The 72089-nt window shown below is 39.2% G+C and overlaps 1 protein-coding gene and 1 long non-coding RNA gene across 2 annotated transcripts; one reads left to right on the forward strand and one right to left on the reverse strand.

The window, feature by feature from the left end:
* Positions 1-12614: 12614 nt before the first annotated feature.
* LOC116261098 (uncharacterized) lies at positions 12615-14876 on the forward strand. Its single transcript, XR_004174238.2, has 4 exons — positions 12615-12899; positions 14084-14286; positions 14383-14544; positions 14628-14876. It is a non-coding gene; the product is annotated as an uncharacterized LOC116261098 (long non-coding RNA).
* Positions 14877-17398: 2522 nt separating this feature from the next.
* LOC116261420 (pentatricopeptide repeat-containing protein At1g80270, mitochondrial-like) lies at positions 17399-28447 on the reverse strand. Its single transcript, XM_031640158.2, has 3 exons — positions 28295-28447; positions 27260-27854; positions 17399-18816 (listed from the first exon to the last, which is right to left on the reverse strand). The coding sequence occupies exons 1-3, from the start codon at positions 28327-28329 to the stop codon at positions 17569-17571; spliced, it is 1878 nt and encodes a 625-aa protein (XP_031496018.1). The 5' UTR covers positions 28330-28447; the 3' UTR covers positions 17399-17568.
* Between the last annotated feature and the right edge of the window lie 43642 nt (positions 28448-72089).

Consider the following 72089-nt stretch of genomic DNA (forward strand, 5'->3'; position numbering starts at 1 on the left):
ATTTTTATAGAGATGTATGTGACACATTTATGAAGGGAAATGGAGAAAGGCCATAACATTTTGATTTTTATTAGAACTTCCATTGGTGGAGCTGGGGGTTCTTGGTAAAGCTACTTACTTGTATGGACACACTAAAAGATTGGAGAAATTCTATTTAATTTTGCAAAAATTGAGCTCCACAATAGTTTTCAGAGTGTAGCAAGTAATAGGAATGAACTCCAACACCATCGAAACTGAACTGAACTCAAACTTAAAGGAATAAAATCAAATCAAACTATAGTATTGATTTATACATGAGAAGCATAATCCCAACTTGGTTTCAGCTCACCTTTCTGAGTTGAGCTCAAATCTAGCTCAAACCCCTTAAAATAAGAGAGAGAAAGTGCTTAGATGAATTTCTAGCGTTGCAGATGAATTTTCTCAATCTGACTAAACCAGCTTAGAGCCAGGTTCCTAAATAGGTTCTGGTTAAAATCTTGCTGAAAATTCTTCCTAGATTTCTTTAAAAATCAAAAATGAATTTTTATAGAGATGTATGCGACACATTTATGAAGGGAAATCAAGAAAGACAATAATATTTTGATTTTTATTAGAACTTCCATTGATGGAGCTGGGTGCTTGGTAAAGCTACTTACTTGTAAGGACACACTAAAAGATTGGAGAAACTCTCTTTAATTTTGCAAAAATTGAGCTCCACAATAGTTTTCAGTAGCAAGTAATAGGAATGGACTCCACAACCACCAAAAATGAATTGAACTCAAACGGAATAAAATCAAATGAAACTAAGGTAGTGTTGATTTATAAATGATAAACATAATCCCAACTCGGTTTCAACTCATTTTTCTGGGTTGAGCTCAAATCTAGCTCAAACCCATTAAAACAAGAGAGAGAAAGTGCTTCAAACTGAGTTGAACTTAATCGAGATGAATGAACTCAAACTGAACTAAAGAAAAATTGATTTATACAAGACAAACATGGTCCTAGCTCATTGTTAGCTCAATTTTGTGGGTTGAGCTCAATCCAGCTCAAACCCTTGAAAATAGGAGAGAGAAAGCTCTCAAAATTGAATTGAAATCAAACCAAGAAGAATGAACTTAAACTAAACTAAAACAAAACTTGATTTATACATGATAAACATGGTCCAAGCTCATTTTCAGCTCACTTTTTTAGGTTTAACTCAAATTCAGCTCAAACCCCTAAAAGTAAGAGAGAGAAAGCTCTTAGAACTAAATTGAACTCAAACCATAATGAATGAACTCAAACTTACTAAAGGAAACATCATTTATACATAATAAATATGATCCTAGCTCGGTTTCAACTTACTTTTTTGGGGTTGAGCTCAAATATAGCTCATACCCCTAAAAACAAGAGAGAAAGACCAGTGGCAACTTGCAAGTTAGTATAAGGCTGAAACTAGGGCTAAGTGAGCCAAAATAAGTGAAAATAAAACTTTTCTCTCAATCAAGGTGAACTTGTTTTGACTTGGTCGGGCTAAATCATAGTTTTGAGTTTTGATGAACTGTTTGAGCTATAGAAGAGCTGGTTTCAAACTGGCATAACCCTAGTGAGTTGACTTTGGCGACTCCTGGGGTCATGTAAAGTTGAGAAATGGCCTAATTACTCAAATGTTAGACAATTCTCATAAATTTGGTAAAAGTTTATACTTTTCGGGTTGAGATGCAAGGATGCAAGGCGAAAATGGTTAATCTAATAGAACAAGTACCCATCACATATTGAAGAAACATGTTTCAATATAATGAAATAAATAAAGATTTTACCATGTCAGTAGTATCATTAAAATATGTATTGCTCATATTTGTTGTAGTTGGTGGCACATTCATCTTGGTCCAAGTTATATCATCATTGGCATCTAGATCATCTAGACTTTGAATTTGATATGACTTAGGTCTCATAATAATTATCTTCAACATTACGCACATGTTCAACTTCCACTGAGTGTTAAGTGTGCATGTCCAAAAAAATCTCTAGGTTTTGTCCTAATAACACATCAATCTTCTTCCACAGGATCTTGAACATAAAATAGTTGCTTTGCTTGAGATGCAAAGATAAAGGGTTCTTCGTAGGTGCATGTGAACTTTAAATTTACTAGAGTTTAGCCAAATTCATCTCTTTTAATCCCACATGAATTTAGAACTTCAAACCAGCGATACTTAAGCAAGGCAAATCTCATATTTTTAAAGTATTCAAATTCTATAATTTCAGTTGTGACTCCATAATGAGACATGTCAGCAACAACTCGTCTATTATGTCTAGCACTAGAAAATTTTGATGTTTGTGCTGTAACAACAGCTCTACAATTTTGAGCTTTTGAAGTCACCACTTTATCTTTAGTGTAAAATTGAAATCCATTCACAACGAAACATTTGCATCTTTTTGCTATCTTTGAGGTTTTTGTGGCAACTATATCAGTTCTTCAGTCATGCCTTCAATAATACCTTTTTTCACAGAGTTGGTGAACCTAAAGCCTAAATAAATTAGGTTAATTTGACTACAACGAATACAGACACTCACATATATATATACATATACATATATATATATATATATATATATATATATATATATATGTGTGTGTGTGTGTGTGTGTGTGTGTGTGTGTGTGTGTGCATATATATATATATATATATATATTTAATGGATGCATATAAGCATATACGAGTTTGAAACTAGTCAGGAAACATATCCTTATGAACTCGCTCAACGTCACAAGGCCTATGATGATGTCGGTTTATTAAGGTGTTTCCTACAATTGAAAAACCGTGAAAAGAAAAATCTAAATTGCAAGTTTTCCTACAGCTACTACGGATACAATTGTTGGATTCATCTTTCAATCTGCAAACAAGGCAGATGTTACCAAGATAAACACCATAATTCTTCAATCAATTGAAGGTGGCAATCTGTCTTCACACAGCATATAAGTATGCCAACTCTTTCAAGACGGTGCTTGCCCGAGCCAAATGTCATTCTAACAAACTTCTTTCCTATGAGCCTCTCTACACCTCCTCCATATCTCACCTGCCCTTAGACAGTCATGACCATCCATCCTCCAAACAATCACATCCTCTCCTTCATATAGGTGAATGTTATTCAGGTCATTACTTAATTCAGCCAACCCCATTCTCCATCACTGAACCCCTTTCCTCTTCGGCACACAACTTCTCCTTGATAGTGATACCAATCTCCTTTCCAACTAAAGTGTAATCTTGACCACTCACTCTATTTATCAGGATCAAACCATTCCGACAATCTATCTAAAACCTACAGTGGTTTCCATTTCCAACTGCTGCTCCAACTTTGTCATGAATCCACCACCACCTCCAAATCAGGCCTTCCCATCCCCATGTACCCCCAATTGACTTTTTCAGGGTCCAAATGCTCTGAGAGCACAAACATTTGTTCTTGTACAAATGAAGCCACAACCCACAATCTTGGTGAAGTCTACTACACCTGCTGGCAGGGAAGGTTCTGTTGGTTTCTTCCATACATATCTTTAATCCCAACACCTTCTTCATCATGAGGCAAACAGAGTTGGCTCCAATCCACATGGTGAGCATGTTTGGTGATCCCCTCCTCATTCCATAGGAAACTTGTGCACATAAGCTTCATTCTTTTGATTACAATCTTAGGAAGCCTGGATACCATCATCGAAGAATAAGGTAATGTCATTATAACATGCTACAGAAAAGTAAGTCTGCCAACATAAGAGAGGAATCGAGCTCTTCATGCAGCCGATGTTTTATCCATTTTGAGCAACAAAAGTAGTCACGAATATCATCCCGAGATAAATGGAAGGCACTGAAGCCAGAGGCCACGATTCTTCTGTTTGAAATTCAAGAGTTTTCATAAGGTTAATCTCATACTTACCATATTCACTATTCACTTTCATACATGTTCTCGAAGTTGTCAAGCACCTCATGAATATAAAAGGATGTCATTTGCAAACATGACGGCACCCATCTCCTATCTAACTCTACAAACCTTAGGAATCTAGATACAGTGCCTTTGGATCTTCTTTAAATGCTTCTATTGAACATTTCCATTACCATGATAAAAAGATAAGAGGACACTGGATCCCTTTGTCTCAAACCCCTTCTTCCTTCAAATCTCTCCCCAAGTCTGCCATTCACAAGGATCTCATACTAACTTGATGACACACATTTCGTCACTCTTTCCACCCGACGAGGATGAAATTGCAACAATAACATACTATTAGTGAAAATCTCCAAGATCTAGTTTCAGACAACATCTTCCTTTTTTCTAGAAGTCATCTATATTAACCATCTCATTACCTCAAGTGATATGACCCTGAATCTGTCTTCCTTTGGCATGAATAATTTTTTTAACAATCTGTCTCATCTTGTTCACCGTGACTTTAACTATAATTTTATAGATAATATTACACAATGATATGGATTGGTAATCTTCACCTTTGGTGGCATTGTCTTGCTTGGCTATTAAGCAATTATGGTATGATTCACAGTGCCAACCATCTTGCCTTTTACAAAGGAGTCATTTACTGCAAATATTATCCCTGGACATTCCAGCTGTTTCCAAAAGATAATCAGTACGAAAAATTGTGGTTAGGAATATTTTTGTGAAAATTAATAAGTGCCTAATCTTTAGATAATTAACAGACACTCATGCTTTGGAAGTTTTCATTTACATAGGTACCTTAGTTTGATCAGCCGTCAAAATGCAAAATATTTACGAATAGGAGGTTGTCATTATTCCATCAAAAGTTCAACATGTTTTTTTTTGTGAAATAGAATATTCAACGTTTATAACGACCCAAAATTTTTGTTTAGTTATTGAATACTCACTGCATATATAGAAGTTTTTGTGATGCCACTACAACATAGTTGTTTTTTTTTTTAATCAATATGGGTAAATGAATTTGGTATCCTAAATTACCATGTTCAAGCCCATGGTGGTGTTGTTCATTCCTCATGCGATGAAGCAAGATAGTGTCTTCCCTTGCACGAAGCAGGTTTAATTTGATGTGTCGTCTAACCCCATTATGATATGAGCAAGTTTCATATATATATATATATATATATATATATATATATATATATATATATATATATATATATATATATATATATATATACACACATGGAATCTTGTGTTGTTCATCACTCGACTCCAACTCTTATTCATTCTCACGAAGTAGTGCTGCTTTCTGAAAAGATGTTTGGAGTAAGCTTGGGCATCGGGCCGGGTACCCGTCGGGTACCATGCCTGATTCGGGCCCAGCCCCGGGCCCTAAAATTCGGCGTCGGGCCAGCCCTATACGTTATCGGGCCGGCCCGCATAGGCCCGATGAAGTCTGATTCGGCCCGATAACTTATATTTAATAATATTTTATATTTTTATCTATAATTATATATATTATTATGTTTAGTTAAATTTATATATTATTTTATATTAAAAATATTGTTTTTTTAATGTTAATCTGGCTGGGCCAAGCCAGGCCCGGGCTCAGGTTCCGGGCAGTCTGGCTAGCCATGTGCCCAGCCCTAGTTTGAAGCACCTTTCATTTATGTGTGCTGCGCTGTTTTTTTTTTTCTCTTTTTTAAATGGATAAAAATGAAAAACTAAGGAAATTTAATTTAATTTCAACAGCTTGTTGGGCACATGCAGACATCCTCCATTTTTTTACAATAAACAAGAAAAAAATAAATAGAAGGAAAAGGTCAATTTTTCAACAGTTTAATTTAATTAATACATGAACATTGAGATGCCTAATTTGAACTGTATATTGGGATATACAAGCATAACCTCCAAACTTTTTCCGTAAAGAAAAATAATTAACTTTGCTCACTCAAAGACTTGTTGAGTCTTAACAAGCCAATGATGTTAACAAAAGCTAACTAGCATCATTTAATTAGCAGCTAGGTGGTTGTTGGGTGAGCAAGAGGAGTATTTCATCTCTACCGCCCAATAAGATCATTGAAACTTCCAGTTTCCCCCCATCCGTTCATGGTATAGACTTGCTTTCCGTGTCTCAATATCCAAGACTGACCCAGACTGATCTGTATATGGCTTAGGTGACTGAAATCTGAATCCGAAGCCTCATGAGGACCCAAAAAGCAAAACCATTAGCAAGCAAGAGTTTACAGATTGTGCTGCTCTGCTTTTCACTTCACAAAAGCAATTGATTTCTGTATAATCAGCTTTTTCTTTTTCTCCTTTTTACTTCCATACCCGCACGGTGTAATTTCCGTTGTGTGATGCAACTTGTAATGTAAGAAACTTTTTATGGCAAACAATGCTGACATGAAGTTTAATTGTACTGAGGATATCAATTATGTTTCCTCTTCTCTTTTAAAAAGGAACTTTGAAATTTTAAAATTATTTTTAGGCTTATTTTAGTTTCAAAAAATTAGAATTAGAGATTTGCAGTTAGCATTTAGTGAATGGTAACTTTTTTGGATGCTCTATAAGATTTGAAAAAACATTATTATTCACTTGTAGTTTTTTTTTTTTGGGGGGGTTCTACAACTTGTAAATTGCTGTCCTCAACTGCATTAACTTCGACCATTCGAAATTTTATTTATGTTTATTATCATGTTACAAAATATTTAACGTATTTGCTTTCTCATGCATTTGAACTGTTTTATTGTTGTTATAAGTGGACCAAAACAAGAGAAGATTTCCCGAACATGCATTTTAGGAAAAGGAATCTTTTGAATTTGCATTGCTGTAAGAATTAAACACGACACGTCTCACTCCTTCCACAAGAAGGTCGATTGTAAGCCACCAGTACAACTACTTACAGCAACTTACTGCGACTTACAGTGACATATAAACGTGCGTGGTGTCCACCAGGACCCTCTATATTAGCGGAATGTTAATAATGCTCGGAGAACATTTTTGTGATGCACTCGACTTAAGGGCATGTTTGATCGCGCTGGACCTCACGTCCTATCTCTAATCCACTTGAGAGTCCATGGTGTTAACAAACCCCTATTGTAACATCCGTAGATATCCACGAAACGCCTGAACCTAGAGAGGCCTGAAATCCAAGTGGTGGTGAGGTTGCCCCCCGCCTGGCTGTGGATCTCAGTTCCATGGCAGATGTCATGGTGGAAAGAGGTCTCATAACCAAAACTGAAACCAAAAATATTTGGTGAGGGAGATTGAATTAAAGTTCTGAAAGAAAATTTTGACTAAGGTGGAAATATTATTTTTCTAAATTTTTATATAAAACAATTAAAAAAAATTAAAATATATATGTAAATTTTTTAAAAAAACCTTTGAGGCGAGGCCACGGCCCATTAAAGCAATACCTTACCTACGCCCTTGGCCATAACCTCTACCCACTTTCCTCTGCTCGTCTTTCTTTCTTGTGACCTTCTAACAAAAAGCTTGTGAAAAAGAAAATAAAAATAAAAATAAAAAAGCTTTCGACCATTGCCAAGGGTTTCAAACTTGAAACCACTCAGACCGGCTCGATCTGAGTGACTACCCAGGCCTATATTGGGTTGGGCCACCCGCTCCCAGGTCATGACAAGTTTATCGGCGGCTACTGCTAGGTCCGATCTGTTTTTAAACTGCTAAAAGAGTCGAGTCGGGCTGAACCGGAACAGCCTTCGCCACAGCCGCAGTTGCCGCTGCCACCGTGCATCTGCCGCCCCTCCCTGTACGACATATGCCTCCTTCACGCTCCCGTTTGCCGCTAGACCAGCCAAATCCCTTCTTCATGTCCTTCACCGCTCCTTCCTCCACCGCTCTAGTCGTCAATTTCTTCCCACCCAGCAGGCTCTTCAACCACCGTCCCGCCTTCTCCATATTACCGGATGTTGCCGGATTCAGCCCAACGGAGAACAACCATTCAGAGAGAGACACACACAGAGAGAGAGAGAGAGGCGAAGAGAGAGTCATATTGTGACGGCGACGGCGACCGCAAGGCAGCGGGAAGACAGGGTCGAAGACTTGAAGGAAACTTTCGATTTTCGAAAGTTCGAAGCCCTAAGCCCCTGACTGAACTCAGCAGGGGGCAGGCGTGGCGACGGGGTCGGCGGTACGGTGACAAGGGACAGAAAACGGCGAGGCTGCCGGTCGCAGCGAAGGAAGATAGGAACAGGGTCGCAATCCACCATCGCAGCGGCGCGCAGCCTCACAGGCTCGCAGTTTGGTAGGGTCTGACCCGAATGCGGATAAGAAAGTCACCAAGGTGCCGTCGAGACCCTCTCCAAGATCTAGGAGGAGGTTGCCGATTTAGGGTTTAAAATTTCAATACAATGAATGGTTCCCGCCGGACAGTCACCCCGGCTTAATAATAGGTCAAGATAGTACAAGAAGTGCTTCCCCAATCCCGGCTTGAGCCTACTACAATGGTCTAGAATAGGTGTGAGGTTTAATACAAAGCGTAGCGATACATCAAGCACTCATCTCACTCAACATCCACCAAACCATGCAAACCATCCTGTCATTTAATCCCTAGTCGGAACAAACCACACCCTTATCCCTAGGTGGTCCACAACCTGGAAATCGTGTCCTTGACAAGGTGCCTTGGAGGGATTCCAGCCGGTTGTCAATGCCGTAGGTGGTTTGGGAAGCAAATACACCCTTTCCCCGGATCTATAGGATGATCCGATGTTACCTCCCAAGGCCTCGCTTGGGGATTCCTCTTGCTCACCGAAGGTAAAGGCCAACAACGCAAGATTGTCCTTCGGTATTCAGCTCCCCTTCAACTCCGGGCAGCAATATTCCTTAGATAGAATCACAATAACGAGAAGGAAATCAAGTTCTATCTAGGAAGAAACGATAGAGAGGGATGGAGTATCGTCACCGGATTCCCAATCAACCCCAAGAGTGAACAGAATGTCGATTGGGGGATGCTATCGTCGATTTCGTCCCACGGATGCGGTTCCTTCTCTCTCTCGGGTTCCAATCTCCTACGGGAAGAGGTTGAGGCACACGTTTCTTTGCTGGAATGAGGATTTGAGAAACAAAACCAGCAAGTATCAAGTATAGAAGTAAAAGAGAAATCAACTTCTAGATGAGGAAAGCCTTCACCCGTAAGACCAATTTAACCCCGGTCTTTTGTAATTAGAGGGGAAGCAATCGCTGGTGCACCGGCGGACGTTGAGGCAATCCTCAAGTTACGCTCCTACTCCTTCGTTTCCGACCCCTACTATCTCCCACGAACTCACGGGCAAGACTCCCAAATGAACCACACGAACACAAGTAATCACGATCCAAATGATAAAAGAAATGAAAGAGGGTTTGTGGATGCACTTCACCGGATAATCGAATAACCCTTAGGAAGTGTCGTAGATAGGGGGAAACAAGTGTTGGAAGCGCCAACACACGCGTGACTTCCTTCTTTTCCGGTGAAGTGGAGAGCTCCGGCGATGAATGCTGGTCGGACTCCGGCGCGGTGTCTCCCTCCTTGCTCTCCACGGCTCCTCGTGTTCTCAAAGAGTGGTCGTCCTTTCCTTCACACGAGTTAGGGCTAAAAGGCCTCCCCCAAGATTGACGTGAGGCTCCCTCCTAGGATCGTGGAAGAATCTCCTCCAATCGTGCGTTGAGAATCTCCAAGGATGGCGCCAAGATCTTGTCTTATTTGGATAATGACCAGGTGCAATGCACCTAATTGGCTGGCCGATCTCCTTCCTTGATTGTTGGAGATCAAATCGAGAAGGAGGATCTTACGGGGATGACGCGAACTGCCTCTTGCCACGTGTCCTCACCTTATGACACCACCTAGCACCTGTCTTATTTGAGAAGGGTCCAGATTCAACGTACCTAAGGCGCGGGAATCTCCTTTCGAAAGTTATAGGGACGGATCTAGAAGGAGGTCGCCTTCCCTTTTTCTGTCGCTGATTTGGTGGGCCAGATGGATGGCGTCTTCCTTCCCGAGCTGCCACCTGTCATCCTCGTCAATCAGCTGCGGATCTCTTGCCAAAAGCATCGCAAGAGGATAAGGAAAGGCTGGACGGTGCCCAAATGTTGCCTTTTTGATGTACTTATGCGCTAGGGTTGAGTTCGCCTCTCGTGACCAAATTTTCCATGCTAAATATGAATTAATTCAAGTAAAATCAAGATATAGCAAGGGCAGACTTGGAACTAATTACCCAATGGTCGGATCTGACCGGAAGCTTCCGGATCTGGCCGGAAAATTATTCGGAATTCGGACCTACTCTATGAAAACCGGCAAGCAGTCCTTTAACGTCCAGATCTTGCAGTCGATGATTCACCAGTCAAATGAAATTCAAATATCCTGATTTTTGGATATGTTGTAGAACTTTTAATTATGAATCCAACGGTATATGGCTTGCCTGAAAACTCCACCGTAATCACCGGAAACAGCCTCTACAAGTGGCGGTTCTGCGGCGGACTGCCCCTGAGCGGCGGCGGCGGAAACAGCGAACTTCAGCGGCGGATTTGACCGGTGCGCCCTGGTCTGATCAGGCTTAGATTTTAGTATGTTGTACCTGAGGATGAGAGCTTTCCAACAAGCTATAGATCGCCTCAAAACGCCCAGTAAATCTCCAGATACAGCTGTTTTAGCAGAAGTGGTTTCTGACGCGCCCTTCAGAAATCCGAGAGTCGCCTCTTCCACGCTTCTCCTTCTTTCCCTCCGCGATGGTGCTCTTTCCTTCCGCGGACTTTCTCCTTCCTCGCCCTAGCCTTCTCCTTTTGGTCCAGAATTCGTACAGAGACTAAGGACGCCTCACCTATCTCAGATTCAACAGAATATTACCAGGATTTAGGCTGCTGGAAAAACTCCAGCCGGATGCCCCCGATCTTCCTCAAGTCGTCTCCAAGGTAGGTCTTCTACTCCACGCGATGCCGCTGGTCCAGACCTAGTTAGACGAGGAGTTTATCCCCCGAATGCAAGGCTTGGGCCTGCGTTGATGTTGTGGTTAAGGGAGAACCGAGATCCCATCCACCAAGTACTAGGAAGATCGGAATATTTAGCTCACGATGAGAAACTCGATGGATATCGATGTGAAGAAGACGAGCCAGAACCACAGGCGGCCCTCCTTCAACTTCCTCTAGTGCAGCCACCTCTCAACTCCTTCGTGATCAAGGAGAAGGCACGGCTGCCTATCCAAGGATCTCTTGGTTCGGAACGATGCAAATCCAAGTTGTCAATGGCTGCCGGCGGCCATTAACGGAGCTTGAATCTCCACTAATCTCACGGCTTGGTGAGCATTGCAATGTAGTGCTTTCATGGAAGCCACGACCTAAGGTCCAAGGGACTTCTCACACGGAGAGAGAAAACTTCAATTTGATTAAATGATAATGAATAAGTGTCTTGGTTTTGGGCTTAAATACAAGTGTCCGAACCGGTTCCAAGTTGTGTCTCGAGATGAGACGAAAAGTAAATCGAGTCTAATAAAGAAAACGGTACATAAGCAAATTAAATCAAGTAAAAAGTCCAGATCTGCATTGGGCCAAAGGCCCCACCTCGCCCGGGTCCGCCCGAGCTTCGTCAACTTGATTCTCCAAGTGGGTCCGAGCCCACTGCCCTTGATCCACGCCCGGATCACGCATGCTCCTCTCCAAGCCGAGCTCACCATCTTTTAGGCCAGACGTGCCTAAGTCATCCTCTTCCAGACTAAGTGGGTTTGGGTCTTCTTCATCTAGGCTAGATGTGCCTAGGCCTTCCTCACCTAGACCGAGCGGGTCTAGGTCTCCTAGGCCGAACCCACCTAGGTCTTCTACGCGCAAGGCTCCCTTAGCCTTACTAAGTATTTCCACGCGCTCCCGGCTTGGCTCCACCTCGTTCTTTGCCTTCGTTGAGGACTTAACCTCACAATAAAAATGTCCGCCTTCGTCTATAGAAACCGCCTCCACCTGTTTTCCGCAAAACTTAAAACAAGAAAAGTTAGCCTCCCCACCAATATGAGCGCATTCTGTGGAGGTGCCAATGTGGGAAGTACGAGTTCTAGGAAGGCTCGTATTACAGTTAGACACAGGAGGATGGAACTTTCGAAAACCCTAACCGAACGAACTTCAAAAAAAAATTTAAAAACTAAAAATCAAAATTGACGCGCTTACGGGGCCGCCTGCTATGCCCGGGCCCGAATGCGTACCGGCTGGGCCCTGATCATGTAGGCTCGGTTGTCTGTTAGGTATCGTGTGCCTGGCAGCAGAAAGGCACGGTCCAGTACTGCCGAGTCTAATCAAAACCCCTCGTCAGTTGCTAAGGTCAGCTGCTAAGGGTTTCAGAATCAAAACTGTGGCCATTGCCAAAGGTTTCAAAATCAAACAATGGCCGAGGGTTTCAGAATTTTCAAAACAAAAACCCTATGCAATGGCTGGCTCTTATTCATATATTCTGTCCAGAAAAAGAGCTTTTCTAGCTGAACAAGAGGGATTCAAACCCAACGAGTCAAGCTACTCGAGCTCGACTCGTTTAACTCGACTCGTATGTTTAAACGAGCTGCTTATTTAGTTAAACGAGTCGAGCTCAAGTTGATGAGCCGACTCGTTTAATTAATCGAGTTGAGTTCGAGTTCATGTGAGGGGAACTCGTTAAACTCGAATCGACTCGATTATTTAGTGAACCGGTTTTTTAAAAACCGGTTCAAGATCAAGATGAGAAAGCGCAAAGCGGGAAAAATTTTAGGGTTTCAAATTTCTCGTTTCCTTTTTTCGTTTTCGGCGCACTCTCCTCTCCGACTCTCCCTCTCTCGCCTGATGCCTCTCGGTCTCTCCGTCTCCGACTTTTCCAGTTTTCCTTCTCTTCTCTTCAGTCTTCTCTAGTTCTGTCGTCTGGGAGTCTCCGACGTCTGCAGACTTTCAGGTTCTCTGACAATCTCATCTCCGCTTATCGGTTTTGTTATGCTTTCCATGCTTCGAAGACGGCGAAATGCTGTAAAATAGTATAGGAAATGCCGGTTGTGCCATGATCCGAGGTATGCAGTGCCCTCTTTCCCTTTAAACACGGCTGTTTCGTTCCCCCGACCTGTAAGCGAGTTGCTTGCCGGTTTTCTCTAGTTTTTCATTTATTATTACTGTTATTATGTACAGATTACTTTCAGATATCGTTGATTGTTTCATCACATACATGGTGGTATCATTTACTTCTTAGTTACCCTCCCGTTGGGAAACGTGAGATGCTAACTGCTATTATGGGTCATACCAACTTGCAGATTTTGTCAAATATTAGTCTCTGCACTTACATATCTTACTCAAAGCCATCTGGAAAATGGAAACGGTCTAAAACTTGGTGGATTCGTCGAGCTGGTTATGTTGACGCATAGTGAGAATAAACAACTGGAAAATATCTAATGCTTAAGTGCAAGATAAAGATGCATAGGTGAAATATCTTAATCTGCTAACTCCAATGAACATGCTTTTCCTTGAAAGAAATGCATTTAGTGTTTGCCTTCACTTTTCGGGTTTGTTAGCCACCGCTAACCTTGATAAACCCTTAGAGAAAATCCCAAAATCACACGCCCACACTCAGCCCAAATCCCAGATTAGGGTTCTCCCTCACCAAAGGGCCAACGCTCAAACATGTGATGCCCTAACTTGGGTCCCTTGACCCCTTTCTATAAGCACTTGGATCACATACCTGTGTATTCTAAAGTGCCAAATTAGCAAGCGGCTATAGTCATTTCCTCCTAAATATTTCTTTGTTGTATAATGAGTACACTAGTTTATCTTGAATGAACAGCTCAGGTCCTTTAGCAGGGTGTCATCTTTTTCTTGTAGGCTATGAGTACAAAAAATTAATGGGTTCTAACGAGAAACTGAATTGAGACATTAAAAGGGGGCAGAAATGCCTCACACCATTCTTGAAAGGTGTTCATTGTTGCATTTCTTGCCTGGAAATGCTAGCTAATTGTATTTGCTCATTCTTGAAAGGTGTTCATTGTTGCATTTCTTGCCAGCAGGTCAATTGGAGTTCGACATTGTACTTTGGTTTCCAGATCCTTCATGTTTGTTTTTCTGAAGAATGATTTAATCTTATGCTGAAGGTGTTTTCTGCAAGCATTTTTTTGTTCTTGTCCTGCTGCTGTTGACATTTATCTGTCTTTTTTTTTGTTCTTGTCCTCCTTCTGTATTGATATTGATTTTTCCTTTCACTTTACAGCTAATGCAGTTTCTAGATTCCCAAGGTTTTCTTGATTTTTTGGTGAGGTGTACTCACTCTGATGAGAATAGCAACAATCTTCTTGACAAGTTGCAAGATGCATTTGGGAGAGGCTAGAACCCTTCCTCTGTTCTTCCCATGATTTCATCTGAGCTTGCAACACTAACAATAGCTTGAAAAAGATTCAACTAAGGATTAGAACAGTAAGAGAAACCCAGTTCTCTGCTAGTTTCTGCTCATTTTTACTTCTTAATAGCAGTGTGTGATGAATCAGTTCTCTTTGTATCTTTGTGCACTAGAACCCCCAACTTCGTTGAGTGGCTGCCTTAGATTGTGAGATGGTTGGAGGGGGGAGCGATGGAACATTGGATCTTTATGCAAGGAATTTGTCTTGTTGATGAAGTCAAAGAAGTGCTTTTTCTGGCCTATGTCCAACATGAGATTGTTGTCTCAGATTATAGGTACTGGCGTACTGTATGTCTTTTGTTAGGGCAGCTGAATGTTTGGTTTCTATGAACTGATTGATAAAGTTTGTATTTTTCAGAAGTGAAATTACTGGAATTACAGAAGCTGATTTTGCCAATGCATTGCCACTGAGTCAAGTAAGAAATATCATTGGAAGTATCTTATAGAATGGAGAGTCAATAGGCACTATCCTGTCCATTTGATCATTGTTGATTTCTAATTTTTGCTTTTAACGTTCTCCACAATTGTAATTTTCAGATTACCATAATGGCCTTGGGGCTTGTCAGAACTTTTTTATTATCCCATCTTCAAGATTGATTTTCATGTACTTGGTTGATTTTTTTGGCTGATGATTTAGTATTTCAAACCATATCTTCTAATGGTCATATCTGAAAACGGTATCTGTTCAGATCATTTAGTGCAATCGTATATTAACTATACATGCATTACAAACATTCATGTGTCTGTGTGTGCACGGAGAGGGAGGGAAGGGGAGTTTAAGAGGTAGTTTTTAATCTATGTTCGGAGTGCACAACTAGCTTCTACTACCAAAATTTATGATTAGTTGATGATCAAGCCTAAGAGGTGTTAATACTAAACTCTCGTGCCCCTATTTTCATTTTTGTTCAAGCCGAGCTCGAGCTCAACAATTGAGTAAACGAGCTTATCGAGTTTAACAGATCTCGAGCTCATAGCTCAACAAGTAAACGAGCTTAACCGAGTCGAGTTCGAGCTAGGAAACTCGAGCTATATTCGAGCTCGAGCCGAGTCGAGCTCGAGTCTCACTTAGTCGAGCCGAGTTCGAGCTGACCGAGCTCGGGCTCGACTCGGCTCGTGTTCAGCCCTACCCTCTGTTTCCGGTTCATGGGGAGAGAGAAAGATAAAGAGAGAGAGGTGTCACTGGAGCTCCGTCGCATGCCCCTCGGCCACCGTCCCCCCATGGTCGGATGCCTAAACTGAGTGAGAAAGAGAAAACCGGTGAAATGAAAAGAAAAAATCCAATGAAATGAAAAAGAAAACCAAACATGACATTTTGTCTGATCTTAAAAACTAGATTCGAGGATCCGAAAACAACCCTTGGATCTAAGATCTGAGGGTATCAAACGCAATCTAATTGTTCATCTACAGTTTCATAGAGAATGTGCCTGCCATTGTGGGCAGGGTTGGTTCATGGGGTGAAAAGGCAATACACTGCATTGGTTGGCATTTCTACTGCTTAATCACAGCAGATTGAGCTTCTCCCCCTATCTCTCTCTCTCTCTCTCTCCCTTTTCACTTGTAGCTGGAACTATAATTTAATGCTTCTATATCATGCCTTAGGTGTTGTTTAATCAGTTTAAATAATATTGTTTTGTCGACGGTATTGGATTAAAGTGTGCGCCTATACATATGTATAAGGAAACAGCAGTAACTCTTGTAGCTTGATCTCGAAGAAAAGAAGATCTGCATTGGATGTTGGTGCAGAAGGCGCTTTCCAAACCAAACCACTTAGGGTGTGCTTTGATTACCTCGAAACTTGCATTATGGTGATCGGAGATACTTGGCTCTTAGACGCTAAGATTTTAAGTCCTTGATTTCTAGCAAGTATATAAAATATTGTGTGGAAAGATACACGGACTATAATGGATTTGTAAACCGTATACGTTGAATGAAATCCTGAGATTTCAAGTCACACCCTTTTCCCTTCTGACCAGAAATGATGAGGAGTTGAAATGAGCAGTTTGTTAAAAACATGAATGTAAGGTGAATCCATTGTTAAATCGAACCCTCAAATTTAGGATCCTGAGTAACCAAAACTCACCTAGTGTTTTTCCTTCTGCTCTCTTCCTATATTTGCATTCCTTGCTTTTGACCGAAAAGAATCAGTGTTTTCCTAGAAGATTGAACTCTCAACCTCTTTCAACTTTTGGTTTTAAACCATCTAACCACCTGTGTAGCCGGTTGCGCAGTAGCCCTTGTCAGACATAAAGTTTGCTTTAGCAAGTAAGAAGTTTGATTGGAAGAATATTTTTTAAAAAACTAATGAAACTCTTCGTCTGGGCCAAACTAATGCATGGTAAACGGTTACAGGAACCAACAGGAGAAAGTGTCAGATCCCTGAAAAAATTGTGGTAGTTGAGTATCTTCTCTCACAGTATTACCAGTAACAGACAAATTCCTTTGAAATAACATTATAAACGTGACACCGTTCAAACATTGTTGTTCTAAAGATATATGACTTGTCACATCGTAAAGTTTTCGGTGTTCATTTATTTAGAACAAGAAACTTAAAAACAATAGTCTTAATTTATTTCAACTGTCTTCAAGGCTTTTTATAATTAAGTATCTTACTTATAAAATAAATACTGTATCATTAACAAAACCCAGTTAAAAGTGCACACTGTAAAAACTATAAAAAGTTGCAGCCTTAGATTTTAGACTCGCTTCATCATGGTGGTGAACCCACATGCACGTCAAACGCATGCTCTCCCTCTCTCTAGCTATCTCATATACAACCAAGTCACTTCCTCTCCCCACAAAAGAAGGTTAAATCCTACTACCATTGTTTTTCATTTTCTGCCAGCCTGCCCATCTTTGCGTGGAAGCGTCGCTTAGGTTGCAATTAACCTGAGGTACAGGTGCGTACCCGCTAGACATAATAAGGAATGGGATGAGCTTTAAACTGCTTTCGCCTTAACAAAATGCCTTTGCGTGTGTACCCATTCTTGGAGAATAATAAAATGGAACAGAAAAGCTGTTGAAACGAAAGAGAGAGAGAGAGGCAGAGAGAGAGTTCTACTGGATGCCAAAATCTATTTCTGACTGGTTGAAAATTTACCACAGTAATCTACTTCAAACAATTACCATATATTCTCAGTTAAACTGGATACCAAAATCTATTTCTAACTGGTTGAAAATTTACCACAGAAGTTTACTTCAAAAAATTACCATATATTCTCAGAAAAAGGAGAAAATTCAGAGACTTCGAACATCCCAAGGACAACTTAACAGCCTTAAAATTTTAAGCTAATTTTATTTCATCATTCCAGCAGCTCAGATACCATAGACTTCTTAAACCAGTCCACCTGCGATAGTAGATGTGCCATTGTCCTGTCTGGGAACACATTGTCGGCCTTTAGCCTTTCTCTGATTCCATAAGCAGGTGTCTTTGCTTTTAGGTATGCATGTAGAAGCCTCTGATACAATAACCTCTTCCCTGAATATCCAGCTTGTCTTACCCTGTCAAATATTTTTTCGGCACTGTGTATATCACCCTTCTCAGAATATTTCTCCATGATTGTCATGTAGGAGCTGTAAAGAGGTTTCAAACGGCTTTGCTGCACAGCCTTGTGCAGAACAGAATCGGCCTTCTCCACCTCACCTGACTGTACATAGAGCTTCACAATTGCGTCCCATGTCAACGGCCCGATGAAGCAGCCATCGTCTAACATCCGCTTCACCAAATCCTTTCCCTTAGCCAACTGTTTGTGAGCTGCATAAACCTTCAAAAGAGATGTGTAAAACCTTTGTGGGAGTTTTGCACCTCTCTTTGCCATCTTGTCAAATACTTCCTCAGCATGTTTTATTTGGCCCAACTTCCCCCATGCCTCAATGACAGCAATGCACTCTTCAATCCGGGGGCTTGGCTCACACAACTTCCAAACCCGGTTAACATCATCAATTTTGCCCAGAGAAGCATAGATTGGAAGCAATTCTTTGCATGCAGCCCTATTAGCTTTCAGACTTTCACCTTCCATCTCTTTCAAGATTGCTTCTGCTTTCTCTGTTGACTTTCCACTAACGTAGTATCTAGCTATTATTGACTGAACACGAAGGTCAGGAAGAATCCCCTCAGACTTCATGTTCTCCACCACCTGTTCCATTCCCTCATAATCCCTAGTCTGGCCTTTAGCATCGATCAACGTCTTGTACGTGAAGAGTGTAGGCTTGACATTTTCTTTCTCCATCATTAGCAAAACATCAGCGAGCTTCTTCTTGTCATGCCGCTTGTATAAGAGAAGTAATTGGTTACATGAAAATGCAGTGAGGGGGAACCCTTTGTCTCTCATCAAGTTAAACAATTGTTCAGATTTCTTTACACTATTTATATATACGCTGTTGGCTAAGAGTGTCCTGTAAAGTACTTCATTCTGCATTGGCGGTGGAATTCTCTTAAGATAACTCTCAGCAGCATCAATACCATGAACTTTGGCAATCAAATCCACACGAGCAGCATAATCCCTGTCCCTCAAGGTTATAGCATTTTTTGTTTCCAACCACTCAGCAAACTGCAAAACATGGAAATAGCATTAGCAATAGCAAAAAAAGAAAAAATGGTGCCTGTAAATAATATCTAAAACTGAAATATATGAGTTGCTCGTAGTTGTTGATTCAGTGTAATGTTATGGATTATCATCCATATAGTCACCTCACCTAGAGTTGTCTTCAATATATACACAATGTTATCTGCATTGTATGATACGGACCTGTATCGTACGATACAAAGCATATAGGCTTGAAAAACCTATTAGTTAGGGCTTTGATACACGATACGGTCTATCGCCCATATCGTATGATAAGGGGGCCGTAAATGCCCGTATCATATCATACAAGGTTAAAACTCAAAAAGGGATCCCTTTATGTGTTTTCCTTTTAAACCCATACCCTCCCTCCCTCTCCATAAACTTCTCTAAGAGCTGTGAGAGGGAGAGATTTTATCAGTTTTCCAAAAAAATTGCCGATTTGAGCAACAAATCATCAATTTGGGGGAGAGCTCACTGGTGGAGAAGGTTTGCTGATGGGAATAGTGGGAGTGTGATTCTTGCTTGAAGAAAGAGGGCTTCCGACTTTTTAGGCTTCTAGCAGAAAAGAGATATGAGATCCTTCATGTTCACCGTTGATTTCTCTTGTTCTCTACTGAATGTGAAAGAAATTGAAGTGTATTCCAACACACCCACAACAAGAAAAGAAATAGGTGGGAACATAAAAGGTTGAAAGACCTTGTCTTGGTTCGATATAATATGAAATTGAGACAAAGGTAATTAAAATACATTTATTATGCAAAATTGCAAATTGTAATATATACTTTAACAATTTGTTAGTTTTTTTTCTCTTGTTAAACTTCAGGCAATTAGAAGGAACATCTATGAGGAAGCATCATACTCAATATGATCCCCATCAACTTATACAATTTAGATGTAATAAATTTTTGGGCAGAAGAAAAAGCATCCATCATACTCGACGAATATGATCTTGATTTTTTAAACACTGAAGGAGTACCAAAGCTTGCTGAAGGAGAACCATGGAATGAAGGTGAGGACACTCCTTTTAAAGGCATTGAAACAATTCCTGAACAGAATGCGAATGAAGATGACAAACTTGTGATAAAGATGAGAAGGAAAATGAAAATAGATTGGTATAAAGTCATCACTAACAGTAGATTGACAGCCATATTTGATAAACCTCCCTCTTTTTGCCTGATTTATGCAGCGACTTTTAATGCTAAATGAAGCTCTAAAGCACCCTCAAGAGTACTCCTAATAGGTATTCTCAGGCATGTGCTCCCATTGCACCTTCACTATCCAAAACCATCATGTATCTCTTCTTAAAAAGGAACCCAAAGAACCTATTTGCTGGATCACATGTAAACTTTATCTTGCACCCACAGTTATGCTTCATGGACATGAAAACTGTAGAGAATTTAGAAGACAAAAGTCTGATAGCCTGAAAATCACTTGCTATTTGCAATATTAACCAGCTATTGCAATGTGCTCATTCAGCACCAAGATCTGTCATTGTACTAAAAAGTCAATGGTCCAGGTTCGTAAATGGTTTCCCCAAACCAAACCAAAGACACAGCAATGAAGGTTCATTATTATGCATGTTTATTACTTGAATGGGTATTAAAGGCATCTATTGCTATTGATGGCAAGTCTCTTATCCTTCGAGTTTCGTGACACAAGGTTGGCAATACAGCAGTTACTGATTAAATGTGGTGAAGTGGGAATCAACCCTCACAACACAATCATATAGCCATCAGTACGTACTCGATCTCGCCAGGTTCTCATCTTAAATTTCTCTTCACTTAAAATATCTTTACCACATTTTAGGTGCTTAGAGAAATGAGGAGCTCAATAGGGAGGAAAACTCATCCATCTGTGAAGAACCCTGATCTTGAAAAACCTACTTGTTGCTGGGGTGATGTCCAAGCACGTCACAGGTAGAGCCTTCTATGGAAGAGACTAACTAAGCATGCATGATATCCAAAAGATTGGAACCACAGAACTTTCATGGGGGTTTTTGAACCTCATAGTAACACCCAAGTGTTAATCAAGTGAACATGCTGCCCACATTGCTAAACATTACCAACCAAGTATTTTTCTTCCCATTACCAAGATGACAATCCACTTTCTAACCATGCAGACATGCAAGATACGTTATAATCATGGTTGAATAACTTTCCAATCAGTTTAATGAACCCAACCTCTTGGTTAATGGTTGACGAATTCAATATGAGTTGTGTCACATAACACATTAGCTCCCCATACAAGGAAACAAAGTGAAAATATTGAGAAAGAGAAAAGATACTTCTTTATGGACATAGTCAAAAGTGGCAATTGAAGATACACAATACAGATCCATAAACAACAATTAGTGAATTACACACTATGTCATTGAGTGTGGGGTGCAGGTGCGCATGCGGCAATTTTTCAAAAAAAATTAGGTGCAGGTGCACCAAAGATGTATATATATATATATATATATATATATCATTTGTTACATAGTTATTTAACTGTTTAATAGCTTTATTTATTTATATTTATATATAATTTTTTGTATTAAAGATAATTCAGTTATGTGCACATTTAAAATGGTCAGTTTTGACCAAATTCGACTGACCAAACCAAATGTGTTGTGTCGAAGAAGCACCAGCACTAGCGTCGACACGGGTATGAGACAGGTGTGGCAGCCATTTAGAAGCACCCAGGTGACATAGAATGCTTAGGGGATAATATCCACAACAGTAAATGAGCAGTAAAGGAAGAGGTCCCAATAGGCTTCAAATATAAAGGTGTTGGACATAAATTCCACATTTGCTAGAAAGAGAAGTAATGGGGAAACTGAGAACTTTTTCAAAGTCCATTACTTTCTAAAATGCGTAAGATTCCAAAAAAGAATCCTCTATATGCTGCAGCTTTGAAGTAAAGAGACACAAGGAGGAAGAAAGATGGTCATTCATAACTTAAAGAAAGCACTTGACTGTTTGGGGGTTGGATCAGAGGTAATCATCTACCCTTAACATCATAATGCCATGAAAATGCCAAAAGATTCCATACGGCAACTTATGATCAGTAAGTTTGACCATTTGTTCGGATGTGGTCTAAGAAACGTGCATGGACTTTTCCTATTTAGGCATAAGCTGTGATTTCTGCACCTTGATATATTTCTAATAGCATCTTGTTTATGAAGACATTCTCTAGGAAAAGTTTGGCCTTTTGACCTTCCAAAATATTTAATCTTTATCACATAAAAACCAGTTTAAAACTGCATCACATAAATATGAATTTGAATGGATGCACAACACCAATACAGATCGTGAAATGGTAATTGCCTATAAGCAAGTGATGGGAAAGATGTTGTTGTATATAACCCAAGCCACTCTTACACTAGGCCCGGGCTCTTAGCTTGGCGGATACCAACCCTCCCCTAGCAGCTTCGGTTCTCAACCCAAAAAGTAAGAACCATGACACTTAACCACTTAGCAGGCTCCTTTATAAGTCCCCCAAGATTACTCACAATTTTAGATACAGGACTAAATTTTCATAGATCCAACACTCCCCCCCCCCCCCCAACCAAAAAAAAAAAACAAGGCACATGCGTCTCTGCATGTGTGAAACCCCAAATCCAAGTGTCGAAGCGGCTATGCTACCAAATATTACGATTTGGTACTCCTACACCAGTAAATTTTCATAGATCCAACACTCCCCCCCCCACCCCCAACCAAAAAAAAAAAACAAGGCACATGCGTCTCTGCATGTGTGAGACCCCAAATCCAAGTGTCGAAGCGGCTATGCTACCAAATATTACGATTTGGTACTCCTACACCAGTAAATTTTCATAGATCCAACACTCCCCCCCCCACCCCCAACCAAAAAAAAAAAACAAGGCACATGCGTCTCTGCATGTGTGAGACCCCAAATCCAAGTGTCGAAGCGGCTATGCTACCAAATATTACGATTTGGTACTCCTACACCAGGCTCGGGCTACTAGTCTAGCGGATCCTAATCCACGCCCAAACAGATTTGGTTCTCTTCCTAAAAAGTCTAGAAACTAAAACACTTGACCTCTTAATTGACTACCTTATAAGTCTCTCAAGATTCCTCACAATCTTAGTTATAAGACAAAATTTTCACACAGTAAACTACTAAAACTAGTTCAGAAGGTGCTACCAAGTGTAAACTATGATATAACACCATATCATATGTTATAATGTGACATGGTCTAACACATTTTACACCTAAGAAACATAAAAGCAAGTGACAAAATGAATTTTCCTTTGAACTTAAATTTATATAAATCACCGATGGCCAGATACTAAGTTTGTCACGAAAATCAAATTTATACATTAAACTAAAAAAGTTAAATTTAGAACTGATTTCAAGCAATGAAATTAGAGTTTTAGTGGCTTTTCCTTTTCACATAAGAGCATATGTATGTCCCACCTAAATTAGAAAAGAAAAAAAAAATCAGGTTCTATGACCGTTATGTTATCTAAAGACTTTGAAATTAAGCATCAAGTCATACATAATAAGATCTTATTCATTTTGACAACCAATTTAAGTATTGGGAATAATTTAACTGGTCCATTTGGAGCATTCAAATGAGAGAATGCATATTGTAGACAGCACCCACTTTTTATTTTTATTTTCTCATGTATAAGCAATTGCTTTTTTAATAACAAAAATTTATCCTTTTTTCCCAAACTTATTGCTTAATCTCTTGTATCTTCTGTTTTTAAATTACTTGTAATTTTTAGAATTGCAGAATTACACCATTGAAGTTGCCACTTTTTATGTTACACACATTTTCTTAAATGCAAGGGTTTCCTTTGGGAATTTTTCAGCAAATTTATTTATATTGGGAAAATCAGAAAAATTTTAAAAAATCAAAATATTTTCAAAAGTTAGGTAAAAATAAAATAAATGAGAAACTAATAAGAAGACATAAAAAACTAGATAAAGTGATGAAACCAATGCTTTAATAATGAAAAAATAATTACTTTAGTGCATAGTCATGGAAAATGTGTTTTCTTCCAACAAAACTGGAAAAAAACGCGATAAATTAAATGGCTGTTTAAAACTAAAAAAAAAACATTTTTTTGAAAAAAAATTAAAAACTAAAAAAACGGTTTTTAACCCGTTTTTAACGAGTTTTTTTGCGTTTTTTTTCACTTTTTTCATTTTTTTCAGTTTTTTTAATGCCAAACAGTTTTTTTTTCATTTTCGATTTTTTATTTGTTGCAAATTTACTTATTTTTTGATGTTTGTGTTATTAGTTTCTCACTTATTTTATTTTCCCCCATTTTTAGTTTTTTAAAATTTTTAAAAATTTACCGTATTTTTCTCGTTTTTTTTACATTTTTTTCAAGCTCTTCATATTATACCCAAAAAAAACCTCGCCGTTTAAAACTTCGAGACGTTATTTGTGACTTTAGACTTTAGACTTTAGAGTTTACATGTGAATCCATGATGAAATTAACTTTAACAAAGAAACAAAAAAAGGGAAAAATTTGAGAACCACACAAAGAAAAAGTGAAAAGTTTTAAAAAATGTGATTTTTTCACAAAGTTTTTTTGGAGCATTATATTTGTCACAATGTCTTAGAGACTTAGATATCTAACTTTGTAGTTTGCACCCAACCATATGAATTAAGTTACACATTTTACAATATCCCATATTGGAAAAGATTTTTTTCAACAATTTATATTGGTCAGTTTGTACATATATTTTTTATAGGAATGTTAAATACTTCAATCTTCTTGAGGTGAGGTAACATGGCACAAGAGCAAGGAATTTAACTTATAACAGTTTCTAATTGTGTCTTGACTTTTCTAGTCTTTAGTTCACCATGTGAAAAGTTTTTTAAAAAGTATCTCACTTTCAAGTCTTGCACTTTTTAGTGACAAAGGGAGACGATATCTCTATTCAATTTCTTATATATTGTAATTTTGATAATAAATTAACCAAGGCAAAAAAAATTACTTAGAAAAGCTTTTTAGGTATTCTTTTCTCTTTTCTTAGGCCACTTTTTGGTTTAAAAAATTAATTTTTATGTGCAACATTCTCTAATAAATATTTAGATACGATATCATAATTAGTTTATTTCTTATAGTAGTGGACATGTTTTATTTTGCATACAAACTATTCCCTTCAGTTTAGTCCTATTTAAACGAGTATTATATATCTTTTCATATTTTTCCCCTATAAAAAAGGATTATTTAAAAGAATCAAAACTATAAGCCATGACCTTGGTCACATAGGTACTGCTGTAAAGACAGCGTACCCGTACCGGTCAGGTACAACACCGGTGCGCTGGTACTGTCCTGGGTACCTCTTGGGTACCGGCACCTATGTGACATAGGCCATGACTTGTTAGCTCTAGCCCATGCACCAATAAAGGCAATGGTGCTTGAAAAAACAGAAATTATCATTCGAAATGGGCTTAAATTTTTTCAAAAGAGCATAAAAGCAGTCAAGTTTAAAATATTGTAAAGTCTTAGTGTCTTTCTTTAAATACAGTTACAATAGGAAGCTTTAAAAATAATAATTTTATGCACATATAAGCTATGCACATACATTTGACATAGTTGCATATTTTGGGCATGATTAGGTCAAAACAATGCATCTGATAAGCATTGACCAAAAATCAGACCTGCATCCATACCCAAATTCTATGTGGATCCAAAGGATATATGTCCCTGTTCAAGGAAACAGTATCCCTATTACATAGTCTTGAACATAGTACTGGGATTGCATACTTTATAGCTAGTAGTAGCTTCCTGGTCCAAGCAGTGACCAACATCAAAATTGAGGTGGATTGACATTCGTAAGGTGTTGCATCTTTAACTTGTTAAAATTTTAAACTATAGTGCCACAAAGAAGGGAACTCAATTCTAAAATAAACAGGTAGGATGACAACCGTGTGACTGTAGGAACTTGACCATATGAAAGTGAGAACATTTACTTTGACATGAGCCATACCAACAATTTCAAGGTAAGTGGTTATGCTCAATTAAGTAGTAAATTGTTCAAACTACAGAATACAACCTGAGATTTAAAGGACACGAGTAAGCCTGATTTCATTTGAAATAGTGGTTCATGAAGAGTCTCCATTGCTTATGCAAACATATGAAAACCATATAGAGAAGAACATTGAAAACTATAGCTCAATTGCATGACCTTTCCTTAGGAAGTTTATTATCTCCATGAAATATAAGCAACACAAACTCTTCAAAAAGGTGCTAAACCTGATTTGGGTCGACTCAGGTGCAGCGACTGACAATTTATTTTCTTTTTCATTGAATCATTGGTAGCATCATAGCGTGTTCATTTTGTGGCTTGTTATCCAAAGCTCCAAACCCATGTTTTTCCATACCCACACCTACACTTGTGTGACATAGTCCATGAAACTGAAGAAGGTTCATGCATGAGTTCCAGGTTTCTTTTTTCCCCATCTTTAAGCACGAAGAAAATATTCCAATTATGAGCTTCTCATCCAGAAGACTTCGCTGGTTTTCCCAATCAAAACATCAAAAAATTCACCCTTTCTTCTAAAATCATACATTTCTAGAATCACATTCTGGAAAAAGGGTTAACAAGCCAAACATTAGGGGACTTCCATGGTTCCAAGTTCCGAAAAATAAAAAATCATCAATGAAAAAATTGTCTTCATATAACTTTGACAGATACTCATGTTTTGCAACAATTTTCTAGCATTCACCTTTTAGCATACGATATGCATACAAATGTGCGTCTGGCAACCAGACATCTGCATGCACCCATGCACATGAAATGGCACCAACGTAGGCACCTACATGTATCTATACATAGACAAATACGTAATGGACCTAAATTTTTAAGGCTCATTCTAAGCTTCCTATTTTGTGCAAGGTCAAGATGAATCCAGTGTAGTGATGGTTTACAACCACAATTACCACTGTTCTGCTCAGCAATTTATCAGCAAGGTACTTCCTATGGGATACATAAAAGAAACGAAAAGAAAAAATCATACTTAAAAAACATGAAAATAGGCTATTGTCTTGAAAGTTCGAGGAAATATCAAGAAAATATCATGATGTTTTCATCTTTGGTGATGTTTTGAAAATTCTGTAGTATTTTTCCTATGTGGCGATAAAATTGGATATTTCTAAATCCCAAACATATTTATGACTATGTCTATGAGACTATGACTTTGAGCACGGTCTTATACTGCACTAGGATCAGGCTTTCCCAATTAACAGATCTTAGGAAGAAGACAAGACCTAAAATGAACTACATGTGGGACACTATCATTAATAGATGGCTAAGAAAGAATTATGATATAATTTAAGATCATATATGACTAACACCACCTTATGCAAAACTAAAGTCTAAAGGTCAAAAGTGCATGTAAGGACAACCACTAGAGGAGATTAGGAGGAAATTGCACTACTTGCACATAAGGAGGAATTACCTGCAAAGCTTTTCTGTAGAATTTACGCCTTCGAAGATTTGTCATGACCTCCAAAACAACGTCTTCATTGACAGTATTACCTTCTTCCACCCACCTGTCGATTGCATCTTTAACAGATTGTGCAGGACTCCGAATAATAAGTTGAGCCAATGGGATAATAGTCCTTTTCCACGACTCCTTTACCTCATCGTCTGAACCAACTTCATCTTCTGAGAGCTCAATGTCTGCATCTTTTCCCACCGAATTCAGAGCTGAATCCTCATCCTCGGAAAGCTCAGGCCCAGATAGCTCCTTAGCTTGATCTCCACTATCACTTTCAGTCTCGCCAGTATGAGGTGATTCAAGTTCTGAGAATACATCCTCTAGCTGATCCTCATCACCACCTGCATTAGGTCCTGCTTGAGAGGAAAGACATCTACTACCCAAAATGATCTTGGTGTACGTGAAGCGGTCGAAGAACCTCTCAGGTACAGGCTCGTAATCCACTTTAACCTGACTACGTTCCCCGCTTCTGAAGCACTGCATATTGCCACTCCTAAAGGCATCCCCACAAACAGAAAAGGACCTACAAGCAAGTATGCTGTAGCCATATCCCCTGACATAGACACGAACACGATTAAACGCCAATAGGAAATCTCACCAATTTTCTAACTATTGAAAAACCAGCAACTAGAAATAAATCAGCAATCAGTTCACTGACGTTGCCTCCTAAGCATGACAAAGGAAGTGATACTAACGACTGGTTAGCAGCACAAAAGGACCAAAACTGTTAGGAGGACGGCGAAGCAGTTGGAATAGGAACTTTGCAACAAAAATAAGACAAGAACGAGGAAATGCACAGGCACATAAGAAAAATGATCATATGAACTCGCTAAAAGAGGCAAAGAACAAAGGAGAACATCTCAACTGACCAGAGAAAGGAACAATAAAAAGTTGAAAACGGGCTTTTGAGGTCAATCCCAACAAAAATGACAAGGAAACATATAGACATATTTTAACATATAAACTGAAGAAATAGAAATCGAGAGAGAGAACCTGAGAGGATTGGTGGCTCTACGAACTGCCCACATGAGGAAAGGTTCCAAAACTACCGCTCAAGCTCTAGAGGTCCCTAAACCCCGAAGAGAGTGAGAGAGAGACCCTTAAACCCTAAAGTGTTCAGTGAGAGTCTCACTCAAGCCTTCGGAAGGCGGCTTGTGACAACTTGAGGTTTTGGTACAATCTCCGACAAAATTTCATTTTCCCACCGACATCTTATCCATAATCCTACAAAAAGGGCTACTGTTCCTTAATTTACAAGCATGCCGCTTTGTTAGCTAAACTAAGTGGAAACGTTAATTCGCTGAAGTAAATAAAAGAAAATAACAAGTGCACATTTCTTCCATTTTAAAAGTAAAGTAATAATAAATATGGCAGGTTTCCGGAAATGGTGAAATAGCTCATTTAAAAGTTACCGAGTTATTCATGGATCACGTTAGTTCTTTTTTAGTTTCCTTATAAGACTAGTTCGAGGTTAGCTGCGGTCGTGACTTGTGAGAAGACAATAGTCATGTTTGGAGTAATACCGAAAGCACGTTCCTCCACTTCCACCTCCACTGTGGAAACTAAACTCCCTGACGCGAAACTAGTGGGCTATGTTTCTAGGAAAGATATTATTAACATTGTGTTCTCCTTGACCCTTACTCAAACGTTCCTCGAGCTGATATGAGAAACTGTAAAAGCCGTTCCGGAAGTTGTTCAGCTTCTTTTTCAAAAAAGAATAATTTAGCGCATGACCATTTAAGGAGCATGGATTCAAGCAAATTTAGCTCTTAGCAAACAAATGCGGATACGCTGTAGATATTAACCGCTTTAATTAGGCTCTGTTTAGTTACGCTAAATATTAGAAAAAAAGGTTAGGTGTTATTACTTGAAAGGTGATTTTTACACACTTAAATGTTCAGTAAATAAGTGGACAATTGAAACTAAAACTTTAAAGATCCTTAAAAAAAAGGGAAATTTAACTGGAAAAGAGTGAGATATTGAAAGGGGAGAGGACAAGTGGTTTCTCTTTGTAAGAGAGCAAGTGACAACTCTCCCTCTCTCCACACCCCTCCCTCCCACCCACATTTCCAGGCAGTCCACTTCCGATGGAAAGGGCATATCACAATATTTTGAACCTTCCCGATCTTTGCAATATAGTGGAAGTATACATTCTCTCTATGTTTCTAAGGGCCATTTTTTATTGCTCATTTCAGTATGCAATTCAACGGGTTTGAGAATGGATGTTACTATACATCGCTCTGTTGCAAAATCTGGACTTGAGCATGACAGTTTTTCAACAAGAGTATCCGTCCTTTGGACATGAAATTTTATAGCATCGTCCATGCAAATAAATTCTTTGACGATAGTTCAAGGGCCTGGATGACATCTGTTTATGTCAAGTGCCGAGAAAATGAGTATCCTACGGGTTTATTTAATATGAATGTTTTCTCTGGCTTGGTCCCTAACGAGTTCATATTTGCTAGTGCCTTGTGTGATTGCCCTTCCGCTAGAGGGTTGGAGCATACAAGGCAAATTCATGAACGGATGGCCAAATGTGGATTGTCATATATGGTTCTTTGAAGTGCCTCGATTGATTCATACTCAACGAGTGAGAAATTTGTCAAGGCTTATACTGTTTTCTTGGAGATGCACTAGGATTTTTCAAGATTTACGTGACTAATTTGTCTAGGAATATGTTATTCTATTTAAGATTGCACTAGCATATTATAAGATGTTGCATGGATACAATTTTTCTTCATAGATTTGACATGAAGGTTTTTAATGCCCACTTTGCTGAGATTTCTTCACTACTTCATTGCTTTTTACTGGTTTTCTGATGGACCGATTGTTAGGCTTTTGAATATTACATTTACATTGTGTTGCCTTGACTACTCTTTTAGTTTCTTTCTTCTTGCTACCTTATTTAGCCTTTTCACATAGTTCCTTTTTTGGGGAAGGCTTCCTTCCTTTCATCAAATATCAAATAAGAATACAAAATGAAAAAAGAAAGACTAATGAACCAAAGGGAAACAAACACAAAGCAAGCGAATTATTAATAACCATGCAACTGCTTCAGCCCACACCAAGATGGTTATAACCTCCACCAACAACGAATACCTACTGAGAACCATCCTTTGAATAAAATCTTTGAAATGAGAAATGTTAACCTACAAGAAACTGGTTATGCATTCTTGAATCCATTTCTTTCATGTGTTCACTATTGAACCTAATAGTGATTTCCTAATCCACAATAGAAATCTTGCATTAACCTATCCAGCAACTGAGTTTCCAAGAAAATTTGAGTCTTCAGTCGACTTCATTATTCCCATCATACAAAAGTATGGTAATGCTTGTCCAGGTACCTCTAGCGACTAAAGTGGAATAATGGAACCTTGCATTGCTACCAAGAATTGAATATCTTTTGTCTTCAACCAAAGTTATATGGACATATCTGCTTGATGTGACCATCCATGTTTCAGAATGACCTCAAAACAAGTTTCCCCATCCTCATGATCCTCAATCAACTTTGGTACCCCTTTATGAATTGCTTGATTACAAAAACCCTAAGGCCCTGAAAGTTTTGGTATGACAATATTGAAAGAAAACTACTAAAGTTCAAATTCTCCACAAGAAAATAAAAAAAAAGACTTTTTTTTGTCCACAATGGAACTCCAAACCAAAATCTCTAAGAGAAGTTCTCAAAATACTAAACCAGAATACTACAAACCATCAAATAGAATGTTAGAATGAAAAATGCAAATAAGATATGGTGTTGATCTTCCATCATTTTCTTATAGAATATATTGAAACTAACACTATATGAACATGTCGAGATCATGTCTTAATTAGAAGCCTATTAAAGTTACAAGATAAACAAACCAACCTGCCCTAGGAAGGGACTTGGAAGTTCATAGTGTATTATGCCACATGCAACAACTCCTTTTGATTTAATACAAGGGCAGATCTGGTTCCTTGAATTAACTAGCTAACTATATGTTTTTCAACGCTGCACAACCATATGTTGTACCAAATTACCAGCATGAAGAGGAAGGGGCAACATGCTTTGGACCCTGAGATCACAAAAGAAACTTCAAATGACGGCACTAAGTGGTAAAAATCCTAAGAATAGCAAGAGAGACATGTCCAACAAGGAGGACCAAGCTAGTTCCACCACATAGTTTGAATGCCTTGGTTAAGTAGATAGCCCAAGATGGAAAGAATGATGAAAGCCCTGCAAGACAAGAACTTTGACAAGAGTGATTAATGTGGGTAGATTCTACTTCCATGAAGGACTAGAGGACCACTTTGGAACAATTGGACTATTGTCAAATTGAACCTAAGTATACAAAGGAGTTATGTATTAGACTGTTTTGGATTCTAAAATCTAGTCAGTCTTTCAAATGGTGTTGCTGAAATACCCTTAGTCTCTTTCACTATCAACAAATTTCTAAAATAGTTAAATCACTCATTAATTTGTAGAAGCCAAATGAAGCACATTCAAGAGGGGGAGGTGAGCTTCTCTAATTTGTGATGCAGGAAAGAAGTGAAGATAGTAATATATTGATCATGATATTCCATTCTATCTATTGTTTTATTAGACATGGTTAGCTAGTATTTCTTACATGGGAAATGCATTCTTACTTGCATATACATATGAAGATGTCAGCTTAATCAGATACTTGAAGGTCTTAGTCTTAAACCAAGATGTCAAATATCCCTAGGGTGAAAAGGGAACATTAGCATCTATGCTACTCTAAAGCTTGAGATGGAAGAGATTATATATAATATCCAACCCTGAACATCTCTAGATGAACCTGTATTTAATGAAGGATGCAGTCTTGTATAGTGACAAGAATTCAAGTTTGATAGCCATGCAAATAAATGTTGTTTCACTCTTCTAGTTTGTGATTGTTCTAACTCAAGAAATATAACATTTAGCAACAATATTTTGAGCTCTGTTGCTATTTGTTTGGTCTTCAGCTACAAAAGCAACCGTACATTGCAGGTTTCATAAACTCACCAACGAATGATAATTTTAGTTACTATATTGGACGACATACCCCTTAAGAAACAAAATATATGGTTGACAAATGTGCTAGAAATAGTAACAAAAAAGTTTTCATTGCTTATGAAGGCCATCTTACAACTTAGTAATGAAAATGGTTATTGTTGCTACACCCTTCCACTAGCATACTATACAAACAGCCCCTACTCCCCTTCGCACCAAATTTTCCCAATTTCCCATAAAATGTCTATGTTCTTTTTTCGGCCACTGTCTTCTATCATTGGTTTTCATTTTCTGGCCGCTTGCCCATCCATCAGCAGCCCTCAATACATGAAGGTCTGGGGCATTGTCACTAGTGGCCTAATTTTCCCCAATTTTTTGCAGTGATTGGGTTTCTCTTTTGATTTTTCAGTTACTGGCGGTTCATCTTCCATCGGTGGCTTCGGTTGCATAATCCAGCAATGTCACTAGTGGCCTTCCAATGCATTCTAGCATTGCTTGATTTTGGGGGTAATGTAAATCATTATGTGGTTCTAGGTTTCTTAACTAACCTCATTTAAATTCCTTATTGTGCATTTGAATATTCGTGTGGAAGAATTACAGGTTAAGCCTCGAAGCAACAATTGAGATGGTCCCATCTCTTTTGAGATTTGGTTGATCGTTGTCATGGTTTTTTTGTTATTGCTTTTGTTGTTGGATGGACTGGTGTAGAGATGCTGCAATTTTTTTCTTCCTCTTAGTTTTAAGTTTTTATTTTTTAAATTGTAGTGATTCTTGCATAAACTTTGATGCATGTTCATTTTTTCATTTTGTATTAAATTCTCTTTTAAAATTTTGTCTTACTTTATTTTGGACTTATTTTGGATTTCATGAGAGTGATTTATCACCTATGGCAGTTCATAGTGTGACACCCATTATTCAATTATTTCATATCAACTCTAAAATGTTTGCTTCAATTAACTATTTTCCAACAAAATTTCTTCAACTTCCATCCAATAAGCATCATGATCTACAAATTCTGTGAAGCCATTAATTTTATTTGTACTGATATGGTCTAAACTAACTGCATTTTCATACATGTTGCTTGAATAGAATGGGACCAAAGACTACAACCTATTTCTCTTTCATTAGTTGCCATAGTAACAGACCAATATACGCTTCAGTTAAATTGTGCTTCACTGAAATTTCTTTCAACTTTCATCCCTCATAAGCATCATTTACAAGTCCCATGAAAGTGGTGAATGTTACTTGTTCTCACCTGGTCTAGAATAATATTATGTATGTGTTGCTAAAGTAGAATAGGGCAGAGGACTACAACCTATTTTTCTTTCAATAGTTGTGGTTGTGGCAAATCAACATTTGCTTTAGTTAGAATGTGGTTGGTCACAATCTCCTTCAATTTTTCAGCCCCATCAAATACAACACCTATAGTATGTAATAAATAAATAAAGTACTTAACATCCTCAAAAGAATATATATGTAACAAATTGTTTTCTCTTCTATTGCCTACAGTTGAGACATATCAACATTTACTGTAGTTAAACTATATTTCCTTCATTTTCTTTCTCTGTTTATCAGCAAAAGTTTGAGGTCTCGCACAAAAATAATGGGAAAGAAAGTATTTGTATATATCCAAAGAAAAAGTATGGAACCCATCAAGTCATCATAAGGATCAGCCATTCCTCACACCTTTATTCAGGATGTCCAATTCAAGGCTCGAACTACATTGCTGAATGCCTGAGATGCCTATATAATATGCTTCAAACATAGATTGCAATGTGGAACACGATATACATATACCCCTACAATTTTAAAATGAAGTTTGATTTTGGAAATAAGAGACCCTCAAGGTTTTACAGAAATGTAATGCATTATTGAGAAAACCCTTTTCATCATTGGATCATGTTATGCAATGCTAAGACCACATGATGCATGCAAACACACATTTGAAAGGGATTGTTAACTGACTTTGAAAATCAAGTTGGAAATTGAGGTTTGAAAATGGTTTTGAAGGTGGTCTGATAAAAATTGTAGAAAGCATGATGCTTGTTACAAAAAATGTATCTAAGAGGATGCCAAGGTTTTCAACCTTCATCATGTATAATTTTTTTTATGATTATATGCATCATGCTGAAACCATTTGTTCTCTAAGAGGATGGAGAGTGCGTGAAAACATTAGTGTTGAACAACTTGTCAAAAAATTGAAATTGAGGTGTGTGTGATGCATGACAAACTGTTCTGCATGTACTCTAATGTAAAGTTCATTATATGCAATGTACACAACAAAACAATCATAACCATGGAGATGAAAAAAAAAAAGAAACTCGTACACAATTTATGATTGCTTTGTGACATAGCAATATTGTAGAGAAATCTCGTATAGTATGTGCAGTTTTCTGATTCGAACCTAGGAAAACTAATGCATGGTTGAAAATTGTAACATGACATAAGAACACTAAGAGAAGGGATGAATCCTCAAAAGCTTATGAAAATGGATGAATATGCTAAACATAAATGAGAGACACTAACAAATGATGACAAGGGTTAATCCATGCCTAAGAAATACAATATGAATGCACACTACTTAGATGTGACTTTTCTTGTTACAAAATTCACTAAGATGGAACAAAATAAAGTGGGCTCTAGAAGAATGACTCAAATACCTTAAAGAAACATCAGACCTAGCAAAAATCTCTTACCAGATGGAGGATGCCGATAATGAATGAAAATTTTACCTAATTTGAAATAGAGAAGGTAAAAAAGTAAGACAACTCCTAACTTAATATGAAAATAGAACATGACATGGGCATAGCATGATGACAAGCTAAAATTTGTATAAAATAGGCTAAACCTTTGTGAAAATTGGTGTCAACTTTCAATGTGTATGAAAAAAATGCCAAGGTGTTAGATTTGGTACATCTAACCCAAATGAAGGATTAGGTCGTCAGTCGACTCACTAGAGTATGTGTTTTTTACAAAACAAAAAGCTGCAACATGTGATCTACTGACTTTGGAACAGTAGAAAACCTTATCAGATGGGGTTGTATGGGCCTAAATTTTGGTATGAACCTTCTCTAACATCAAGAAAGTAGTCTTTTGTGTTAATTTGTGAAAATTATTCATAGATGGGTGACAAGAGCTTATGCAACCTATGATAGAAATCAAGTTGCTACTGCAAAACCAAACACATGTAACAATGTTTAACAAGTATAATGTTCACCCTTGACAATAACAACCACACATAGATGCATACATGAAATCAACTTTCGAAATGACTTCATCATTATTTTTCAGATAGACTAGGCTAATCATGTAGTGATCATAGCTATATGAAAGCACAAATTCATACATGAAAACTTAAAGATGACACACATAATATGGATGAAAACAAGACAATGCATGATAGACGATGACTTTATGTATATGACACCAATCATATATTAAACATGGGATCAATTCTACATGAGCCAATCATGACACATAACATAATTGAGAGAAGAGAAAGAAACAAAAGATGTTTAAGAATGAGTTATGTAAATAAAGGCAGTTTCAACCTTTTTTAATACCTTCAATAATGACAAAAGCAAACTATTAAATGTACCATGAAAGGAACAACTACAAAGCACAACTCTGACCACACAAATGAGGATGACCCATTGTTGGATTTGAGGATCATGCTAATCTCTTGACCACGTCCATCAAGAGTGCATCTCCCTTTCTCATTATCCAGTTTCTTGTTGAAAACCACCTTGTAGAAAACTAGTTTCTGTACTTCGACCAACATATAGGTCAAACAACATCAAAAATTAAAAAAAAAAAAAAGACTTGGAAAACAGGCATGACAGATAACAACTTTAAATTTTATGGGATTGCTGTTCATGAGCTATGATGCCACCAATATTGACAAATTTTGCTATCCAAAACTCTATATATAGAAATAGTTTACTACATTTTACATACCAGAAGGCAAAATATAATATGAAACGCATGGAAATAATACTAAAAGAAAGCTAAGATTCTGACCAATCCAAATGCTTATCTAAATTTTAGAAAATACCTATGGACATGTGATCATGACTCTAAACTCTAACCAAATTCTGCATGTGGACAAGATAGAATCTCCACAAGACAAACTGGATTTTGATGTAAATCTTTTAGCAAATACACCAAAATCCCCACCTCTCATTAGGGAGTTGGTGGTGCTTGACAAATTCATGGCTCAAACCAACCACATGCAAGGCTTATATAGGCAATGAAATCATACAAAAGAGACATAATCTATGCTGAAATAGGATACATTATAAGAGGAAAATAAAAAACTTACCTAGCTTCAATGTTGAAAAAGAAGGCCCCAATTTGGCCAGCCAAGATTCTTTCCTCTCTCTCTCTCTCTCTCTCTCTCTCCCCCTTCTTCTTCTTCCTACTTTCTCTTTCTCAAGTTGGACCTGGGATGGTTGGAGTATACAAAGCTGGCATAACTCCAAGGAGACTCTTCAAAACCTGAGAAAAAGTTCCAAGTTGGAGGATCTTTGAAGGGAGAAGAAAGAACTAAAGCAGATAGAGAACATACTTGAGAAAAAATTCTAAGACAAAGAATGGATAGGATGTTTCCCCCTTTAATGTATTTATCGTATTGAAAAACAGCATTTTGGCAATTTTTTGAAAGTTCTAGAGGTGGGGATGGCAACCTTGGAGGCCTCTCTTGAACTTAAAAAACCCTGATAAACCCTAAAGGTAATTGTTCATATTGACCTATAATTTCATGTCATGATATGGTGTTTCTGGATCTTAGATATGGATTTCAGAGCTAGATGTGTACTGAAATATATATTTGAAAGAGTGATTCAGATCAAATATAAGGCAAAAGATTTGGAATGAAGATTGAAAGTGAGATAATGATTGAAAATTTGGAACTAAAGAAAATCATATTATAGATATTGGATCTAAATCATATATTCAGATAGAGTCTAACTTAGATTTTATTAGAAAAAAGGGAAGCATCACCTGGGTAGGTCAAGTCAAACTGGGACTGGTTTTAGTGAACTCAGTTTAGTTGACCAAGCCTAGGATAGGTTTAGTCAACTAGAGATTGGTGTGAAGTTGAATTTAACAGTCATGAGCATACTTGGATAGTATTAAGTTAGGTTCAACATAGGTTGGAGTTGGGCTTGACAAATGGCCAGTGCTTTATTAGGCAGGTCAAGGCGACCTAAATAGAATTGGATGAATAAAGCTGGTCAATTTGACCAAACCGAGTTCAATTTTGATAGATACATGGAGGGTTTGCTTGTTGCACTCTAAATCAAGCAGGTTTGGTAAACGAGACTATGCAGGCCCCACTAAGACTAAATTTGACAAGTTTAGGGAAATCATGGCTTGTAGGTCGTACATAGATTATTTTTAGCAGGTTTAACAAAATGAGATTGAATGGGTCATGCTGCAAGTAAATTTGGTAGGTATTGACACATGAGCTCTAGAGGACCTGTGAAGTCTAAGTTAGGCAACTTTCATTAGACATGGTTTGTGGGTTCCACTAGAGCTTAGTTTGGCAGGTTTAAAGAAACTATGGTTTGAGGGACCTACAAAGCTACTTATGGCAATTTTTTAGTAAACTACGATCTGTGGGCCCTACCAAAGTTGTTTTGGGAGGTTGGACTTCAATAAGCTATCCTTTGCATGACCAACACAAATCGTGACTGGTAGAGTTTGGCCTTGAAATTTTGGTGGCATCGAGTACCACATCCCAAATCCTAGCAAGGTTTAGACTGAATTTCAAAGTTTCTCCATTGTGCTTAAGAAGTTAGTTGCCCTAGAAACACCAAGCGCAAATTGAGAAGAAGTAGAAAAACTTAGGTTAAAATGGAAAATGGCTAAGTCAGCTGGTTCTGGATGAGATTTTGGTGAGATGAGCTGAAAGGACCCAAATAAATGACTCCCGTAATGTGGTCAATCAAAAAATCAAGAAACTTGGATCAAATTCTAGCTCAATCGAGCTCTAGATAGAAAGTAGAGTAAAGTGATTAAGTGATCTAAATGGATAAGTTAGTAAACTTTTAAAACTGAAATTGTACTTTATCACAAATGTCTTAATTAAAATTGAGCTAGGAGAAGCTGGATCTAGTCAAGAAGAAGGTGCACCCAGCTTGGTAGGAGGTAACATATCAAAATCATGATAAAATTGAGCTCAAACATCAAAATAGACTGATTAGTATTGTCAGGGGTGATATTCTAGCACCTTAAAAACTTAATTGAACTGAATGTAAGATGAGTAAAGCTAAATCGAGCTTGGGTTAGATTATCCTTAGTGAGACACATAAGCTTGGTTTCGATTAACTTAGCCAGATTTGGGACTGAAATGGGTCCAAACCTGCCAATTTTGGGAAGACTGTGACCATAGAGTAAGTTTGAAACTGCCTAGAACAAAAATTCAGAGGTTGTAAAATCCACTAAAGTTAAACATCTTGTGGAGGGTCTATTTTGGGTTTAGTTTAGACAACATGTGAAAACCTGAAATAATGAATTGCCATTTCTAGAGAAATGGGCCCCACTAGGTCCAGTTAGGCTAAAATGAGCCTCTCCAAACTGATCCAATCTCTTGTATAAATGATAACTATAGGACTTAAATGGAATCTAGGAGAAGCTTGGATGAGGTCAGATTGACCTTAGATAGTTAACTTCTAGTGTTCCACAAAAGGTCAAGGCAAAAAAGATACAAATATTATATAGTTAACCGTAGGGTTAGGTTTTCATAGATTTTAGGGTAATGGTAGTGCAAGTGGGGGTAAAATGAGACAGTTTGACACTATTCTGAGGTTACAGTACTAACAATTTGGAAAAGGTTAAAGAACAATAATAAAATGTGTAAGGTAGCGATAAAATGATTTTTTTTGTAGTGTGGAAAATTTGAGGTGTCCATAGATGCCCATCTTTACTGTTAAGCTTGTTGGAGGTCATGTTTAATGGAAAAAACAGAAAACACCAAATTTTTTGTCCAAGAAAACTAGTTTGGCTTTGAAAGTGTGAGCAAAAGTCTCGATTTTGACTACTAGCTTGCATGTACTTGAAAGGTCAAGGTAAATGGAAGTCTCAAGATGGGCATTTAACCTGAACGGGATACAAATGCAGAAGGAATGGTAAAGAAGGAGGGACTCTTTCAACATAAAGAAGTCCCAACTTTGGAAAACATTTTGAAAATAAAAGATGAAATCTCAAATTTAACCCCTTAACCTAACTGAGTTGATGCAAAAGACTAAACTGTCATAGCTTTGAATAAAATTTTGAAAATGGGCTCAGTTTAGCCTCTTAACTTGAATGGGTCAAAGCAAGGGAGTCTATGCCTTATAGCTTCAAATAAGATTTTGAAGGAAGTAAACTTTTGCAAATAGATTCTAGCTTTAAGATATTATCTGCAATGGGTTGAAGTAAGGGAGCATACCCCTTTTAGCTTCAAATGTGAATTCAAAGGAAGTAAAATTTTTTAAAACATGCTCAGATTTAACCCCTTAACTTGAATGGTTTGAAAGAAGGATCATATTCCTTTTAGCTTAAGAGAAAGGCTCATATTTAATCCCTTAACATGAATAGATTGAAGCAAGGGAGCATATATCTAGCAGCTTCTAACAATATTTTGAAGGAAATAAAATTTTGAAAATGAACTAAGGTATGACCCTTTAACCTGAATGGGTTGAAGCAATGGAGCATATCTTCTTCACCTTCATCTAGGATGTTGAAAGAAGTAAAGTTTTGAAGACAAGCTTAGGTTTAACCTCTTAATTTGAATGGTTGAGGTAAGGGAGCATGCCTTGTCTAGCTTTGAATGAAATTTTGAAGGAAGGTGAAGCACTTTTTCAAATAAGAAAATGTCATAGTTTTTGGGAAAGGAAAGTTTGAATGCAGACTCAACCGATCTTGAACAAAAACTTGGTTAAAGTAAGCTTTAATTCTTTATCATGGATGGACTATCCCTCTTACGATGATAGGGAAATATGGGGAAGTTGTCACACTCAACATGAGTGAATTATGTTTAAAAAGTTTCAACCATTTCGTGAACAGACTAGCAAGTTGTATGAAATGAAAAGAAAGACACCTTTGAAACCATTATGGGGATTAAGGAAACTCCTATGCCCATAAGATAGTAACATAACATCAAATATCAAAATTTTCTTTGAAAAAGATTTTATCTCTAGTGTGGCTCAATCATTTTTCAAAATTTTCTCATAAAATTTTGGTGCTAGTGTGAAAGACATGAAACCTTCATTTTCTAATGGTTTTTTCCAAGTAATCATGATTGGCTTCTCACTATAATTGTCAATTTTCATGGGAGAAATTATCTCCGTTTCTTGGATGTAATGTAAAGGAATTATTCTCAACTTCATAGAACACCATAGGAGGTCGTACATCTGCCAAATATTGATGCGTTCTACACTTGAGAGTTTGACCCTTTTGATCTTCAGTTCTTAGCAGACATTTTTCTTTCTTATTTTTTGCTTTTGCTCCTTTTTTTTTTTTGAATTTTGACTTTTGATTTTACTTTTTTTCACTTTTTGATCTTGAATTTCAGGCTGACCTTTACTTTTGAGAGAAATACCTTACCACCCTAAAAGCTAGTATGAAACTCCACTGTTTTAGTGGTTATGTATAGTTTTGTCAAATACAATGTCATGTCATATCGAGCTTTCTATTGAACTTGTGTAACAGGTGTAGCTTCCAGATCAGTTGGCTTAGGGTAACTGGTGTATAATATCCCTCAAACTTAATTAAATTCAAAAGGTTTCTCTAGCATAACCAGACAAAAATTCATAGTCCACATAACTTCACAGAATAAAAAGCTTAACACTCATCCAACACTCTCGAGTATTGACCTAGAGGAAGGACTACACTTACCCCGATGCCATCTCTCATCATCTCTTTTACCCCACCTGTTTAAGTTTTGCAAGACATTAAGGCTTCCCTCATACCATTTGCTTACTCAATCTCTTCACATATTTGATGTTCAATACCAATAATGTTTCCTGGTCATGATATCTTAAGTGTCACAAAATTCTTCCCCTATGTGTCAATTAAGGATATCTTGACTCTCCTTCCCCCATCAACTAACAACGAAAGTTTTGAAACTTCTTTTTTTCTTCAATGAATACAAAAAGTAGAATGAAGGACATCCAAAGTGCATAAATGTTTTTTTTAAATAAGATAAAGTTGAATGTTTTTGAAAATTCTTGACGTCAAATGTTATACTACCTAGGTGGGGAACCTCTCTCTTCCCAAAACAGAGCATGTCTATGGAACAAGGTGGCTGATAAGGTGGGTTGACAGGACTCTCTTGCAAGGCAAAGTTCACCTAGGGGTATTGACTCCCTATAATAGTTCCTATGACAATGGGTTTCCATAGTCAGTTGTGAAACAATACTTCTCTTTCCTTAAAGATAAAGTCGGGACTAACCAACATGGTCCACTAACTCACAAAATGTATAAGATCGGATTCGAATGTTTGAGACCTTAGTTAGACTTCCCATTTGTCCTATGTTTATTTAAGCTAAGGTTGGTCGATTATCAATTTCCAGTAAGATTCTGAAGTTAGGGTGATCTTGCAAGTTGGTTGCACCACAAATAAATAATTTCCCCTCAAACTCTCTCATTATGGGTTCTCATGGTGGTATAGCTCTTAAGGAAAACGAAATCCCTTGAATTCTCTTGTATATGATTTCCTTATAAGAGTAACTCCCACAACAGATTAACCTATCCTTGTATAGGATAGGTTGATAGAGTTAATTCCACAACAGATTATCATAACTAACTAGAACACCACTTTTGAAGTTGAAAGGATATGGGTGAAAGAATTGAACTTACAACTAATTCTTACAACTGACTAGGATATGCTGTCAATGTTATAAAGGATAGTGTGAAAGGGTTGATCCCATAACCAGTTCTCCTAACTAACTAGAACACCACTTCCAAAAGTTTGGTTTTTGTTAAAATCATTGTATGTTGCTTTCAAAATGCTGGCATGGTGACTAGATTTGACTTGTTGAAAAATTTTGGCCTTGAAGAAAGCAAGTTTCCTTTTATAAATGAAAAGTAAAAACATGAATAATTCAAGCAATTGTAAATGGGAAATCATGTAGAATGCCCATTGCATTGATTTGGAAAACTCTTTTGAATACCCTTTTCAACTAATGTAGGTCATGTAAAGCTTGAAGAGTAAGGTACAAGTTCGGAACTAGGGACTATAAAGATTTCCTAGTGTGATAGTTAAAGTAAAGATGTTCCATTATAGGGAGAAATGTTATGATGTTAGCATACATGGCCACTATGTGGAGAAAATTGGAAGTAGAAAGGATTTTATAGGATCATAGGTAAAATTTCTTGAGACATAAAACATTTATAGGATCTAAAAGTTTTATACCATTGACATCAATCAACCTATAGGAATTCCCAAGCAAGTTTTTTAATTATATTGGGTCCATTCTAGTTACGGGCCCACTTGCTATGTCGCCTATTCTTCAAATGGAATTTTGATATGAGGACAAGGTCATTTATCTTGAACTTTCTCTTAGTGATACACTTAGCAAAGTGGCGGTTAACTGCTGGCAACATGCTTCATCATATTTTGCCACTTTCAGTTCTTTTTTGTCAAACATGTTAGGTTGTACTAGTCTCTGTTATTGATAGTGACTAGGAGCAACTCAGTGAACGCTACAAATTTGAGTGCATGCCTCTGCATGTGCAATGGTAAGATCACATCCATCCCATACACCAACCATGAACGAGTAGCATTAGTTGGGATGCAAATGGCAGTATGATAGGTTTGATGGCATCTATCAATTTGATGAAGTATATTGTGGCTGCCAAAAAATATTTGTGGCTACTTGAGGCTACAAGAATGATGGGGTCGACCATGATGAAGGCCCCATATAGTGAATGACCATGGTGATACCATTGAATGAATGCAAGCTGTTGACGATCGAATGACATCTGCAACGGATCTAGCATTTGATGCATCTTTTGACATAATCATGATAGTCTTTTTTTCATTACCTTCCAACGTTGCTTGTCCATTTTTTATTGCCTACATGACTTCCATGGATTATATCATTGGCCTCCTCAACAACTTGAAGTAATCTAGATAATAGACATATTCAAAACTAAGACCTATCCTATATGTACTCCTGCTAGAATGAAATAGCAAGAAGGCATCCATTGGATTGCCATCATTTCTTTCTAGGGCATGTCAGTTGGGAATCCACCCATTCCTAGGTAGTTCTTGATATCCTAGAACCAATGAGCTCTCTTGACTTCTGCTTGATTGACATGTTCTAGAATGTCGAAGGCCGGTTGTTCTCCAAAGGATCTGCAAGACCCTTGACCATTGAACATCACAATAGAATTCAAACTAGCCAACCCATTAGTAATCTCATTATATTCTCTCTTAGCGTGGAAAATTTGAATATCTTCAAAGTTCTTGATGATGGATCGAGCCAAATCTTGGTATGAAATTAACTTGTCATCTTTGACTTGCCATTCTTGTTAGACTTGGGCAATGAGGAGAGAGTCACCTCAAGTATGTGTCTGCTTCACCTAGAGTTCTTGTAGTATTCAAAGTCCTTGAATAAGAGCTTCATGTGATATGATGCCATGTGTACAAGAAAAGGTGAGCTACAAAGTATAAGGAATCATTTCCTTCTTGAGAGGAATAACTAGCACAACAATCCTTACACCATTCATATTCTTTGAGCTTTCAAAGAATAGATTTCATACTAGACGCTCAACATGCAAAACTTGTTTATTAGGAAAGTCATCTTTCATCTTGATTTCCTCGGCCAATGGGAAGTTGGCCAACTGATCCACAATCACTTGACCATTAATAGATTTTTGTGAAATATATTATAGATCATATTGTGTCAAGAGCATTTGCTATTTAGCAATATGCTTGTTGAGGAACAACTGTTCAATAATCCACCTAAAGGATTAAGTTTTGACAGAATCTTAACATCACAGGAAAGTAGGTAGTGCATTTCCAAACCAAAACCAATTATGCTTTCTCCATTGTACAAAGGTTTTGCTCACATAGTAGATCGCATTTGTACCCTTATTCACATTGATTAAGAAAGCCTCTGCAAACAGATTCATTAACAAAAATATAGAGAAGCAAAGGATTCCAAGCACATGCCTTTAAAATTGGAGGGTTAAGCAGATGCTTCTTGATCCACTTGAAAGATTGTAGACATTCTAGACCCCATTTAACTTTGACTTCCTTCCTCAATAGCCTATTGAACGTTTCACGTCTCATAGCCAATTGTAGCTTGAGTGACTATCCATAAACAAAACATGGCAGGCCTAGTTGTACTGTCAACTAAGAGGTCAATGTTTGGCAAAAAAATGAACATCCTTAGGAGTAGCTTTCATGAGATCCCAAAAATCAATCCAAATCCTTACCTTGTCCTTTTCTTGGGAATGACAACTATATTGGCCAGCCACTCAAGATAGTTAATTGTTTGGATGAAGTTTGCCTTAGCCATTCATTGACCATGTCCTCCACTCTTGAATCTAGCTTTTTGCGCTTCTACTTATCTGGCATGCAGCCTACCTTGAGAATAGGGTGATGTTTCACCAACTTGTTGTCAAGTCTTGGCATGTCATCATATGTCTAGAAAAACTTCCTTATGGTCTTTTAATATGAAGGATTTTGGGGTGCTCTTCTGTGCCAATGTCGACCTCTTCAGTCGGCTGATTCACCAAAGCTAATGGTTGATCTTGTTTTCCAAGTTGAGCATGGATGGCGAAAGCTCCTTTGGCAAGCTATCTACTAGCCTTATGTCCTTTCTCTCCTCCTTATAAAGTAGAAACAATCTAGATTCCTTGAATGAACTTGATGCTTTGCATGTAGGACTTCTCCATGTAAGGTTGGTCACCAATTTCACCAGTGATCTCTAAAATGCCATGATGAAAATCTTGGAGACAAAGTGTTTTGCTACAAGAAATGAAACACATAGAAATGGCTGAAAACAAAAAACTTTGAATGATAAAAAGATGGAGACAATATTTGAATACAATAGAAAAACATATCTTTATTGATCTAGCAAATGATGAATATAAAATTGTCTTAAATGACCAATTGAAAGTAAATCAAAAGAATAGAACTTTGTTTTGGATTAAAGACTTGAAAGACAAAGTTTTTCAAGAATGACATTGTTCCAAATGTCGAACTCAGGCCGGACAAACTCAACTCACCCATTCTTTTTCCTCATACCATATGTAAACACCACAAAAAAATTTATCATGAATGGCCATTTTACCCTTCTACAAGAAGGTTTCGAAGTGAGATTTTAAAAGTTATTTCAAAATGTAGGAGCTTACTATAGGAAACCATGGTCAAACTTACCTTATTTACACACCTAATGCCTAGACTAGAATCACCTAGGTTGCTGCAATCATGTTATATGACCCCAAAATGTCAAAAAAAGTCAGAAACATTGTTAATGATTTAGAATAAATTCAAATATGGTAATATTTTGCTCTACAAGTTTCTTAGGGCAGGTTAAATAAGCTCACCAACCCTTTTGACCAGCTTAAGTCAGCTCACCTAACTGAAGTCATCTCACAAGGACATGAATCTACAATTTTAAGGTCGATCTTATGTCCTTAAGTCCAACCAAGTCTAGAGCATAATTGGAAAACCCAGGAATTAGACTTGGATTGGTGGACAACCAGGTCAATGGGTTAGCGAGTTGACTTAGCAACTCGGTTGAGTATCATCATAAACTTTTACAATGTATTTCTATTGTAATCTTGTTGTATAACCTACTGCCTCCCCACCCAACATATAGAAGCATAATCTTGGTTATGATTTGTCAACAACTATAACCATAAAGGTGATAATGAACATCAGAATACTTAATTTGCTTGCATTTCTCTCTCTCTCTCTCCCTCTCTCAATTACAAGATACTTCATTGGCCTCTACACATCTTGAGATTAATGGTGAGAATATATTTGTAAATGGTTGGGCCAGTATTCCTTTCATATCCATCATAAATGCTTTCATGAGAGGAAAAAAAAAAAGCAAAAAATGGTTAAGAACTTAAGAATCAAGATGAACTTTTACACCTTAAAGTAGTTATTCAGCTGATTCTTGGCAAGTAGCCTGAGTTTTGGTGCTAACTTGCATGGGTCTTGACTTGTGGCCCAATTGAGAAGATGATCTCAAGTTGACTTCGATGATTCCCAAGTCGACTTGTTGAGCTAAACAACAATGTTTTAGGATAGGCTACCTTAGTGGAAATGGAGTGATATTTCACTTACCTTAGTTACCAAGCCCAAATTTCAGTTCTAGAATAACTGACGTGTTTGCACTAGGTCACTATCTCTCCTATCTGATAGGGTTGGAGCTGAGTTTTAGTCTTGTTATGTTGAGTTAATTTGAACTAAGTTAGAATAATGATGATAACATATAAATTTATCTTCCCTCAGTTTGGTTTGAGTTCATTCATCCTAATTTGAGCTCAATTTAATTCTAAATGTCTTGGAGCCCACTATCTCTCCTATTTTTCAGGGGACTGAGCTGAATTTTAGCTCAACTAGATAGAGTGAGCTTAAATAGAGCTAAGATCAGGTTTATCATATATAAGTCCATCTTTGTTTAGTTTGGATTTAATTCATTTATCCCAGTTTTCCCATTACTTGGTACACTCTACAAACAATTGTCGAGCTCAATTCAGGAAAATTAGATCAAATTTTTTTTTATCTTTCAACATATCCTTATCAGTAAGTGGCTGAACTAAGCAACCCCAGCCCTACTAGTGGAAATTTCAATGGTAACATGATTTTCAAACCCCCAAAAGTTTCTCTTTATAAATTTGACATTTTAAAATTGTAAATTTTAGAAAATTTGATTTTTAGAATAATCCGAGAGTAAGTTTTTAGCGAAAATTTAACCTAAGCTTATGTAGAAGTAGGCCCACAGGATGGTCTAATCAGACCGACCAAACTCAGCTGGAGCCACATAACTATATATAGGGGCAAAATAATCATTTTTTTAGCCTTATTCTTCTGCATTAACAAAGCATATGTCACGTATAACATTCACGCACCCTAATTCATTGTAGAAAACCTTTCCTACATGAGTTTCAAAGGAGTTAGAGATCTTTAACCTTTACAATTTTTTTGTATTTTTTCTGCCTTAGCCTAAATCAAATCCATCATTTGAGCATGTTAAATCCAAGATCACACCTAGGAGCAAAACAATCATTTTCTATTTGATCTATATTTTACACTTGAACCTAGGTTATATGCCATATATACCTAAGTTCATCAAGCTTTTCACTTTCTTTTGTTCAAAGCCCCAGTTTGAAACCCCCACATACATAGCAATTGATTTAGATCTACAACAAAGGGTAAAATAGTCATTTCCTTCTGAATATTGTACCCATGACCAAGGACAAAACAGCCATTTCATCTTCAATATTAACAACCCACACTTAGGTTATATGTTATACATATCTAAGTTTATAATATTTGGAGCAAATTATGATCTTATCATAAACATTTTTAAATCCATAAACTATAGTCATCCATATATCTTACATGGAATTCTAATCTAAATCACCTATCAATATCCAAGATCCATTCTCTGGACTTTTTTATGGATTTAGACCTTGATCTAAATCTCAAAACCATATCCATGATCCATGTCAACATTTGTTCTGTACAATTTTCTATGGATTCAGATTAGTATCCCAATCTAAAGTCGAAATGCATATGTGTGCATATATAACATGTCATGTAAGATTTTGTTCACTATGCCTGTAATGCTCGTTGGTTCGGCGGGTCGGGTCGAGCTAGGGTCCAGACCCGGAACCGACCCCCACTCGCGTAAGGGCCCGACGCGAGGCCCTTCTCCCTCGCCTTTCCCTTCCTTCTTCGTTGTCTCCGGTGGTCTCCTGTGGCAGCGCAGAGGGAGGAGAGTGACGGTCGGGTGGTGGTGGCTGGAACGGCGACGGCGATGGAGGTGGCAGCGGCGGCGGCGGCTGGGTAAACCCTCTCTCTCTCGTGCAATTTTTCTTGCTCTACCACTCATGCCCTTTTGTTTGTTTTGCTCTCTGTCGCACGTCCCCTCTTCTTCTCTCTCGCCATTTTCTTTCCCCTCTTTCCGCTGGTTCTCTACCGCTCGACCCTCTTCTCACTCACCCGCACTCCCCCGCCTGCTCTTTCTCTCTCTTCTCACCCCACGGCCGTTTTCCCCCTTGACCGAACCCTTCCTCTCTCTGTCTCTCCTCTCTGTCAGCGTCCCTTTTCTTTGTTTATTTCAGTTTTTTTCCCCCACTACTACCGTGGGTCTTTCCTAGCAACAGAGTTTGTGTTAAACTTTTTGGGCGTTTGGGGTTGGTTTGCAGTTTAGGGGACGTTTTTCCCCTCTTACCTGCTAGTAGGGTGTGTAGTGAGCAGCGACAGCAAGCAATCTCGAGCATTGGCACTTGATCGGACGTGTGAAGTGGTTGCTAGAAGGGTTGTAGCAGTTTGGACGCTTGTTTTGGGGTGAGCAATACCTAATCAAGCTCAAAATGATGAGTATTTATCTTTTAGAGCATGTATAATTATGGTTTGAGCATGCTAGAGCTTAGAATTGATGATTTTGGGACGCATGTTAGTAATTTTGTTTTTGGGGGAAACTTAGGATTTGCATTGGAAAGTGATGATTCATGTACTTAATGATCGTTTTAGCATGATGGATTAATTTTCGAAGCTTTAGGGAAGCATGGTAGAGATTGTGAGGTTGTGGGGAAGATTTAGAACCGTCTTAGGGAGTGTAGCGCAGACTTCGGTAAACAGGTGTATCATGAAGTTATTTAGGGATATATGCGTATTGGGATGTGACTTGAGGTTGATGCCTTACTTAAAGAACGTTATTGAGAAAGGATTTAGTGATGGTTTGATTGATGGTTGAAGGCTTTGATTATTCGAGGCGACGTCAAGACGTAAAGGAGGAGGCCTATTGGAGAGCTTGTTGGTCGACACTACCTATCGATACCCTCTTGAGGCGATGACACGTGCCTCAAGGATTTTATTTTTGTATCTGTTCGTTTTTTTGTTTGATTGGTGTAGGTATCTAATAGAAACCTTATTCTTGTTTATGTTTGCAGGTGCACCGGGCTCATCCCGTCGACCTTGAGTTCGAAGCTTGAGGCATTTTGAAGAATTTGGTGAGCGCGCCACAGGTATGGCGACATTCCAGGCAAATTCCTGCCTGGGGCAATTGTGTGATTGGGTGCTCCTAGGATCAAGGGATCCTAGGATTGTGATGTTAATTGATTGACTGTTTTGTGATTGAGTATGTGTATGTTGCTTACATGATATGAATGGGTTAGAAAGATTATTAGTCATTCGATTTAAAAATGTTACGCATTGGCATGTGCATGCTAGAATTGATATCTGTTTAGGACAGATGAGGTGGGGTATCGAGTCGAGTGTCTCCTCGACCCCAATTATGCATTAAAAAGCATCATAGAATGATAACTGCATAGGACAGCTACGAGCCAACCGCAGATCGAGACTACTCTCTGTGGATTGGCTAAGTTTTTCGAAGAGGTGATTGACATGATTGATGTGAGGATTGATGTGATGATTGATATGAATGTGTATGTTGTTGCATATGCATTGCCATGGGAAATGATGCAAATGGATGTTTTGGAGGGTAGTTGTACCCGTATGGTATGACGGCTAGCAATGACTGTTACTGTATGTATAGACCTCATGTGGAGGTAATCGGAGGTGTGGGTGCACTCGGGAAGTGTGCTAACCTCGTGTGCTAGCCAGTCATCTTGTGAATGTGTAACTATAATGATAAGAATGAATAACTAAGAGATGAGAGGCCAGTGGGATGTGGCTATGTGTTTGGGAGACGTCCCCCTTGATTGCCACTGGTCTCGCCTGTCAGAGCGCAGGCGGTGCAAGGCCCCAGGGTTCTGTTGTGTGTTGTGCTTGGAGCGTTGGGCTCCTGCCTTCCCAACCTGGGTGTCCTAGGGAAGGCTGAGTATCTCACCTTGGACTTCACACATCCAGGGATGAGTGCTCTACCGCTGCAGCGGGTGAAATAGATCCATACTGTTATGGGCCACCATGGGGGTTGTCTCTCGGCTGTAGGCCGCCTGCGGTGTGCACGTGCCTGTGTTGCACCCACATGAACTGTTAATGCACTAAAGTTAATGAAAATGCAATGTGTTTGACAGAATGCATGTGACTGACGTATATGTGATTGATATGAATGCAAGTGTTATGTTTAAGCATGCTTCGCATGTGACTGATGTTGTGTTAGTGTGGCCATCAAGTGGCTTTTACGTGTCGCACTCAGACGCGACATGACGATAGATGGGTTGATATTTGTCCCTTTATTTGAGCCTTACTTGAGAGGGTTTGGCATTTTCGTGGCTTGTTGCCATACTGCGAAGGCTGAGCCTTCAGTTGTTTTCTTTTTTCAGGTTTTGGCGGACCCGGGGCAACAGGTTGAGCGGATGGCTTCACCCACGTCCTACTGGGGTGGTTTTGGGATTGTCGTTTGTAGTGCCGGCGCGTCATGTTTTGGTTTTATTAATGTCTTCTTTTTGTTAGGCATCAATGTTATTGATTTTGGGGCATTTTGGTCATGCACATAGATGTGAATTTGTATGAAACAAAATGGTTATATTAATGAAAGTTCGCCGCATTGTTTTGAATTGCTTGGCTCATCGTCAATTTGAATTGTTTGGTAGTCACACCTCGATGCTTTATGTTTTGAGAAAAAAAAAATATAGTTTGAGGGTTAAAAAGGTCGGGGCGTGACAGTTTTGGTATCAGAGCCATGGCAAACCCCATTATGGATGTGAGTTAAAGTCTATCTGTGAAGCCGTGTTGCCCAGGTACGCATTTGTTTGATTAGTTGGTTATTGTAGTTTTGATTTTTTCAAGTATAGGTATGTAATGTGATCTGTGTTTTGAACTTCGTGCTAATGCACGTTGTGATTTGACTTGTGAGTTTGGTATTGGTCGTGATTTGAGAATTAAGGATCTTGTTTGTACAGATGGAATATCATCGTAGGGGTAAGAAGCGAGCTGGGCCGTCTTCAGAGGCACATAGAGAGCCCAGCCCAACCCATTCTGATGCACATACTCCGCGGGGTGACAGTGCGTCAGAGCCCCAGTATGCCCAGCTAGGTGGGGGTGCCCAAACCCCACCGAGACAGACTCCGCCATTGGATCTGCAAACTATATTGCTGACCACGTTGCAGACGCTGACCACGTTAATGCAGTCTATGGTCGGTAATCAGAGAAGTAACGCATCTCCTTCGGGGGACACAAGTGCTCCAGTTCGGGAGAAGGCAACGACAGTGTCTTATCAGCAGTTTATGGCAATGCAGCCGCCTATCTTCTCAGGAGGAGGCAGTCATGATAAGGCAAAGGACTGGATTGAAGAGGTTGAACGTATTTTTGGGCTTCTGAAGGTGCCAGAAGAAGATAGAGTGAACTATGGCTCCTATTTGTTCAAGGGTGATGCCAAGAATTGGTGGCAATCAACTAGTGAGATTCGGTTCGCAGGCCAAGGGTCAATCTCATGGAAGCAGTTCAGAGATTCCTTCTTCAGCACATACTTTCCGGTGTATGCCAGAGACAAGAAAATGCAAGAGTTTCTAGATTTGCAGCAGAATCAGTCGAGCTTAGAAGAGTACATTACGAGATATCGGCACTTGGAGGTGTATTGCCCACACCTTTACACTACCGATGAGGCCAGAGCGGGCAAGTTTGTGCGCGGGCTGCGAGATGGACTACGAAGCAAAGTGTTGACAAGTAGACCTCGTGACTTGGATGAGGCAGTTACAATGGCACGATGCATAGAAGAAGATTGGGTGAGGACACAGAAGGATCATCAGAAGAAAGCAGGCCAACATTCACAAGGTGGACGGACACAGGTAAAGCGCCAACACTTTGCGGGCAGGACAAGGCCTTATGAGAGGCGGGATGACCGAACTTTCAGACGGAACCAGTCAACCCGTAGTGAGGCCACCCAGGGGTCAGTGGCCACTCCAACTTCTCAGAAGTGCCCCACTTGTTCTCGTGTGCACCCCGGGAAGCCGTGCTATCGGGTGACTGGGGCTTGTTTATACTGCGGAAGTATGGGACACTTCATCAAGGATTGCCCGTTGAAGAAAGAACGAGAATTGAAGAAGCCTGAAGCCGGTTCTTCTAGCGCACGACAGACGTCGGGACGTGTCTACGCTACTACTGTGGAGGAGCTCCAGGCACATGACCTCGTTGAAGGTACTTTACTTGTCAGTTCTCATTTTGCTAGAGTGTTATTTGATGCAGGAGCAACACATTCTTTTATATCTAGTCGATTTGCTACATCACTCGAAGTGTCGGCTAGAAGAATGCCGTATGTTTTAAAAGTTGTTAGTCCGATGCATGCTCAAGAGTCGTGTCGTGAGTATCTTCCTGATGTGGACGTGGAAATCCATCAACTTCGCCTACCTGCACAGTTGGTGATCCTCGGTCTCAATGAGTTTGATGTGATTTTGGGTATGGATTGGTTGTATGCGCATTATGCCATTATAGATTGCGGGAAGAAGCAGATACAGATGTTGACTAATGAGATGCAGCCTGTGGAATTTCGTGCTCGTAGGGCCAGTCGAACTGATAAGATATTGGTGTCTGCATTGAAGGCTAAGCAATGGATAGAAAGTGGAAGCGTTGCCTTCTTGGTCAATGTGTTGATCAATGAGGCTGAACGGATGATATTGCAGGATGTTGCCGTGGTGAGTGAGTATCCTGATGTGTTTCCTGAGGAATTGTTGAGTTTGCCTCCAACTCGAGAAGTGGAGTTCAAGATAGAGTTGTTACCAGGGACAACTCCTATTTCTAAGGCACCCTACCGTATGGCACCAGCAGAGTTAGAAGAGTTGAAGAAGCAACTATAGGAGCTCTTAGATAAGGGCTTCATCCGACCTAGCGTGTCTCCTTGGGGAGCACCTGTACTGTTTGTGAAAAAGAAAGATGGGACTATGCGCTTGTGTATAGATTATCGTATGTTGAATCAAGTCACCATCAAGAATAAGTATCCGCTTCCAAGAATTGAAGACTTGTTTGATCAGCTTAAGAATGCAAAGGTTTTCTCTAAGATCGATCTGAGGACAGGCTACCATCAACTATTGATACGGGAGGAAGATGTTTCTAAGACTGCCTTTCGAACTAGGTATGGACATTATGAATTCAGGGTCATGCCTTTTGGGTTGACTAATGCTCCCGCAGCGTTCATGGACCTCATGAATCGGGTTTTCCAAGAGTTCTTGGATTGTTTTGTTATTGTGTTTGTTGATGATATTTTGGTGTACTCAGAGAGTGAAGCAGAGCACAGAGACCACTTGAGAAGTGTGTTGGGTCTTTTGCGCAAGCATAAGCTTTATGCCAAATACTCCAAATGTGAATTTTGGCTAGAGAAGGTAAACTTTTTGGGTCATGTGATCTCGAAAGATGGAGTATCCATCGATCCGGCTAAGGTGTCAGCTGTCCAGGACTGGAGAACACCTTGCAGTGTAACTGAGGTTAGAAGCTTTTTGGGATTGGCAGGATACTATCGCAGGTTCATACAAGACTTTTCGAAAATAGCTACGCCCATTACTAAGCTATTGAGAAAAGGGATGAAGTTTGTGTGGAATGAAGATTGTGAGAAGAGTTTTCAAACTCTAAAGGACAAGCTTACTTCTGCCCCTATTCTGACGCTTCCATCAGGTCATTCCAGTTTTGTGGTGTACACTGATGCTTCGGGGATCGGTTATGGTTGTGTGTTGATGCAGCATGGCCGTGTAGTGGCTTATGCATCAAGACAGTTGAAGACCCATGAGCAGCACTATCCCACTCATGATTTGGAATTGGGAGCAGTCGTGTTCGCATTGAAGATGTGGAGACACTATCTTTATGGTGCAACATTCGAGGTGTTTACAGATCACAAGTCCCTGAAGTATATATCCTCACAAAGGGATCTCAACTTGAAGCAAAGAAGATGGATGGAATATTTAAAGGATTATGATTTCACCATATCGTATCATCCAGGCAAGGCGAATGTGGTGGCAGATGCGTTGAGCAGGCATGCCAAGGCGACAATGTGCAGTATATTGACTCGTTCTTGGACATTATTGCAAGATGTGATAGCTTGGCAGCCTTGCATTTGTGATGAGCACAAGGCAACGATGACGGCCTTGATTCGGCGTCCTTTGATGGAAGAACTTGTAATGAAACAAAAGGAAGATCCAGAGTTTGCTAAGAACATGGAAGCAAGCCAGAAGAACGATTCTCTTTGGCATCAAGATGAAGATGGTTCATTGCGTTTTCGACAGAGATTATGGGTTCCTAGAGATGAAGGGGTGAAGCGTCTGTTGCTTGATGATGCTCACAAATTTAAGTTTTCTATTCACCCGGGCAGTACAAAGATGTTTCAAGATTTGAGAAGAAATTTTTGGTGGCCTGGAATGAAGCGTGAAATTGCAGAATATGTGGCAAAGTGCTTGATTTGCCAACAGGTAAAAGCAGAGCATCAGCGGCCAGGAGGCTTGTTGCAAAGAATCGATATTCCAGTGTGGAAATGGGAAGACATTACGATGGATTTTGTGGTTGGGTTGCCTCGTACCAAAAGACAACAGAATGCCATATGGGTGATTGTTGATCGACTTACGAAGTCCGCCCACTTTCTGCCAATCAGAATCAGTCAATCATTAGAAAGTCTCGCAGAGTTGTATATTGGCGAGATAGTGAGATTGCATGGAGTGCCAAAGTCTATCATTTCGGATCGAGATCCGCGTTTTACCTCTAGGTTTTGGGGGCAATTACAGAGGGCTTTGGGTACCAAGCTTAAGATGAGCACAGCATTTCATCCCCAAACTGATGGGCAATCAGAGAGGACTATTCAGACCTTAGAAGACATGTTGCGTGCATGTGTCTTAGAGTGGAAAAGAGAATGGGACAAACATGTGAAACTGGCAGAATTTGCTTACAATAACAGTTACCACTCTAGTATTGGGATGGCACCTTTTGAGGCTTTGTATGGAAGACCGTGCAGATCGCCAACTTGTTGGGCCGAATTGGGTGATGGTAAGATCGAAAGCCCTTTAATTTTGCAACACTACACCGACCAAGTGGAATTGATAAGAAAGAAGTTGTTGACTGCTCAGAGTAGATAGAAAAGTTATGTTGACATTCGTCGTAGAGAATTGGCTTTTGAGGTGGGTGATCATGTGTTTTTAAAGATTTCTCCTACAAAAGGTGTTTTTTGCTTTGGTCCGAAGGGAAAATTGAGCCCGAGGTTCGTAGGACCTTTTGAGATATTAGAGAAGATTGGAGAGGTGGCATACAGATTGGCGTTACCACCAGATTTGAGTCATGTTCATGACGTTTTCCATGTTTCCATGCTTCGAAAATACGTACCCGACCCGACATATGTGATTGATTTTCAAGGTATTCTAGTACAAGATGATTTGACAATGGAAGAACAGCCCATTAGAATTGTGGATCATCGAGAGCAAGTGCTTCGCACTAAGAGGATTCCTTTAGTGAAAGTGGAATGGCAGTACCATGGGTTGAAGGAGAGTACATGGGAGCATGAGGAGGACATGCGGAAGAGATATCCGCACTTGTTCTTGCATTGAGGTATGAGCTAAATTTCAAGGACGAAATTTTCTTTTTAGGAGGGTAGGATGTAATGCTCGTTGGTTCGGCGGGTCGGGTCGAGCTAGGGTCCAGACCCGGAACCGACCCCCACTCGCGTAAGGGCCCGACGCGAGGCCCTTCTCCCTCGCCTTTCCCTTCCTTCTTCGTTGTCTCAGGTGGTCTCCTGTGGCAGCGCAGAGGGAGGAGAGTGACGGTCGGGTGGTGGTGGCTGGAACGGCGACGGCGACGGAGGTGGCAGCGGCGGCGGCGGCGGCGGCTGGGTAAACCCTCTCTCTCTCGTGCGATTTTTCTTGCTCTGCCACTCATGCCCTTTTGTTTGTTTTGCTCTCTGTCGCACGTCCCCTCTTCTTCTCTCTTGCCATTTTCTTTCCCCTCTTTCCGTTGGTTCTCTACCGCTCGACCCTCTTCTCACTCACCCGCACTCCCCCGCCTGCTCTTTCTCTCTCTTCTCACCCCACGGCCGTTTTCCCCCTTGACCGAACCCTTCCTCTCTCTGACTCTCCTCTCTGTCAGCGTCCCTTTTCTTTGTTTATTTCAGTTTTTTTCCCCCACTACTACCGTGGGTCTTTCCTAGCAACAGAGTTTGTGTTAAACTTTTTGGGTGTTTGGGGTTGGTTTGCAGTTTAGGGGACGTTTTTCCTCTCTTACCTGCTAGTAGGGTGTGTAGTGAGCAGCGACAGCAAGCAATCTCGAGCATTGGCACTTGATCGGACGTGTGAAGTGGTTGCTAGAAGGGTTGTAGCAGTTTGGACGCTTGTTTTGGGGTGAGCAATACCTAATCAAGCTCAAAATGATGAGTATTTATCTTTTAGAGCATGTATAATTATGGTTCGAGCATGCTAGAGCTTAGAATTGATGATTTTGGGACGCATGTTAGTAATTTTGTTTTTGGGGGAAACTTAGGATTTGCGTTGGAAAGTGATGATTCATGTACTTAATGATCGTTTTAGCATGATGGATTAATTTTCGAAGCTTTAGGGAAGCATGGTAGAGATTATGAGGTTGTGGGGAAGATTTAGAACCGTCTTAGGGAGTGTAGCGCAGACTTCGGTAAACAGGTGTATCATGAAGTTATTTAGGGATATATGCGTATTGGGATGTGACTTGAGGTTGATGCCTTACTTAAAGAACGTTATTGAGAAAGGATTTAGTGATGGTTTGATTGATGGTTGAAGGCTTTGATTATTCGAGGCGACGTCAAGACGTAAAGGAGGAGGCCTATTGGACAGCTTGTTTGTCGACACTACCTGTCGATACCCTCTTGAGGCGCTGACACGTGCCTCAAGGATTTTATTTTTGTATTTGTTCGTTTTTTTGTTTGATTGGTGTAGGTATCTAGTAGAAACCTTATTCTTGTTTATGTTTGCAGGTGCACCGGGCTCATCCCGTCGACCTTGAGTTCGAAGCTTGAGGCATTTTGAAGAATTTGGTGAGCGCGCCACAGGTATGGCGACATTCCAGGCAAATTCCTGCCTGGGGCAATTGTGTGATTGGGTGCTCCTAGGATCAAGGGATCCTAGGATTGTGATGTTAATTGACTGACTGTTTTGTGATTGAGTATGTGTATGTTGCTTACATGATATGAATGGGTTAGAAAGATTATTAGTCATTCGATTTAAAAATGTTACGCATTGGCATGTGCATGCTAGAATTGATATCTGTTTAGGACAGATGAGGTGGGGTATCGAGTCGAGTGTCTCCTCGACCCCAATTATGCATTAGAAAGCATCATAGAATGATAACTGCATAGGACAGCTACGAGCCAACCGCAGATCGAGACTACTCTCTGTGGATTGGCTAAGTTTTTCGAAGAGGTGATTGACATGATTGATGTGAGGATTGATGTGATGATTGATATGAATGTGTATGTTGTTGCATATGCATTGCCATGGGAAATGATGCAAATGGATGTTTTAGAGGGTAGTTGTACCCGTATGGTATGACGGCTAGCAATTACTGTTGCTGTATGTATAGACCTCATGTGGAGGTAATCGGAGGTGTGGGTGCACTCGGGAAGTGTGCTAACCTCGTGTGCTAGCCAGTCATCTTGTGAATGTGTAACTATAATGATAAGAATGAATAACTAAGAGATAAGAGGCCAGTGAGATGTCGCTATGTGTTTGGGAGACGTCCCCCTTGATTGCCACTGGTCTCGCCTGTCAGAGCGCAGGCGGTGCAAGGCCCCAGGGTTCTGTTGTGTGTTGTGCTTGGAGCGTTGGGCTCCTGCCTTCCCAACCTGGGTATCCTAGAGAATGCTGAGTATCTCACCTTGGACTTCACACATCCAGGGATGAGTGCTCTACCGCTACAGCGGGTGAAATGGATCCATACTGTTATGGGCCACCACGGGGGTTGTCTCTCGGCTGTAGGCCGCCCGCGGTGTGCACGTGCCTGTGTTGCACCCACAGGAACTGTTAATGCACTAAAGTTAATGAAAATGCAATGTGTTTGACAGAATGCATGTGACTGACGTATATGTGATTGATATGAATGCAAGTGTTATGTTTAAGCATGCTTCGCATGTGACTGATGTTGTGTTAGTGTGGCCATCAAGTGGCTTTTACGTGTCGCACTCAGACGCGACATGACGATAGATGGGTTGATATTTGTCCCTTTATTTGAGCCTTACTTGAGAGAGTTTGGCATTTTCCTGGCTTGTTGCCATACTGCGAAGGCTGAGCCTTCAATTGTTTTCTTTTTTCAGGTTTTGGCGGACCCGGGGCAACAGGTTGAGCGGATGGCTTCACTCACGTCCTACTGGGGTGGTTTTGGGATTGTCGTTTGTAGTGCCGGCGCGTCATGTTTTGGTTTTATTGATGTCTTCTTTTTGTTAGGCATCAATGTTATTGATTTTGGGGCATTTTGGTCATGCACATAGATGTGAATTTGTATGAAACAAAATGGTTATATTAATGAAAGTTCGCCCCATTGTTTTGAATTGCTTGGCTCATCGTCAATTTGAATTGTTTGGTAGTCACACCTCGATGCTTTATATTTTGAGAAAAAAAAAATATAGTTTGAGGGTTAAAAAGGTCGGGGCGTGACAATGCCAGATGTCATATCCGAATAGTTCCTCATTTAGATAGAGTAAAATTTGGTGTCCATATGGCTTCAAAACGAATATTTTTCTTTTTGACATATAATATAATATATATTTTGATGTGCGCTTTCTCTCCATTATATTTGCATCAAATTCTCTGTTTGCACAGCACGTCAACGTGGACGAGTGTTCATGAATCATTTCAAAACTTTGCAAAAAATGAGCATGTTTCGAACAAAATATCTGTTCAGGAAGATTTGGTTCAGGAATAAGTAAAATGCTGCAAAAATACAAGTTTTAACAATGGCTTTTCGTGGGACATGAGGGGAGCCAAAATTTCAATGCCAAAACTTTAGTCCTGTACTGAAAGTCTTAGAGGAGTTCTTCTCTTCCCTCATGATCTAAAAAGGGAATGCACCTGCTCTCTCTATACCTTGCTCTCTTGCTTGTTGAGTAGAACAAATTTTGGAAAAACTCAAATCAATACCCAATCTTAAAAGTGAGAAAAACTTTGAAAGTAATTCTTCGATTTTGAGCTGTAGTATCACTCACCCAAGGATAGAATTAGACTCAAGTGGAGGTCATGGGAGGAGGCTCAGTCTAAGTCATTCGTGGTTTAGGTAATTTATTTTCCCTTCTCATTCTTTTATTTATTTTCAGTTTAGCTATCTTTTCTAGTTTTCCTTTAGTAAGATGTCTTAGATTTTTCTTTTCTACTTTAGCATGCTTAGTTTTATGCTTTAGTTCTTAGTTAATCTAATTTCCTTATCGTGCTTAGGCTTTAGAATTTCCAGCTTTCTTAGAATTGGAATTTTAATTTTTTAGTCTTTAGGCTAGGGACGTGGGGTTCAGATATGCCCTTTCTTCCTCACTCTCTCTTTTATTTTAGTATTTAAATTTTTGTTTAACTTCTTGCTTTAATGAATTTTCAAACATATAGTTTCCCTTATGCATAATGGTAACATATCTAAGATCATGCATCTAAATTAGATTTCAAATATGCACCTAGGCATAGAATTCTTGTAGAAACTAAATCTGTCTAGTTACTACGATGTCATGTGATTGTAGTCCTAACATGAGAACATCCCATCTCAGTCTAGTCTCTACATGAACTCCTTTGCAAAAGCATACACTTTCAAATGCATGTTTTTTTTTTTAAAAAAAGAGCTCTTTTGAAAATACATTTTTTAAAAAAAAACCCTAAGTTCATGCATGGTTAAGATCTAAACTCATGTCCAAGTATTTTAGTATCTAACTTAGACCAGCCCTAGAACCCACTACAAGTAAGTCATAAACCCTAGATCTAGCTATCCTTGCTCGAACCCCTATAAAATTTTGCATGCTTAATTACGACCTGGTATTGAGTCCACTACAAGGAACCATGATTTGTTCAAGCCGTAGCTAGGTTGACTGAACTTTAACCCAATTCTATGTCCTTAATCAAGTCAACCCCTACTATAAAGTCTCAATCACATCAAGTCTAGTTAAACCTAGATCCAAATCAATTGAACCTCAAGCAAGCATTATTGGATCTTACGTTTTGAACTTTATGGTGAATCAGATCCAAGATCTGAATAGGATGATATAATGCAATGCTTAATTAAGACTGGTTATTTAGTCCACTACAAGGAACTATGATTTGTTGAAGCCCTACCTAGGTTTATTGAACTTTAATCCAATCCTAAGTCCTTAATCAAGTCAACCCCTACTATAAAGTCTCACTCACATCAAGTCTAGTTAAACCTAGATTCAAATCAATTGAACCTCAAACAGCATTATTCGATCTTATGTTTTTGAGTTGATCGGGAATCAGATCCAAGATCTGAATAAGATGATATTGGACCTTTGGTTTTTATTTAGATTTCATAACACCATTAAAATTGAATATGGATGATAATAGATTACAAACATTAGATCTCGGATTCAACTTTTGGATCCCAATTTAGATGGTTTGGATCAAACATCAAGGAATTAGATCTTGCATTATGAAATTTCGATCTTGGATATCATTTTACAAGTTTGAACTATAAATATAAATCTAAAACCTAGTCAACCCTAGGTAAACCATAGAGCCTAAATCCCTATTACAAGTTTAGATCAAGAAGTCTGGTTTTTAAATCAACTTGATCATGAATTGGGTTGGGATTTGATTTTGAGTCTCTTTAGTGTCACATCTCTTATTTCATAAACCCTAGAGACCAGATGTTGACTATACACAATCTAGTTGTATGCATACATGTTACATTTAGGCTCGTTTGCAAATATCAATGAAAAGTGAGACATGAACCAAGTCTAATGTTGAGTTTTACCGGTACACAAGTCCTATTTCTCATTATCCAATCTGATTTTAAAATTTGCTTTATTTCAAATTCCAGGAAAATTTGCTTTCTTAGGATTTAGACAACATTTAATTCATAGATATAGAACATAAAGTCTAGTCATTGGTTTGAGTAACCATGGTAAATGTGCTAAGAATGGTCAGATCTCATACTAAGACGTTGGGTTCAGTCTCTCAGATATTTGCAAAAGGAAAGTGTAGACAAGTACATGTGACAAATCTAATTTATACATCTCTACATAGAACCAAACTTATGCATGTAAACAAAAAGTGTCGACCGTGACGAGACTTGTCTTTGTCTAACTAGACCACGTGCTTTAAAATTTTAACTCTTGGATGTCATGCTGTCCTTCAAGCCATGTAGCTATCCACATGATTTGATAATTTTTATGTGCATTAGGTCTTATAGTTGAGAGAGATTTGTTCATGATCGACTAGATTAATCACATACAATATCTTTCAATTTAGGCATTGACTGAAAACAATGTTGGCCCTTCTCTTGACTTTAACCCCCATCTTAGGCAACATTGCATTAAAGCCAACTGATGTGCATATACCATCTCATTTCCAAATTTTCCTTCATCTATATGGTTTGGTCATCACATGGCAGAATACTACTCTACCTATATGCATTAGCTTAGGATGGTCCAATGGTTGGACCAACCTATTAGAGGTGGGTATCGGTCTTCCCCTCACCCGTAATGAAGTAGTAACCCAGTATATTGGTTAGTGATCAAGGAAAACAAGGAACCATGAACCTCTAGAACCTATATGGAGGGGTTTATCCCAGGTACATTGGACTTTTGTCTAAGTATATAGGCACATCATGATATGACATTATCATTGATGTTGAGGCCTCAGTGTCTTGGTCTAGGAGTCCAAGCCTTTTTCAAATTGCCATGATAGAGCTGCATCTTTGAGAAGCATTTTTGTGTGAACTACGTTTCATTATTGATTATTCTGTATGCAAGTGTATCATTTCTCCAACGGAAGATGTGAGTTTCAAATTATATCATGTTTTCCTTTGTTAAAACCCTCTAGAATTTTCATGTATTTGAATCCCTAGATTGTCCATTACAATGTATATCTAGCTTGATTTGGATCAAAATTGTCCATGATGTTGTCTAAACCTTCTATTGAGTTGACTCAATCAAGGTAAGTCCCTCCACTAAATCTGGCCACATTCCTATCAGATTTCCTATATGTTTGTCCTACATTTTGTCCAGTTATGCCATCATCTTTCATCTCTCTTCTTGATCTCCCTTTTTATTTTCAGACTAACTTGACATTCGTCAGACACAAGGTATCACAAGCACTCATTTTAGCCCAACATATAAGATCACAAGGAGATAGAAACCACAAGTCATTATTGTGCAGAATAATAAACAAAGCAGCCTGCAATATAACAACAATTATAAGTGAGGACAAAAGGAAAAAAGCTTGTTGTCTGGAAGCAACAATAAGAGACATCGTGGATGGATGCATCAAAATTTTACTCCTTTAGAATAGAAGAAAGAAGAGATACTAGAGTATCTCTTGGTTGAAGGTATCTACAATGTGTTTGATCCCCTACGATGATAGGGAAAAGATACAACCAATTCTGAAAATTCCCATTGTGTTCTCGACCATAGTAATTGTTGACGGGTTTTGTTGTTCGGGTCCGGATCCGTACCCGATCCGGTTTGTCCTAATTAGGACTACTTATACTTCTGTAAACCCTAATCTTTGTGTTAATGAAGTGTTGAAGAGAGAGAGTGTCTGGAGGCTAGTGGGCACCAGACCTCCTCACCCGTGGTTTTTCTTCCCTCGAGTCGAGGGTTTTCCACGTTACATCTGTGTGCTTTCTTCTACTCTCGTGCACATTTTGTTTCTACATGGTATCAGAGCCGTCGGACTTGGAGAAAACAAAATCTGTTTTTTGTTCTATGGTTGTGAAGTTCCAACCCTGACTGCCGCCGCCGCTACCACCGTCGCCGTCGCTACCACCACCGCCGCCGCTGCCCTTGCTGCGCCGCCGCTGTCCTGGCCGTGACCGTGACCACCGCCGCTGTCGCCGCACCGTGGCCGCGTGACTGCCTCCGTCGCTGCCCCGCCGTGGCTGTGACCGCTGCTGCGTCGCTGGTGTCGTGACTGCCGACGCCAATGTCTCTGCTGACGCCTCTGCCGACACCGACGTCCGACCACCGACGCCGACGTCCGACGCCGTCGCCTCTTCTCGGCGCGCGCTGCCAAGCGCGGCCCTCTGCTTCCGCCGCGTCCTGCTGCTTCCGCAGCTCCCGCCGCTTCCGCCGTTGATCCCCGACTGCGTCATCTCACCTCTTCTCTCGGTTACTGCTGCTGTGTGTGTTCTTTGGCAGCCACTTCTACCTCGTGATCATGGCTGACTCGTCTTCTTCTTCAGTCAACACTACTCTGCCTGATGTTGTGTCTGCGCGGACTGATCATGTACCGGTTCAGGTTACCACCATTCAACTTACCAAGGAGAACTATTCCCGATGGTCTGCTGCGATTACCATGGGGATTGCTGGGCGAGGACGCATTGCCTATGTGAACGGGAGAAAGGTTGAACCTGCTGCAGATAGTCTGTTTTGGGATACATGGTTTCTTGAAGACAACCAGGTCAAAACCTGGATTGTCAATTCAGTGTCCCCGGATATCCAACCCCTCATTCTTCGTAAGAAGACTGCAAGGGATATGTGGATTATTTTGGAGCAGATGTATGGCCAAAAGAAAAGGAAAGTTCGTGTGTATCAACTTATGAAGGATGTGTATTCCCTGCGACAAGGTGCTCTCTCGGTTGCAGACTTTTATGCAGCATTAAAATCTAAGTGGGAGGACCTTGACTATCACTCTGATATTCCATGGAGGTGTCCTCACGACCAGATGCAGTACATGACTGATAAATGGGAAAACAGGGTATTCCTTTTCTTATCCGGACTGAATGATGACTTTGAAAATATAAGGAGTCAGATTCTTAACTCTGACGAATCATTTAGTATTGAAGATGTCTATTCCCGTGTTGAAGCTGAAGAACAGAGAAGGCTGCTCTCTAGTGGACGAAAGGGGGAAGAACAGTCTGCCTATGTTAGCCGTGCCCCTGTGGGAACTCCTCGTTCTTCCCGAAAATGTACTCATTGCAAAAAACTTGGTCATACTAGGGATTTTTGTTGGGACCTATATCCAGAGAAGAAGGATAGTAGGGGGAGGTCTTCGAGTGGGAAGAAGCCTGTATCGTCTGCAACAAGTCTGAGTGATGGGAAAGGTTCTATTTCTGCAGAGCAGATTCATGAGCTACGAGCATATTTGAGCAAGATTGATGTTGGTCAGGCAGATACACCAGATGAGGTGAAGATCAATCAGGCATTGGCTGTTTCAGGGGGAGAAGGTACTTCTTCTATGGGTGAATGGATTGTTGACAGCGGTGCCACTCATCACATGACTGGCAACCCCAAGCTTTTCCATGACTACAAGCTATCCTCGGGAAAGGAACGTGTGTCCCTTGCCGATGGTTCCTTTACTTCAGTGGCAGGGAAAGGGAGTCTTTCCTTGTTAAATAATTTTTTAGTTCATGATGCCTTACATGTTCCTCATTTTCCCTTAAATTTGTTATTTGTTAGTAAGATTACCAAGGAACTGAAGTGTGAGCTTATATTTTCTGAAAAACGTTGTGTTTTGCAGGACTTGGTGACAGGGAAGAAGATTGGGATTGGTTTGGTGTCTGATAGACTGTATCGGCTTCCTATACGCGTTGTCACAGCTCTTATGTCAGCAGTCAGCAGAACAGAGAAGAAGGAGGAAGAGTGTCGTCAGTTATTTTTGTTTTGGCATGAACGCCTTGGTCATCTCCCATTTGGGATTTTGAAACATTTGTTCCCTGAACTATGTTCTAGTTTAAACATTTCCATGTTATCATGTGATGTGTGTCAGTTTGCGAAGCATGTTAGAGCTTCTTATCCAATTTCAAATAGTCGTTCTAATAAAGCTTTCTCCTTGGTTCATTCTGATGTGTGGGGGCCTTCGGGCATTCATTCTCGTGGTGGTTTTCAATACTTTATAACCTTTATAGATGATTATTCAAGATGTACCTTTGTGTATTTGTTGAAAGATCGTAGTGAGGTGCCTCACATTATTGAAACTTTCATCCTCCTAGTGGAAAACCAATATGGAAATTCTGTCAAGACTTTTCGGTCTGATAATGCTCGTGAATATCTGTGTCTCACTGTTGAAGAATTCTTTCGAAAGAGGGGGATTGTTCATGAGACATCCTGTAGTTATATCCCCCCTCAAAATGGGGTTGCTGAGAGGAAAAATCGTCAGTTGCTCAATGTCACCCGAGCCATACTGTTCCAAAGACATCTCCCAAAATACTATTGGGGTGATGCAATCCTTACTAGTGTCTACTTGATTAATCGCATGCCCAGTCGTGTGCTAAAGGGTCGTACTCCATACTCTATGCTTCCAGGGAGTAGTCAACCTTTTCATCTTCCTCCTCGAGTCTTTGGATGTGTGTGTTTCATACATAACCACAGCCCCAATGTGAAAAAACTTGATCCCAAATCTATTAAGGGCGTCTTTCTTGGGTATTCTTCCACTCAAAAAAGTTATAAATGTCTAGATCCTACCACTGGTCGTCTTCACATTACCAAAGATGTCACATTCTTGGAACATGTCTCCTATTTTGGTGAGAATTCTCTTCAGGGGGAGAAATTAATGTCTAAGGAAGAGTATTCTCCCACACAGGAAATTCAGTTTACAGACTTTATGGATTACAGGCGTGAAGAGAATCCTGTTGCCAAGGTGCTTGGCAAAGATGAAGATGGCAAAGATGAAGAGGGGACGACTACTGATGTACATGAACAGGAGAATGAGGGAGAGCATCCTTTGGTGACAGAACAAGAGGGTAATCATATGTTTGGACAGGTGTATTCCAGGAGAAGAGCTTGTACTGACAAGGTGATTGATGATGAGGAGGTTACACCGAATCCCAATCCTACTTCTTCCTTGGATGATCCAAGTCGTGTTCAGAAGCAAGATGTTGGAAAAGAAAAGGAGGATCTTCCTATTGCCTTGAGAAAGGGGGTCAGGTCATGTACCCAGCACCCTATTGGTAACTTCGTATCTTACTCTAGATTGAGCACTGACTATAAATGTTTTGTATCCTCCTTGGCTGTGGTTGTGATTCCCAGGAATGCTACAGAGGCTCAGGGTGACACTAAGTGGTCTCATGCAATGAAAGAAGAGATGGAAGCTTTAGACAGAAATCAGACATGGGAGGTGGTTGATATTCCTGAAGCAGCCCACTTGGTTGGGTCGAAGTGGGTCTACACTGTTAAGTACAAACCAGATGGTAGCATTGAAGGGTACAAAGCACGATTGGTGGCCAAGGGGTTCAGTCAGAAATATGGGATCGACTACTTAGAGACGTTTGCTCCTGTTGCAAAGATGAAGACTATTAGAGTTATTATTTCATTGGCGGTGCTGAAGGGTTGGGAGATGTGCCAACTTGATGTAAAAAATACCTTTCTCAATGGAGATCTCGAAGAGGAAGTGTACATGTGCATGCCACCAGGTTTTGAGAAGCCTGGAAAATGCTGTAAATTGAAGAAAGCTTTGTATGGGCTGAAACAGTCTCCCCGAGCATGGTTTGAACGGCTCAGACTTGTTATGAAGAAACATGGCTACAAACAAGGAAATGGAGATCATACCCTGTTTGTAAAGAGAAGAGAGAGTAAAGTTACTCTACTATTGGTTTATGTTGATGATATGATTGTTACAGGTGATGATAAGGAAGAGATAGCAAGATTAAAGGGTTTACTATCTACTGAATTCGATCTAAAAGATCTTGGTAAGCTGAAGTATTTTCTGGGTATTGAAATTGCTAGATCAGGTACAACTCTTGTACTTAGTCAAAGGAAGTATACCCTGGATCTACTAAAGGAGACAGGAAAACTGGGATGCAGACCAGCCTCTACTCCTATAGATGCTGGGCATAAACTTGGTAGCAAAGATGGAGAACTGTTGGGTGAAGAAGCTAAAGGGAGATATCAACGTCTAGTTGGCAAACTGATTTATCTCACTCTGACTAGACCTGATATCACATTTGCTGTAAATGTGATGAGCCAGTTCATGCATGCACCTACAGATATGCACTTGAAGGCTGTAGATAGAATTTTGTGCTACTTGAAGAAGAATCCCGGAAAGGGACTTCTATATGTGCAACAAAGATCTATTGAAGTTGAAGGGTATTCTGATGCAGACTGGGCAGGCTGTATTGACACCAGAAGATCTACTTCAGGATACTGCGTCTACTTGGGGGGAAATTTGGTTGTTTGGAGAAGCAAGAGACAAGATGTGTGTTCCCGCTCGAGTGCAGAGGCTGAATATAGGGCTGTGGCTACTGGGGTATCAGAATTGTTATGGCTGAAGATCTTACTGACAGATATTGGAATAGAGATTGAAGGGCCTATGAGGATGTATTGTGATAATAAGTCTGCAATTAACTTGGCTAACAACCCGGTTCTTCATGATCGAACAAAGCATGTGGAGATCGACCGTCACTTCATCAGAGAAAGAATTGATGCTAAGGAATTAACGCTACCTTACATGAAGTCTGAAGACCAAACTGCTGATGTCCTAACCAAGGCCTTAAGTGTAACTCTATTTGAGAGAAATGTATCCAAGTTGGGCATGTTTGATATGTATGCCCAACTTGAGGGGGAGTGTTGACGGGTTTTGTTGTTCGGGTCCGGATCCGTACCCGATCCGGTTTGTCCTAATTAGGACTACTTATACTTCTGTAAACCCTAATCTTTGTGTTAATGAAGTGTTGAAGAGAGAGAGTGTCTGGAGGCTAGTGGGCACCAGACCTCCTCACCCGTGGTTTTTCTTCCCTCGAGTCGAGGGTTTTCCACGTTACATCTGTGTGCTTTCTTCTACTCTCGTGCACATTTTGTTTCTACAGTAATGAAGATTGCATCTCATTGAAACACAACATTTAGTGGAGTAGGAACCTAAGATCCTCAAGAATCCATTCTTCAATCATGAGAAGAATGCAGGGGCCTAAGTTGAACTTATTACTGCTTTGTTTTTTATTCTCTTCCCTTGAAATGTAGGGAGTGGTGTTCCCTTCCTCAATTTTTTTTTAAAATAAAGTCGATTTTCCATTTAACATCTCAATTTCTTTGATGGCTAGACTAGTCTTTATTCTCTGTTTGATTCATGCACTTCCTTTGCTGCCTTTTATACTGTGGCATCCTTTTTTTCAAAGTTGACATATGCTGCACTTTAATAGAGAAGGATGACCATAAAGTCTTATGAAAGGAAATTTTCAAAGTTTTGTTCAAAATATAACAAAATTTTCAAGAATTTCAAAGGGCTTCAATAGGAAAAAAACATCAAATATTCTGCTAAGCAATTTGACAAGTTCTCAATATTTGTGCCTTCGACACACAATTTTGCCTTCCAGCACACACAAGTAATTTTCAAAACTTTGTGTCTTTGGCATATAATTTTGTGCTTTGACACACAAAAGTTTACAAGTTTCCAAAATTCCATGCCTTTGACACACAATTTCATGTTTTGGTGCATACAAGTTTTCAAAATTTTGTGCATTTGACACATGATTTTGCACTTTGATGCACACAAGTTTACAAGTCTCTAAATTTCATGCCTCTGGCACACAATTTGTACATCAGCACATACAAGTTTCAAATTTCATACCTTAGTACATTATTTCATGCTTTCGCAAGGTGCTTTGACACATGATTTGGCTCTCTGACACATATTTTTGTACATTAACACATGATTGTGTGTTTCGACAAATACAAGTTTTTAACTTTTTAGACTTCACACTTCAATGTAAAATTTCATGCCTTTGGTACATGATTTCACACTTTGACACACACAAGTTTTCATATTTCATGCTTTGGTACATGATTTCATGGTTTCATGCCCCTTTTCAAGCTTCAACACATGATTTCACATTTTGGCACAAATTTTCATACCTCAACATGATTTTTGCTTCAACGCACAATTTTGTGCATGTAGCACATGATTTCACACTTCGGTGCATGCAAGCTTTTACAAGTATTTATGCTTAAGTGCATGATTTCGTGGTTCATGGGCTTTAGCACATGATTTTATGCTTCGGCACACATTTTCGTACCTCAATAGATGATTTTAGGCTTCATGGAAATTTCATATTTCATCACACACAAGTCACACATCGGTATACAATCTTATGCTTTGATATCCACAAGTACTCATGCACAAAAATTTCGCTCTTTGGTACATATGTACATTCATGTTTTAGCTTGCAAGGAACATGCATAAAACATCACATTTTAAAAGTCAGTTACATCATTTGTTAAAAGGTCTTTGCTAAGCGATCACATTTTGTATTTTGGTTGAGAAGATGTCAATGTGATCTCAATTTCTTTTCTAAGGAATAAACATTTTCTAATTAATTTTATAGCAATGGAACAATGGAAATCTCAACTGGACCATAATATAAACTGTGATGATCTATTCAATGAAATTGAGGGAATCAATGTTTAGGAAATGTCACTAACTCTGATGGCCCAATGAATGTAGTGATCTACCAAAATCCATCTGGGAATAAAAATTTGAGTTGATCCGAGCAAAACATAAACTACATTGCAAAAAGAATGTTGAGAGATGGGCATAGGGCAAGCGTAGTAATCCCTCTAAATCATTGATCTAGAATACTAGGTGGGCATAAACTTTATTTCGTTTAGTGCATGAAGGGTATGACACACAAACAACTTTTTCTAGTGGAAATTTATGAGATGAAATGAGTTGAAAGCTCGACAAAGTTGTATAGGACTACCAAAGTGGTACAGTTTTATAGTAGCATGTGGGGTGGTGAAGTTTTTTCCCTACATCGAGGTATGACATCTATTTACTGAAAATCAATGTATGGTTTTTTTTACTTCAGCTCAAACTAAATTATTCGAACTAATTCTATAGATGCAGAAGGAGAGTCTAGAGTATAAATATATGAAGACTTAGTGTGAATCGGGAAAATAGGCTTTATCTATGGGCCCAAAGGGAGGGGTTTGATTTTAGGGTAGATTGTGGGTGCCAGATCAGGAGAGTTGAAAGCTCGACAAAGTTGTATAGGGCTACCAAAGTGGTACAGTTTTATAGTATCATGTGGGGTGGTGAAGTTTTTTCCCTACATTGAGGTATGGCATCTATTTACTGATAATCGATGTATGTTTTTTTTTTTACTTCAGTTCAAACTAAGCTATTCAAACTAATTCTATAGAGGCAGAAGGAGAGTCCAAGCATAAACATATGAAGACTTAGTGTGAATTGGGATCTCACCTATCCTTTCTAAAAACTTGAAAGGCCCAATATACTATGGACTGAGCCTGCCCTTATTTCCAAATCTAAAAAACGCCATTTCTTATAGAAACTTTTAAGAAAACAGAATTTTTACCTCAAATGTCAAAGGTTTGCATCAACAAACTGGTTCTGACAACTCTATGCCTTAATAAGCTTCTCTTTGATTATGCACACCTCTTCAAAATAATGTTGTAAAACTAAAGGGTCCTCTGTCTACTTGTCTCTAATATCATCCTAGTATATCGGCGAATGACATGGTCTACTGTACACAATTTTGTAGGGTGCCATCCCAATGCTTGAGTGGTAACTAGTATTATATGCAAACTCTGCCAACTTAACATGTCGATCCCAATCTCCTATCCATGCCAAAGAACAAACTCGAAGCATATCTTCAAGAGTCAAAATCGTTCTCTCTATATGCCCACCGGTTCGAGGATGGAACATTCATGTTGTAGGGACCTCCAAATTTATGAAGTAAATAATGGATCTCAGTCTGATACAATACTACATGATACTCCTTGCAATCTGACTATCTCACCAATATATAAGTTAGCCAATGCATGTGCAAACTGAGACTTGCTGATTGGTAGAAAAGGAGCTGACTTAGTCAACTTGTCCATCACGGAGATGGCAACATGTTGTCTCTTAGTTCTCAATAGTCCCATTATAAAACCCATGGTGGTATTGTCCCATTTCAATTGTGAAATTTCAAGATGTTGTAATAACCCAAATGGCCTTTGATGTTCCACCTTAACATTCTATCATATCAAACACCTAGCCACAAAATTAGCAATGTCAGACTTCATACCTGACCACAAAATCAAACCCCTCCCTTTGGGCCCATAGATAGTACCGTTTGGCTTTGCCTCCATAGTACTACCTGATACATATTTTTTTTGTTGTATCGATGTTTCAGTGATATGTACTGACCCTAGCCATGTGATCAGCAAGAGCAGGTGCTGAGGACCAAGATGATCCCAATTGTTAAAGTTGAATGGCTGCATCATGGAGTGACAGAGTGCACATGGGAGCCTAAAGCAAAAGATGCAATCTCGATATCCACACTATTTTCTCACCCTTAGGAAATCTCGAGGGCAAACTTTTTCTAAGGGTGGTAGAAAATGTAACACTCCATACTACAAGTTTTTTTTTTTTTAAGCCATGTGTGTGTGTGTGTATGTGTGCGTGTGTGTGTGTGTGTATATATATATATAAGCTGCTTCTTATATATTGCTAATTTTAGTGGGCAACTTTCTCCTAGACTACTGTCTCTAGATGAGATTAGTACTTGTAATAAGCTTTCCAATGACACTAACCATGCTGACATTCAATCACGTATGGCGAAGAATTGATTTGTGGAAGTTTGAGTTCTTT

The sequence above is a fragment of the Nymphaea colorata genome, chromosome 9 (assembly GCF_008831285.2).
Source record: "Nymphaea colorata isolate Beijing-Zhang1983 chromosome 9, ASM883128v2, whole genome shotgun sequence".
Classification (NCBI taxonomy): domain Eukaryota; kingdom Viridiplantae; phylum Streptophyta; class Magnoliopsida; order Nymphaeales; family Nymphaeaceae; genus Nymphaea; species Nymphaea colorata.

What these genes read in the sequence shown, in the direction of transcription:
- LOC116261420 (XM_031640158.2), bottom strand. Translation starts at nt 28,329, where the DNA reads ATGTGGGCAGTTCGTAGAGCCACCAATCCTCTCAG. An exon ending in AGAGCCACCAATCCTCTCAG is followed by an intron (nt 27,855 to 28,294) that starts GTTCTCTCTCTC and finishes TGTCTATGTCAG; the next exon opens with GGGATATGGCTACAGCATAC. An exon ending in TCTACAGAAAAGCTTTGCAG is followed by an intron (nt 18,817 to 27,259) that starts GTAATTCCTCCT and finishes CATGTTTTGCAG; the next exon opens with TTTGCTGAGTGGTTGGAAAC.